General features: G+C 34.2%; 2 protein-coding genes and 1 long non-coding RNA gene across 3 annotated transcripts; all 3 read left to right on the forward strand.

The window, feature by feature from the left end:
* Positions 1-5064: 5064 nt before the first annotated feature.
* On the forward strand, positions 5065-28393 carry LOC133186468 (uncharacterized). The gene is made up of 8 exons (XM_061321709.1): positions 5065-5069; positions 5611-5668; positions 5884-5958; positions 6072-6179; positions 6720-6848; positions 9759-9819; positions 21998-22089; positions 28373-28393. The coding sequence occupies exons 1-8, from the start codon at positions 5065-5067 to the stop codon at positions 28391-28393; spliced, it is 549 nt and encodes a 182-aa protein (XP_061177693.1).
* LOC133187210 (uncharacterized) lies at positions 14695-15668 on the forward strand. Its single transcript, XR_009721145.1, has 3 exons — positions 14695-14742; positions 15088-15184; positions 15547-15668. It is a non-coding gene; the product is annotated as an uncharacterized LOC133187210 (long non-coding RNA).
* A 6918-nt stretch (positions 28394-35311) lies between the features above and the next one.
* LOC133186469 (uncharacterized) lies at positions 35312-37303 on the forward strand. Its single transcript, XM_061321710.1, has one exon. It carries the CDS (start codon positions 35312-35314, stop codon positions 37301-37303), a length of 1992 nt encoding a protein of 663 aa, XP_061177694.1.
* The last annotated feature ends 34786 nt before the right edge of the window (positions 37304-72089 follow it).

The following is a 72089-nucleotide window of genomic DNA, read 5'->3' on the forward strand; positions in this document are numbered from 1 at the left end:
AATATATAAATAAATATAAAATATAATTGGATTTTTTGAATAATGTACATGTAAAAATGAACTCGTCAATGCTCACCGCATGGTAGGGATGTCTCCTCTTTTGAATGCTGCAAAAATGCCTTGCAGCTCCTCAAAACAACATTCTGGTAATGTTGCCAGGAAGATTTGTTCCCGAAATGATCCTCCAAATGTCCCAGCCTGTTATCCAAACTGAAGATAGTTTTTGCTGATGATGTATCACCTTTAGGTTAGTACATTTTGATATTAAAAGATCTCGTACATCTTTTAAAATTTCTTAAACTATCAGTATGCAAGCTTTTTTGTAAAAGGTCGGAAAATGTACGACTTTGAAAGAAGCATTAGGTTAATTTCAAAAGAACTTGCCACAATTCACCTTTGGTGAATAGTATTTTTTAATTTTGTTTAAACAAATGATTAGACACAGTTTCAAGGGGAGATAATTATGAATTGATGAAAATTTAAGGTCATCTTTTAAAATAAGATTCTCTTACAGATAAACAGTACACCGGAAAAGCTAAGCATGTGAAAGTTTTATTAAAATTTAGATAGTACAGATTTTAGTTTGTTTAAATTGGGGAAGGGGGGGGGGGCACAATGGACAATCAAAGTTTTAGATACATGTAGGAAGATTTTTTTTTTAAATCTGAACAACAAAGCTGAGACTAGCATGCAGGAAGAATATCAAGTTTGTCTTTTATAGAGCAAAAAAGGTTCAGTTACACAAGCATTCTCATGGAAAGTAAAATCAGATTTGTTCAAATTTAGACCCATTGGACTAGGGTGAGGCCAAAGTTTTATATAGGAAAAATAACAACAACAAAAAAAAAATCTTTTCAAGAACAGCAAAGTCATAGGTAGTCATATTTCTAGGTAAGCATCCTCTTGTTATGAAGACTAAAGTTTGTTCAAATCATGAACCCTTCCCCTGTCTCTATAAAGAGGGAGGGGGTTATTTATTAAAAGTTTTCAATACTCAACTAATTTCTGCTTTCAGCAAATCAAAGTGCTTAGTTGAGTGATGTTGTTCATGGGTGGGTCTTGTACTGCCGAGAAAGCAAGGTTACTGTCTGTCTCACAACATTAGGCTAATTGTTAATTTGTATAAGTATCGCGTCAGAAAGCAAACTTGGAATGTTTATTACCAAACGCACGGAGCCACCACCAGGTTACAGAAGCTGTGTACGAGTCGTGCTGTCTGATAGTAAAGCCAACTAGATGAAAATGTTTTACAAACTACCGAAAAAGAAACTTTTTATGGAAGAAATCAATCAACAGAAAAAACAATGGCAACATATGGTTGTGTTTGGTTATGCACTTGTAACCTTACTTCAAAAAATAAACACTTTATTTTTCTTAGTTCTGATTATGGGGATGACATTGATCAAATTATTTTGAAATACAAAGAAATTACAGGAATTGTTAAGAATTATCCAAGCTCTAGAGTAGCTTTCTTAGAACCTCAGTATATTAAATTAAATAATGGAGTAAATCCAGAGGACACAAAGACCACAAACTCTTTTGAAATTGCCACTGATAAATATAGACAACAAATATGCATGTTATATAACAGTAACAAAATGAGAGAATTAAACAGTCAGGAGTATACTCCCCTTAGTTTCCTTCAGATTTGAGTGCCAGTGATAAATATCGGTGTGGCAAAAATAGAGAAAAAAATACTACAATTTTAAACCTGATTACAATGCTATTCATCCTGACACTCTTTAGCAAAATATTGGTTAATAAAAGAATCGAAAAGGAAAAACGAGACTGTTGGACATAAAATAAATGTAATAGAGTTATAGAACTGCCTTCCCATTTAATGAAAAATGCATCTAAATTTGCTTAAGACTTAGTAGATCATTAACCTGGAGCTGTGCCGGCGAAGAATTTATTCTTTGCTTCCGGGTCTGGTTTGAAGCCGGATTGGTTAATTTAATCAATATTTTATAATGTAAAGTCAAATAACATTATTGGATTGGACATCAGGCATTGGCTATATAATATTAAGTCCTCTCCAAGCCGGATGACTTCAATTTTTCAATCCTCAACTTCCCTTACTTATGTAGCAATATACCCTTATCACCTGCGTATGTTTTTTTTTCTTTAAGTTGATACGATACGCAAGAGCCTGCTCTTCGTATGAACAATTTATAAAACGAGGCAAGGTATTGACAAACAAGTTGATGAAACAAGGATATCAACAATCTCGTTTGCAGTCTTCATTTCGCAAGTTTAATAAATGGGCGATACAATGCCCTTCTCAGCAAACACAACCTATCATTATGTCACATGCTGACTGACGTTTTTATGCCCCTGGATCGAAAGATCCCGGGGTATATTGTTTTTGTCCTTTCTGTCTGTTTATCTGTTTGTCCGTTTGTCTGTCTGTCTGTTGTCAACTTTAACCTTGCCCATAACTTTTGATTGGTTGGAGCTATGACTTTCATATTTCACATGTGTATTCCTTGTGACAAGACCTTTCTTTGGGTACCATCATATTTGACCTTGACCTTGGAGTTTGACCCACTTTTGCAAAATTTTATGAGACTTTAACCTTGGCCATAACTTCTGAACAGTTGGTGCTTGGGGTTTCAAACTTCACATGTGTATTCCTTGTGACAAGGCCTTCCTTTGCATACCAACAACTTTGACCTTGACCTTGGACTTTGACCTACTTTTGAAAAACTTTAACCTTGGCCATAACTTTTGAACAGTTGGTGCTTAGGGTTTCAAACTTCACATGTGTATTCTTTGTGACAAGACCTTCCTCTGGATATCAACCACTTTGACCCTTTGACCTTGACCTAGGCGTTTGACTTACTTTTGAAAAACTTTAACCTTGGCCATAACTTTTGAATGATTGGAGCTAGGGCTTTCATACTTCACATATGTAATCCTTGTGACAAGACCTTCCTTTGAATACTAACCACTTTGATCTTTTGCCCTTGACCTAGGAGTTTGACCTACTTTTGAAAAACTTTAACCTTGGCCATAACTTTTGAATGGTTGATGCTAGGGCTTTCATACTTCACATATGTAATCCTTGTGACAAGACCTTCCTTTGGATACCAACCACTTTGACCTTGACGTAGGAGTTTGACTTACTTTTGAAAAACTTTAACCTTAGCCATAACTTTTGAATGGTGGGTGCCAGGGCTTTCATACTTCACATATGTAATCCTTGTGACAAGATCTTCCTTTGGATACCAACCACTTTGACCTTGACCTTGACGTTTGACTTTTATTTAAAAAACTTTAACCTTCGCCATAACTTTTGAACAGTTGTATCTAGGTCTTTCAAATTTCACAGGTGTATTCCTCGAGACAAGACCTTTCTTTGGGTATCAACATTTTTTTATCTTTTGGGCTGGATTTTGACTTGCATTTGAGGAACTTTAACCTTCGCCATAAGCTGCCATACGGGGGCATCAGTGTTTCACAAACACATCTTGTTCATACTAATTGTTAGGCTATAGGACCACCGCGAGGCATGTCCAGATGTCCGGTCAGTTTGGTATACTGTGGCGATCTGTTATTTAAATAAGCGACCGAATTAATTCTGTAGTAGATTAATCACTGCGAGATATTAAACCGTTCAACGCTGTATTCTCTTTCACATAGGATTATTACATACAGATAAAGATACTGAAATGAAACAAATAATAATGAAGGAAATTGAATAGCATTTTTATAAAAAGAAGAGTTAGAAAAAAAATATGAATTATTGGGTAGTAATGTTTATGTGGAGAGAAAAGTCTTGATTGTACATGAAATCCTACTCCCCTGGCTCTCTATGATCTCTTTGGTCACTTTGATTAAGTATTAAACACCTTTATGCACAATTATACACACTTGATCTATTGTCTCCATGACTTTATCTGACATAATCTTATCAACTGACAATCAGGACGCCACAGTAACACAATTGGCTATTTTCCTTCATAAATAATCTTTATGTCAATCTTTTATAAAGCTTTACAGACAAATATACGACTTTGAGCATGCTTTGCTCATTTAAACCAGATATCCCTTTTACTTTTGTTTCTATAGTTAACATTCTTTCTTGTATCCACATTCAATGAAATAACCTGTTAATTAAATTATATATATGAGTTTCTTGATTACTACATTACTTGATTAATACAGTTAAGTACAAAGGAAAAATGTCCACATGTGTTAAACATATGTTTGGTTTCACATGTGTTCAACATGTGTTTTATACATGTAATACATGTGTGTAAATATACACATGTAAAATATGTGTTTCATTTATATGTAAAACATATATAATATACATGTATAATACACCTGTGAGAAAATATATATGTTGAACACATGTTCTTCACCACATATGTATAACATATATTTTATATATGTTATACATGTGTGCAAAAATACAGATGAATTATACATGTTTGATTTATATGAAATATATGTGTATTCATGTACACATGTAATACACATGTTAAGTTATATCCATGTTTAATATATGTTGAATATCCCAGGTATATTAAGCAATTGATTTCTTTCTTTTTTTTTTTTTTTTTTTTTTTTTTTGGTTGTAATTTCTAAATAATTAAGATATTAATGCAAATTTCAAATGAACATATTCTAATGGAAAATAGAATACCAGCACTACTTTTTCTTTCTTTGAATGATTCTTCTTTTACATTATGAAAAGAAAATGAAAACACTTGTCAAAGTATATACACTTATATTTGACTTTCAATAATGTTATATATATGCTCCAGTGTTCATAAAGAATAAATTCAAAAAGTAATCAAGAACATAGCCTTTACAAATATGATTCACATATGTACTTTGAAACATCAAAACATTCAAATAAGAATAGGAAACATGATAGAAGCATGTCAAGACCCCAAAGGGAACAATCAGATCAAACACTCGGACTTAAATTTCTATTCACTCTTTTGATACAATCACTCCATATGAATAATTACCAGAATTCATATGGATTCTAATAATTCTGCTTTGTTATAAATATCAAAAGATAAGTTTCTCACAGAGATTCCAAAATATTATATGGAGTAATCACTATCCTTAAAAATACTATCGAGACTTTCAATTGTTGAAAATCAATAAACTTTCTTTAATGGTGGTAGACACATTGCATCACTCCAAGGGTGACATATTCCTAAGAGAATGGATTTTTTACACTTATATTTCACATCCAAAAATCCACTATTTCAAATATTAAGCTATATAAGTAAAAGACCAGGAAGAATATAAAACTTTCAAATAACGTTAAATAATATTTTGTAAAATAGATTTTTAAACATCTTGTAAAATCACAATTTGTGTTGTTTCAATGGACCTTTGAGTTTGATTACTGTTTGTTGCATTGATTTTACACAATATTGACAATCATTACAAAACTACAAAAACCATCTATTGTCTTATTTCCCCCAAAAAACTGAAAATATTGTAATTCCAACTTTGGGGTCACTTTAATACTTTACATGGAAAACCAAGCAAAGAGTTTCACAACCTGAATCTATTCAAAATGTAAAAGTTGAACTCTCTGTGTTTTACAAACATAGTGTTACTGATGTTGTCTTTTTTTTACAGGACACTGAACATCTTTGCAGTTGTGAAAAACCTCTTCCAACTGAATAATTTTACAGGGGTGCTTAAAAATATGTCCGTCCTTTAGCCGTAAAAGTGGACACCCTGTTTCTTCTGAACAGCCAACTTTCTCCAAAATCTGTATCTTAACAGCATATATTACTTCTGCACTTCTCTTCTTCACAACTAGTGCTTCTTTAAAAATTCCAACCATGGACTGTAAACATATTTACAAATTGTAATCAAGTTTTAATGTGCAAATGTTACATTTTATAGAAAGCATATTTCCAGTTCCTGAAAGGAAAATTTTGTGTTTGTCCTTGGTTGGATACACAGGAAGAGAATTTCAAGGTAAATGTAAATGATTTTTAAAAAACGATATTAAGCATAATTAATAGATAAGTTTATTATTATTATTATTGATCAGAATTGTACATCATAATCTGTATGATTTTTATGTGCAGATAGAAGTGAAGCAGTATATTTGTGACCAGAACGCACATAAATACAAAGTTATCTGTAGTTATGCATCACATAAATTCACGCAGCTTCGAAACCAGCTCAGAAAGATGGTATGTGAAATCTATGGTAGTGCATTTATTTGCCTGAATGTGTGTTTTTATATATAAAATAAAACACTCTCATAACAATTAAGTGAAAGTAATTAAGTATCAGGGACAGACAATAAATTCACAATATATTTTAAATCCACAGAGAATGATATTCACTTTGCTGTAACATCAACTCTTTTTATTGTGTTTAAATATGTGTGTTTTATTGTAAATAATACATGTATAATTGTGGTTGAAACATCAATAACTGTAACACGATTTATCGTAAATATTATGAAACAATTCCTCACCGTATCAATTTGCTTGATATTACAATTGGATTTTAAATAAATAAAAATCATATGGTGTAATTTTGTCAACTTTCAAGAAAAAAGACTTGCCTGCAGCAATGAGTTTTTATATTTTTTGACTGAGAAACTAAAAATTAATTTTCTGAGCCTTTTATATCTTTGATAAATTTGTACTTTTCATGTAGGTATAAAATATGCACTAAGGAATAATTTATTAACATAAAATGTTTTAAAATCATACTACTTGTAGGTGTTCCACTCCACAATGGACATTCGTGGACTATCCCTGGAAGGTCTGTGCAATTATTTGTACAGGCCTTTCACTCCACCTGGAGAAAGCCCAGTGGACCAGAAGAGGATGAGGTTGACTGTAGCAATTGTAAGTTTCAATAACAATAAAACTGATATTCTATGATAGAATTACCTATGTTTGCAGCATGGATGGGGTAATTGAAACAAGAGGCCCATGGGCCACATCGCTCACCTGAGCACATTGGCTGGGCAAAAGCACAAATCAGTTCAGTATTGAAAAGATTACCTGGGAGTCTGTGTGTGTGGGGGGGGGGGGGAGGGGGGCTTGAATTTTAAACTACCTGATGATGCTTCCCTGTCAATATAACAAATGGCTTTATTGTACTTGAGAAGATTTTTAAAAATTTTTCCCATATATTCCTTTGTAAAAATTTGATTCTCCATTGTGGCTCCTCCCTATCCCAGGGGTCATCATTTGAACTTGAATCTACACTACCTGAGGATGCTTCGATATCAATAAGACTAAACATAGCTTTCCTGTACTTGAGAAAAAAATATTTTTTCTATATGTTCTTATGTAAAACATTCGATCCCCCAATGGGCCCCATCCAACCCCTGGGGGTCATCATTTGAACAAAATTGAATCTACACTACCTGAGGATGCTTCCATATCAAAATGACTAATCATGGTTTGCAGTTCTTCAGAAGAAGATATTTCCCTATATATTTCTACTTAAGGCTTTGATCCTCCATTGTGGCCCCATCCTACCCACGGGGGTCATGATTTGAACAAAATAGAATCTACACTACCTGAGGATGCTTCCATATAAATATGATCAATCAGGGCTTTGCTGTTCCTGAGAAGAAGATTTTTAAAATTTTTCCTATACATTTCTATGTAAAACTTTGATCCTCCATTGTGGCCCCGCCCTACCCCCGGGGGTCATGATTTGAATAAATTTGAATCTACACTACCTGTGGATGTTTCCATATAAATATGAACAATCTGGGTTTTGCTGTTCCTGAGAAGATTTTTCCTATATATTTCTATGTACAACTTTGATAGTCCATTGCAGCCCTGCCCTACCCCCGGTGGTCATGATTTGAACAAACTTGAATCTACACTACCTGAGGACGCTTCCATATAAATATGACTCATCATGGCTTTGCTGTTCTTGAGAAGAAGATTTTTAAAGATTTTTCCTATATATTGTTTCTATATAAAACTTTGATCCTCCATTGTGGCCCCGCCCTACCCCCTGGGGTCATGATTTTAACAAACTTGAATCTACACTACCCGAAGATGCTTCCAAATAAATATTACTCATCATGACTTTGCTGTTCTTGAGAAGAAGATTTTTAAAGATTTTTCCTATATATTTCTATGTAAAACTTTAATCCTCCTTTGTGGCCCCGCCCTACCCCCGGGGGTTATGATTTGAACAAACTTGAATGTACACTACTTGAGGATGCTTCCACATGAGTTTCATCTTTCCTGGCCCTCTGGTTCTTGAGAAGATGATTTTTAAATGTTGCCATTATTTTTTCACTAATTCCTAATTATCTCCCCTTGAAAGAGGGTCTGGCCCTTCATTTGAACAAACTTGAATCCCCTTTTCCCAAGGATACTTTGTGGCAAGTTTGGTTGAAATTGGCCCAGTGGTTCTTGAGAAGAAGTTGAAAATGTGAAAAGTTTACAGACAGACAGACGGACGGACAGACGGACGCCGGACAAAATGTGATCAGAAAAGGTCACTTGAGCTTTCAGCTCAGGTGAGCTAAAAAGTAATTGTAATTGACTGTAATTAATTACATTTTTTGAAGGAATTGGAAGTAATTTGTAATTGAACATTTTTTCAATTACTTGTAATTTAATTAATTACACTGAAAAAATACCATGTAATTTCAATTACTTTTTCAATTACATTCAATTACTTTATTTGATACACATTTATGATATATTCATGATATATCATCACCACTACCTCCCCATTTTACTGGTTTATTTTGTTAAACATATCCTCTATGTTTATAAATATGAATTTTGAACCACCCTTCTTAGGTCTACTCAGCTATGAAACACACATTTATTATATTTCAATCTTTGTTGTTTGATCAATAATGAAGAAAAAGAAGGTGTGTGTCATTAATTAAGTTCTCTCTTGTTCGGAAGAGATAATTTCCCTCCAGATCACAGCTTTAAATTGCAATCAAAACAAATCAAACTCCTCTAAAGAGATATTCATACCATGATTTAGAAGACAAAGCCAATGGAGATAATTATTTCAATTTAAAATGCTCTGCTAGCTTTAGAAAAGAAAAACTTTTAATTTGATAATAATTTTAACATATAAACAGATTTTTATGAATGAATTTTCTATCTGTACAATTCTGATTTATGAAGTAAAATTGTTCAATGTAAATAGCAATTTAGGATGTTCAGGTTACCTTCAAAGGAAATATTCAATTTGAAGGGTTACAGTTGCGACTCATTTCACTCTATTAAAATTCTCATTTTTAATCAAATATCATAAGCCATGCAATTTGTGTACATGTAGGTTTTGTGTGGTGGAAACTGCATCAAACTGATCTTGGATAGTTCTTTAAAAGATTCTTTAATGTTTATAAATTAAACCACAATGATACACAATGCCTGTAGCATATTATTTCTTGTATTGTTTGTGCAGAGGCTGGGCTTATATACAATTAAATGATGTTCTGTATACTCATTGACAAGGATTATAAAAATTTTCAAAAAAATTAAAAAATGTAATTTGTAATTTAATTAATTACTTTTGCAAAGTAATTGTAATTTAATTAATTACATGTCTTAGAAAGCCTGTAATTTAATTGTGATTTAATTGAAGAAAAAGTCAAAGTAATTGTAATTTAATTAATTACTTTTTAAAGTAATTGAACCCATTCCTGGTTTGCAGGTATTGTCTTAGGTAGCACAATTTATATAATGTTGATCAATTTATAGTGAAGCCTGAATGTTAGGGGAAAATTACTTAAAAGTCATACTTTTACATTTCAGAGAGCATTTCTATTCAGTAAAAAATTGGAAGAATGCAGCAAGTTTTGGGTTGAATTTAAAGGTAAGGATGTATTAACTTTGAATAGTGATGGATATCACGTGACTAATGGCCAGTGTGGTCACGGTCTAATTTCGAGGAGGGTTTAAGTCAATTTGTGCTGGAAAGACAAATCTGTGATTCCCTTAACTTTGCAGAGGTGTTTATTTCTGCTTAAAGCACAGTTCTGTGGTAATTTTGAAGTTTTTGTGTGTGATTTGGGAGTTAAACATTTAAAGAAGTAATGCCATTTCAAAACAGAGAGGATGAGAACAGTTCACGCAGTAATCCTACCCTCTCGTCAGAAGTCAGTGGGGCGTCACTTTAGATGTCCGCTATCCACGATAGCCTTCGGACAATTACCGGTAAATTGGACAGTATAAACATTTTGCAACAATCTGTAAATAACATGAACAGAGATCTATGGGATGAAGATGGCCTAGACGATCGTATTAAATACATTGGCCAACAGCACGAGGATAATGTTGGAGAAATTGAAACTTTGAGATTGGAAAATAATTATTTGCGAAAAGAACTCGAGGTCTTAAAATCTATCGTAATCAATCTAGATAGAAGGGTCAGCCACCAGGAGAATGAAATAGTGGACCTTAGAGGTAGATCCATGAGGGACAATATCCTTGTGCATAATTTAGCTGAGGAAGAGCAGGAAGATCTAAGTACAAAAGTGAGTGAGCTGATCAAAGAGCATTTAAATTTGGATGTTAGCTTTATTAGGATTCACAGAAACGGTCAGAGATCAACGGGAAACTCAAGGCCTAGGTCAATTACGGGGAAATTATATAATTATAGTGACAAAGATCTTATTCTCCAAGCGATGCACCAAAAGAGGGAAGATGGCACCACTGACAACATGCCGTTTTATATCACACCGCAGACTCCTCTGCAAATTAATGAAAATAAAAAGAAACTGCAAGAGATGAATGCTAAGTATAGAGAGGAAAATGTGAAAACAAAGATTGTGGGGAACAAGCTCGTATTCCCGAATGGATCTGTGTATCGGGATAAGGTTCTACCACCAAGAGCCGAGGACCTCCTGATGCTCGACAGAGAAGAAATTGAGAAACTAGAAGAAGTTGAGGTTAATAAGAGTGATACGGTTACAGAGGATGGGAATGTCTTTACATCGTTGGTTGCAGAAATTCAAACCTATGCACAAGTTAGGAACTTGTACAAAAACGTCTTGCGCAATCCAGATTATGCTTGTGCTAATCATAAAATTTTAGTGTATAGGTTCAAAGATGCACAGGGGCGAGTTCACGATGGTTACTGTGACAACGGGGAGTATGGAGCCGGGCGTCGAATGCTGAAGGTACTTGTTAATGCGGAAGCATCAAATACGGCAATTATTATTTCGAGGAAAAATGGCAGGCATTTGGGACCCCGTCGCTTTGAAATTATGAGTGAACTTGTCAAAAAAGCGGTTAGACACACTTACTAAATATTTTACATTGAAAAAAAACAACAGTTAAATAGAAATCTTGTACAATATGTAAAAGTGAAATTTCTATTTTTCCATCCTTATCTCTTTTTTTTTTTCTTCTTTTAAGAATATTTTTTTTAGACTATTGCATTTATTAACTTTCCGGGAAAACATACGTTAACCATACATACTCATGTTTTACTCGGCAATATTCGTTTCCGATAGTAATTGTTTTGGGAATTACCATTGCTTTTTTGAGGTAAATACAGATTGACTTATTCCTTTTCTCCATTAGGAGATATGTTCAATCGGCTGGCGTTAGCTTTAGCCTTTTGTTTGTGTAAATATGCAACATTTTTTTTCTTTTTTGTATTCATCTCTTTCCTTCTCTTTCTTCACTACGGGCACTATTTTGATTCTTTGTTGATGTTCCTGTATGGATACGATTAAAGAAAACCATTTAAAAATACTCACAGTTAACTGCCAAGGTCTCGGAGATAAAAATGAAAGATTAGATGTTTTTAATACTCTAAGAAAAACACGGTGCCGGATAAATCTGCCACCTCCAAAGTGGCAAATTGGCACCCGCCAAACATTCAATTTTCGGCAAATTCAAAGATGTCATCCGATAGACCTTGATGTACAGACTTCATATCTACCTTTTGCAAGTGTGTATCTCACCTGTCAGGTGAGAGACTCACCTTTGAGTAAAAAAATCCCTTGGGAGAAAAAAATATCCTGTAGGAATAAAAAAAAAATCCTTAGGGATTTAGATGAAATCCTGCAGGATTCTGAAAAATCCTATTGGATTTTAGTCAAATCCTACAGGAATTAGTTTTCCCAGGGGAGATTTAACTTTCCTAAGGGAAATAATTTTCCCATGGGAACTAAAAATTTCCCTGCAGGAAAATAAAATCCTACAGGAGAAAATAATTTTCCTAAGGGATTTTATATTTCCCTTAGGAAATAAATATCCTATAGGAAAAATATTCCTATAGGAAATTTGAATTAAATCCTGTAGGATTTATCTTTAACTTATTATTACGTGATTTCAAGTAAATGCTTGGCCCTACTAGCTAAACAAAAAAAAGATGTGTTTGTGAAACACTGATGCACCCGTATTGCAGCTTATAGTGAGGGTTGAAGTTTCTCAAATGCAGGTCAAACTCCAAGGTCAAAATTGTTGGTATCCAACGGAAGATCTTCACACAAGGAATATATCTGTGAAATATGAAAGCCCTAGTACTAACTGTTCAAAAGTTATGACCAAGGTTCAAGTTTTTTTAAAAGTAGGTTGATCTCTAAGATCAAGGTCAAAAGGTCAAAATATTTATACCCTTTGAAGGGTCTTGCCACAAGGAATACTCGTATGAAAGCCCTAGCACCAACTATTCAAAAGTTATGAGCAATATTAAAATTCGAAAAATTTTGGTAAAAGTGGTTCAAACTCTAAGGTCAATGTCAGGAGGTCAAATATAATGGTACCCTAAGAAAAGTCTTGTCACAAGGAATACACCTGCAAAATATGAAAGCCATAGCCCCATCCACTCAAAATTTATGGGCAATGTAAAAGTTTTTTGGACATACACACAGACAGATGGATGGACAGGACAAAAAGTATATACATGTACCCCCAAATCTTCGATTATGGGGGCATAAAAAAGGGGATCATAGTTTGCCTAGTTAAAACTATGAAGTATTTATTTATGTTTAAGGGATATTTGAAAAAAAATCACAAGCAAAATTCATTTTTAGAGTTATCTATAGCAATATTCCTCCCTTGAATAGATATTTTTATATTAGTCTATGAGAATTAATTATGACAAGATATTCATGATAGCATGTTTCAATGCTTATTTTACGACTCTTAAAATAATAAAAATTATGTGCATAAGGAGGGGAAAAAGGAAGCTAACCATCCTACCTACTCCTGTTCACAATCATTGGATAGCGTTATTTTCGACATTAATTCATATTTAATCTTCTTTAATGCAAGTCAGGTAGTGCTGATCAATAGGAAATGATCTACTGACCAGTATCTGCAAAATGCGCTATGCCTTGTGGGGGATTCTAGTTAACTTTAATTCGTTCATGCATTTCTGTCCATATCCGTGCATGTTGCACGATACAATCTTTCATAGTTTATCCCCAACTGGCAAGGATCACTACCGTCTTTTACTTCTGGCCTTGTTGGTGTTGTTCTGTGACTGTGCTCATTCATCTTGTCTCATTCCGGATATACATAGGTAAAAGTCACATTAAAATAAGATTTTATCCGGAATAAATTCGCACTTTTTAAAAGAGTTGTGTCCCTTGGTCACAATCTTTGGATCAATGACAAGTTTCTTTTTGTTATTGTCGTTTGAACAAAAAAAATTTTTTTTTGTTAAAAATGCATCTTGTATATTTATAGACCAAGGAGAGGGCTAGTCATACATGGAAAAAAAAGAAAAAAAAAAAAAGACAGTAACCTTGCTTTCTTGGCAGTAAAAGGCCCACCCATGAACAACATCACTCAACTAAGCACTTTGACTTGCTGAAAGCAGAAATTAGTTGAGTATTGAAAACTTTTAATAAATAACCCCCTCCCCCTTTATAGAGACAGGGGAAGGGTTCATGATTTGAACAAACTTTAGTCTTCATAACAAGAGGATGCTTACCTAGAAATATGACTACCTATGACTTTGCTGTTCTTGAAAAGATTTTTTTTTGTTGTTGTAATTTTTCCTATTTAAAACTGTGGCCCCACCCTAGTCCTATGGGTCTAAATTTGAACAAATCTGATTTTACTTTCCATGAGAATGCTTGTATAACTGAACCTTTGTTGATCTAAAACAGACAAACTTGATATTCTTCCTGCATACCTGGGTCTCAGCTTTGTTGTTGAGATTTAAAAAAAAATCTTCCTATCTAAAACTTTGATTGCCCATTGTACCCCCCCCCCTTTCCCAATTTAAACAAACTAAAATCTGTACTATTTAAATTTTAATAAAACTTTCACATGCTTAGCTTTTCCGGTGTACTGTTTATCTGTAAGAGAATCTTATTTTAAAAGATGACCTTAAATTTTCATCAATTCATAATTATCTCCCCTTGAAACTGTGTCTGATCATTTGTTTAAACAAAATTAAAAAATACCATTCACCAAAGGTGCATTGTGGCAAGTTCTTTTGAAATTAACCCAATGCTTCTTTCAAAGTTGAAATTACGCAAGTTTACAAATGACAGGACCCTGACCCACTCCTGTAAGGAATGACACTTGAGCCTTCACCTCAGGTGAACTAAAAATCTTTTGACCCTTATATTTTACCAATCAAGAAAGTTTTGTATATAACTAGATAAGAACTGGTAACAGTATTTGATAATTTTTTATGGAAGTTTGAAGATCTTATATGCATTTTGTATAAGTTATGATCATCAAATTAATAATCCTTTATGTTTAGTTGCAGAATGCATGGGTTGTACTTGAAAGGATCCAAGAAGAATCCATTCAGACAGAATCTGTTGTAAGCATATATATATTTTTTAATTTAAGCTTTAACATATATTTTATCCTACTTGATGCTTAATGATTCAGGATAATTAGGATAGAAACATTTCAGACTGAATGTTGACAGAAACTTCAAAGGTTTTTATATATATTATATGGCATAAAATAGAAAACCTTGCAGATATTTGATCGAGTGAAATATGTAAGCGTATTAAAAACTCGCAAGGTCACTTTGTAATGAACTAATTATTAATGATAAGATAATAATGGTGATAATGATAATATTATAGATCACAATTAAATCAAGACAAAAAGGAAGACAATTTATAGAAGAAATTCCATTGTGTTTTCTATGTTTCAGGTCACATTTAGTAAAGGGGATGAAGTGGAGGCCTTCTACTCTCCTGAGAAAACATGGTACAGGGCAAAGGTTTTGGGGAAAAGGAAGAACCCAGAAGGTATCTTTTATTAATAATTTCTAAAAAAAAAAGAAAAAAAAAAAAGTATGTCATAACTACTTGGCAAACCCTTTTTCTATCTGTAGCTGACATAGTCTTAAACAAAATGCACTGACTTGTACTATCGGTTAAACATTTATACAGTTAAAGCATACAATACTAGATAAAGTTATTTAAAAACTCAACTTTCAACTTTCATTTGTTTGGTGGTTACTCATGCAATAATTTTTTTATTGAAATAAATTCTTCAATTTGTACAATATAGGTACTCTTCTATAAATCTCTGTAATTACTAGATATACCTCTCTTACTTGGACCAAGTCTAACCTTTCTAAATTATAAAATATTAATCTATTCCACAGGTTACAGAGTGAAGTATGTGTGTGATAGCTATGTGGAAGTTGTAAAGCCTGCACATGTTAGGAACCTCCCAGCTTGATTATGTGAAAAGGATAGATGCCAATGGACTTTTTTTTTTTTTAGAATGACATGAAAGTGAATCAATAAATATAGATAAAATCATACCATTTTCATCTTTCATTTCAGTTTCAGTTAAAAGGGATTCTTTATATATGTCTGCTTGTTGCCAAAATCATTGGTGATTTATTGGCGTATATTTAGGGAAATTTGAAAATATTGCACTTACGTGTCTAAAAAGTATTATGATCATTACAAGGTTACATCCATTTTGAAACACAGAAAGATCAGAAAGTATGAAGTTTAAATATTTTGGTCAGAAAGACCAGGAACTATAAAGATTGAATATTTCATTAATAAATGCATTTTGTAGAAAACAAAGCTATAAGAAGTGTGAACAGCATAATAGAAAATATGATGAAGTTGTCTACCCCCCCCCCCCCCTTTCCATTTTTGCTGGTAAAAAGAATACTATAGGAAAAATAGCTACTATATGCCTTTGCCCCCTCAAAGACCTTTTTCTTGTCAAGGAAATTTGAACTTTTGTGTCTCCCGTAGCTAATATCATGAACTGATTACAGTTTTAATCCGGAAAAAGCAAGGTTGCAGAATAATCATCATTTACCGACCGAAACTTATTTCCTGTTATTACACCGTCAGACAAGCAATCTGAATGTCATTCTGAATTCATGATGATTTTAGTTAAAAATTTGGATTAGTAAAACACTCCTGCAATGAGAAACAGGTTTGAGGATGACAGGATGACAGATACAAGTGTATAATTCTAGTAGTCTAACGGAAATCGTATTCATAAAGTACCACAAGGTCAATATTAAGAAGCCCAAAAGGACAGTATTCAAAGTACAGTATGTGGCCATAAGCGACTCACAATTGCATTTTAACTTTATATTTTATTGAAAATATAATTTTTATAAATCAGATAATAATGATAGCTCAATTTCTATTTTTTTTTCCACTTAATCATCCAAAATTGCTTTCTTTTGTCTTAAAATGAAACACAATGAATGATAATGATTTATGAAATCATCAAGGAAAAATTTTTTACCTCCTCAATTTACTATGACTTCTTAATAAATTAAAATTTTGATTTTGCATTTGATTGATGATATAACTGAAAATGCTAAAGATAAAATTATTTTGACGTATAAAACAACTGCAAAGAAATCTACACTTTCAGAGTATTTAGCAATTAAGACACAATTAACATTGCAATGTATATATATTTTTTAAATTGCATATTTCAATTAAACAGATAGTGGAAAAATAAAATTATGTCTCGATTATGGCCAGGCACTGTTATAAAAATGAAAAACTGCAACATTAACAAAATTTTGGGATTAAGTTGCCTTGGACATAGAAAAATACGCATAATTTTGAAAATATCCTTTAGGATTTTTATTTCCCACAGGAAATTATTTTCTATTTAAAAAATTCCTACAGGATTTTTTTCTCCCTTAGGAGTACCTAAAAATCAGTTAAGTTTGGGTCAATTCCTATAGGAAAAATGTGTAAAGAACTTAAATCCTATAGGATTATAAAACTTCCCAAGGGAATATTTATTCCTGTAGGATTTTTGAGAGCTCCTGTAGGATTACAATTTCCTACAGGAAAAGTATAATTCCCTTGGGAAAAATAAATCCTGTAGGATTTGACAAAATTCCAATAGGATTTTTCAGAATCCTGCAGGATTTCATGTAAATCCCTAGGGATTTTTTTATTCCTACAGGATATTTTTTTCTCCCAAGGGATTTTTTAAATCAAAGGTGAGTCTCTCACCTGACAGGTGAGATACACACTTGCAAAAGGTAGATATGAAGTCTGTACATCAAGGTCTATCAGATGACATCTTTGAATTTGCTGAAAATTGAATGTTTGGCGGGTGCCAATTTGCCACTTTGGAGGTGGCAGATTTATCCGGCACAGTGTTGAAAAAAGAATTGTAATGTTTATTTTCTACAAGATACTCATTTTATAAGTGATGATGAAAAAATTATTCAAGCACAGTGGGGCTGTCAGGCTTTTTTTAGTTCTTTTAAGTCAAATTCACGTGGAGTAGCAATACTGTTTAATAATAACTGTGAAATAGATATTCACAGACACTTAAATGATGAAAATGGTAATTATTTAGTTATAGACTGTGCTATTGAGGGTGTACAATTTATATTAGTTAATATCTATGGACCTAATTCAGATACACCAGTTTTCTATTCTAATCTGATGAATGAGATAGAAAATTTATATACAAATCAGGAAATTATCATGGCAGGGGACTTTAATTTAGTTCTAGATAAAGAAATAGATTCCATGAACTATAAAAATTTAAATAATCCCAAAGCAAGATTGGAAGTTATGAATTTAATGGAAAAGTTAAATTTAAAAGATGTGTTTCGTGAAAACTATACACAAGTTAGACGCTATTTTTGTAGGAGAAAGACGCCTTTAAAACAGGCTAGACTTGATTTTTTTCTTATCTCTGAATCATTGGTCCCTTCTGCTACTTGTATTCAATATGAAAATAGTTACAGATCAGACCATTCCCCAGTTGTAATGTCCATAAAGATAAATAACTTTGTAAAAGGCAAAGGTTTTTGGAAGTTTAACAATTCCCTTTTAACAGATAAGGATTATTTAAAACTGATAAAGGAAAAAATAAATGAAGTGAAAACTCAGTATGCTTGCCCAGTATACAACATGGTCAATCTTAGTAGTATCAATAATGAATTCTTATTTTTTACTGTCAATGACCAGTTATTTTTAGATATTTTACTTATGGAAATTAGAGGAAAGACTATTTCTTATTCAACATATAAGAAAAAAAAGATGATCGAAAGAGAATTAAATTTAGAAAAAGAGATTCTATATTTAGAACAAAATCTGACGGAAAATTTACTCGCAACCCTTACAAAGAAGCAATCAGAACTTGAAGGTATACATAAGACTAGATTGAAGGGACAGGTTATTCGATCTCGAATGAAATGGATTGATGAAGGAGAAAAACCAACCAAATATTTTAGTCAGTTGGAATCTAGAAACTATATAAGTAAACAGATACCAAGAATAGAAAAAGAAAATGGTACTATTGTTTCTGAACAGTATGACATTTTGAATGAAACTAAATTATTCTATGAAAATCTATATAAAAAAAAGAGATATTTTAGAGAATGAAAATTATAGTGAAAAACTAGCAGAATATAAGGATATCCCAAAGTTATCCTTAGAGGAATCTCAAAGTACAGAGGGCCCTGTAACAAAAAAGGAGGTACTTAATTGTCTTAAACAAATGAAGAATGATAAAAGCCCAGGTCCAGATGGATTTACTTGTGAATTCTTTAAATTTTTTTGGATAGATATTGGCACATTTGTGACGCGTGCAATAAATGACTCGTACGTAAAACAAAGTTTCTCTGAATCCAACAAACTAGGTGTAATAACTTGTATTCCAAAAACTGGAAAACCACGACAATTTTTAAAAAACTGGCGTCCTATAAGTCTCTTGAATGTTGTATACAAATTAGCATCTGGATGTATTGCTGAAAGAATAAAAATTTTCTTAGATAAGTTAATACATGGAGACCAAACTGGGTTTATCAAAGGCAGATTTATTGGAGAAAATATTAGATTAATATACGATATCATGCATCAAGCTGAATTAAGAAAAATACCTGGTCTTCTAATGTTTATTGACTTTGAAAAAGCATTTGATACAATTTCATGGAATTTTATACACCAAACATTATGTTTTTTTAATTTTGGTATATCAATTAGAAATTGGATAAAATCTTTCTATAGCAATATCAAATCATGTTTTATTCAAAATGGGATTGTGTCCAAATATTTCTGTCCTGGGAGAGGTTGTAGACAAGGGGATCCTATTTCCCCTTACTTGTTTTTACTCTGTGCAGAGATATTAGGTATTTTGATTAGAAAAAATAAAGACATAAAAGGTATAACCATTGATGGTGAAGAGTATAAGTTATCACAATATGCAGATGACACTTCTGTTATTTCTGATGGTTCTCCAAGCTCATTAGATGGAATTACAAGAGTATTAGATTATTTTGCTGCAATTTCAGGATTAAAGATAAATTTTACAAAAACAAAACTGATCTGGATTGGAAGCAAGAAATTTTCAAAAGAAGTGTTTCATCACTCCAGATGGAAGTTTGATCCAAATAATACAACCTTCGATTTATTAGGGGTTCAGTTTTCTATTAATCTGGATGGAATGGTAGAAATGAATTATAAATTAAAAATAGAAAAGATTAAGAAAGCCATGATACAATGGAAAGCTAGAAAGCTCACTCCTCTTGGAAGATTGACTGTAATAAAAACATTATTAATTCCTAAACTAAACCATCTAATCCTAACATTACCAAATCCCAGTGAAGAAGTAATAAGTGCTTTTGAAAAAGACTTGTATAATTTCCTTTGGAATAAGAAGAATCATAAAATTAAGAAAAATGTTATAATTCAAGACTACAGATATGGTGGTCTAAAGATGATAGATTATAAAGAATTTGTTACATCATTGAAGGCAAGTTGGATAAGACGGGTAATACATTCCTTTTGAATGTATTACCCGTCACCATTGTGTTCCTTCTGTGATACTGATATTGAAACTATTGATCATCTTTTCGTTGATTGCTTCTGTGTTAAAGAACTTTGGTTGGAAATTGAAGAATGGATTTTGAATAAACTAAACCGGTTAGTTTGTTTCGATAAGAAATCAATCTTGTTTGGTAAATTTACAAACAGAGAACAATACAAGTTTGAAAATCTCCTTATTATGACTATCAAACAGTATATTTTTTCGAGTAAGTTCAAAAATCCAATAAAATTAAGCATTGAGGAATTAAAACATGTAATTACTGACAGAATTAGAGTTGAAAAGTTTTTACTGTTAAAAAACTGTAAATTTGAGGAATTTACAAGACACTGGCAGGAAATTGTTGAAAAATTGTAAGGATTCAAAAATCAATTTTTATTAATTTTTTGAAGGTTCAGTGCCCCTCCTTTCTCATCCCTCTTTCCTCTCCATCTTCCCCCTTCTTCTTTTCTATCTTTTCTTAATCCTCCCAAAAATAAAATTCTTTCACACATTTTTTTTTCTTAATATAACTGTGACTGTTTGTATTTATAATTTGTGTGATTGAAGAATAAAAAAAAAAAAAAAAAAAAAAAAACTTTGAATAGTGAACATGGTGAACAAATGTTTTGCTGTAACAACTGTGAAAATTAATAGTTGAACTATGACATGACACTGCTAGAAATGATTAGCTGGCAGACCTAAGATGAAAACTCAAATGAGCTTTTCTGATCAAAATTTGTCATGATTTATGTTATGAACTTTTCACTTTTAAGATTTCTTTCATAAAACACGGGACAAATTTCAACCAAACTTTGGACAAAGCATCCTTGTTTCAAATTAATGGCCACACCCTCTTCCAAGGGGAGATAATCAACAACTAAAAAAAAGATTCTGGCATCTTTTAAAATTCTTCTTCTAGAGAACTGCTGGTCTAAAAAGGTGAAACATATTTTTAATCATAATTAGGAATACAAATATGGAAGCAAGTCAGCTCCAACATATCAAAGTTAAAGGCAAGATTAAAGTTTTTGCGGACAAACAGATTGACAGATGGACAGGGCAAAAACTATATACCCCTGAATCTTCAATTACAGGGCATATTTTTGAATATTATACTTTCATGTAAATTAGTTGAATCTGATTCGTCGAGAAACATTTGTTAAAAAACACTTTTACCCACTGAATAATAAAGCCAAGCCCTCCAGCGTAGCAACAGTCAACATTTCTTGACGACGGGTGATATTCCAAAAAATAGCGACTGCGCAGAATTTATGCGCGCAAGGTTCACTGTTATATGTATTGTATGAAACATTAAGTTTAATATAATAAATATTACATGTAGTTGAGTGTAACATTGAAAATTTTCACCCCAAGAAAACCATTTTTCTTGGGGTGAAAATTTTTCAATGTTACACTCAACTACGTGCAATATTTATATATGATGATCGAAGAACAGCAGGGCTATAGTAAATCAGATGATCATAATGTGGATTCTGAGCCTCTTGTTAAACACTCGAGATCACAAAATTTCACTAAATTTAGGGAATTCCTAAGTATTCCATTTTGTTACTTATTGTTACCGTTCATGGTGATTTAATAGTTGCAAACTGAGTTAACTGGCAACACACATTTTTTTACCTTTGCTGGTGAAACATTAGTGTTTGCAACTGGCAAATCATAATGAAAGTTCATATAATATTTAATTAAATTGATGATAACATGGATAAGGCCTGGAAAGGTTGAACACCTGATGCATCCTCATGAACATTTTCATTTCTTTTTTTCAGATTTCTATGATGCAATCGGAAGAGATGAAAGACCCAACATATGGGAACTCCTCCAAGAGAAGGAGGAGAGAAGAATTAGGCGATATCGAGAGGTAAGTCACCTTGATTAAGAACTTGATCCTGACATTTTAAATACAATAAGTTTAAACACAGTCTGATTAAAACCAGCCCCCCTTCTCCTTTCACTCGTCAGGGTCTGACAGGCATCGCAAGGAGGTCATCTTCACACGACCTTTACATCTGACCAATCGGAGGAGAGCTTTCTCTTTTTCGTAAAGTCTTTTGGAACTCTTCAATAGGAGATAAAATAGTTGATTCAGAATATGGCGACACCCATTGTCCGCTGGGTGACACCACAGAAAATATACTTCATTGACAATTTTTGTATTATTTGTTGGTTTCGTTTTGTACAAACTGTCAAAAACAGTGATGGAACTGAAAGATGTCTTAAGTTCTCTAACAAGAAGTTGAAGTTAACAGCAGATCGTATACGATTGGTCGAGACATGCATCGGGGAGCAAATTAAGAAGGATGCTCACGATCGAGGCATATGTATATCATGTTTCCGATCGGCCGAACGTATAGAAATATTAAAGAAAGATGTCGAGAGGTAGGTTATTCTTCAGTTATTCATGTGATTAAAGCGAAAACAGTTTATTGTCATAGTCATGAATACTATATTGATCTTACTGTATACAGGTCCAGTCCAAAGACTATTTCTACCTACGTAGCTATATTAACTACCTGGGTATTTAAACCTACTTCTACCTACTTTTATCTGTCTTTGAAAGTAAAATTAAATAATAGTTACAGCGCATCTTTAAAACAGGTTAAACTTATTGTTTATCATCTTGGGCACTTGCACAGAAAAATTCAACGTGTTTATTTAAAAAATTTCTTGAGGGTGGAGATTGGAGAGGAACTAAAAATCATCCAAAAAACATTTTTTGTTTAGGACTGCTTGAAGGTAAGCTGAAAAATTGATACAGGTTTGTAATTTTAGAATTAGTTTTGATCTTTTGCTGCCCTGAGTGAGAAAATGAAACTGGATGTTGTATTTCTGCAAAATTGATAAGTTAGAAAGTAATAATGTTTTCCCAATTCTTTTATTCTATTAATCATTATTGTCATCCTGTACAATATTGATTTCTTATATAATACTATACATTCCATTGTGCAGAAATCTTTCTTATGAAACAATTTATTACTTTATTTTAGTCTAATTGATCATAAAGGTTTAATTTACATACAGATTTATCATAATAGCACATTTTAACAGCAAAATAAAATTCTCAAAAATCAGCTCATATTGCTTTAAACAATAAACATTTCATACACATGATTCCTTCAAATCACATGCCCAAAAAAGCCATCCTCTTTAAGTTTTAGCTATTTTGGTCTTATACAAAAAAGTGATTTTTTTGGTATATTTATTCCTTTAGCCGTAAAGCAAAGATGGTTCAGAGCTACACAAATACAAGCAGTCATATTTCTCTATTGGTCCCATCTCCTAGCAGGATTTCAATGATTAAGAAGAGACTCATCAACAGTCCAATCAGTGTGAAACCTGTGAAAATGCAGTGTGCACGTGCACCACTTGGAACATTGCATGTGCATTCACCTGTGAAACTTAAGTCATTTGGAGAGGTCATAAATTTTGGAGGTAATCAAGCTGTAAATTAGATTGTTGACCAAAGATAAATGTCCTCAATTTCTATCTGTATTCACAGGGGAAGGTAACATTTGTTAAGCTGAGTAGGATGTTGGAACTTTTATTATACTTTGGGCTGAAAAATTAAATACTTTCTTTATATAGTAAATATGTATTACTTTTTGATCTAAACATACACTCACAAAATCAATTGTAGTCTACATACATGAATCCTAGTTACTATTTCCAAATATGTATTAAATAAATCAAATGATATGAAGAATGGAACTTACCGGTATCAGATTTAATGATAAGACTTCATACATACATAAGACTTCATTCACTACATACCTACTTTATACAGAAGAAGAATGAACAAAAACAAAAAGATATTGAACAAGTTTAAGTTTTAAAATACATTTATACTTGTATGTAGGATTACTATAGTATTACATGTATTAATACTTATAACAGGGTTCATATAATATTATTTTAGGTGATTAATTTTCATAATGTGTATATCCATAACACTTTGTGCAGAATATTCCACAAAACATTGCTCCAAAGCAGCAACCAACCAAAAGGACACTCTTTCCATCCAGTATTGAAAAAACAGGAAATATCCCGGTAAATGCCTTGTTTTATTTATTTGCCCATTTGGATTTATAATAAAAATGTTGTTGACTGAAGATCACAAGAACAATCATGATGGTGATTAAGACTTGTGTAAAATTTCCTCAGAATGAAAGTGATGAAAATGTTAAAGAACAAGAGCAGACCAAGAGAAATACTTTGGGAAAGGAAAACATGGAAGAATGCTATGAAAATAAAATTGAGGTATGTAAAGGCCTGAACGAATAAAGAGAAAAACAATGAAAAAATTAAAATAGATGTAAAGTACTGTTTCGGAATGGTGGCATGTAATATAACTACAAGGCGACACGTTTCCATTAACTCTGAGGTTTTAAACAGGATTTGTGTGTTATCATGGATATGTAAACTTTCAAATAATATTGGTCAAGTAAATTTTTTTAGGATAACCTTTGTAAAATATTTTCTTATTGTCTTCTTCCCAAAATCATTAACAATAATTTTTCTTACTCACAGATTTCAATATTTTACAAGAGTGGAAAAAAGTCGCGTTTTGTTGCTGATCCTAATCTCAAAACCATGTGCAAAGCTATTTTCACGGAAAAAGGTGCAACCAAAACCATACTAAATATTCTCAAGTTGACAAATCCTGATGAAATAATTGAAATAGCAGCCTCTTTAGTGGCAGATGAATGTAGAAAACTCTGCAAAAGGTTCTCGGGCAGCATTCTTCAAGACCGCAGCTTTGAAGGGATATTTCAGTTTTCTTGGGAGCAACTTGAAAATGAACTGCAACTAAGAGCTCCAAAACTACTTTATATTGTTTCACATGCTGTCACAGACAAGCCATCTACTCAAACATACAGAAGCCGTACTCAGATGCTATACACAATTGCAAGTGCATTGCATGCCCGGAATAGAGAAATGACGGTTCTTCAGTACTTGACAGGTTTCATTTTAATGAATGGGGGATGTACTCAAAGGGTAATTAATTTCTCTACAGTTTTGTTGTTGCATTCAATTTTCTGAAAGTTTTATTAAGGTATCTGATGACAGATTATCTACGTATTAAAATGAAATTGCCAATTCACCAATTACAGTAAGTTCAGTAGTTGAAACAAAGTTTGTCATAATAGCCATTCTCCAGCATTTGCTTGATTTTACTACTGTCTTCACTTCTTCATCCATATTTTGGTATTGATAAGAGTGATGAAGAATAACTGCAACAGTCTTTACCATCTCGTCCAACTCGACCACATTCTTGGAGCAAGTCCACCAGGGTTGGTGGGGGTCCATACGAAACAACACTATGACATTCCACAACATCCACACCCATTCCCGAGGCACTTGTCGCGACAACAACTCTCAACATGAAATCTTCTTTTTGAGTCAGTTGACGAATTACTCTTAGTTTTGTCTCGTTAGTTGTCTCTGAATGGAACATTTCTATGTGTCTTGACAGTTCTGGAACCTCAGAAATTATGTAATTGTAAATGAGAGAAACATCCTTTATGGAATTACAATACACAAGTGTCCTTGGAAATTTCTCTTTGTATTTCAAAAGTCCTTCAACCAGCCAAAACATTGATGACTCCACATTGTGTTCAATTTTTTTTTAAATATGTACTTAATATTTGCTTTATTTAGAGACACAGAAACAAAGTTAGGACATTCTGTCATGTTCAACACTTTCAAAATCTTCTTCAACATTTTTTGTGTACAAGTTGCACTTAATGCCAACATAGCTGCTGTCGGGAACAAGGATCTGAGTTCACCTATATGTCTGAACCACCTTCTAAAGGATTCCTCTTCTTTTTTGTCAACTGCACCCCTGATACATAAAATATGTAATATATATATATATATATATATATATATATATATATATATATATATATATATAAAGAAAAAGTCTGAGCCAAAACTCACTAGTAATACCCCCGCTGTAATGTGACTGAATAGTCACTAATAGTAAGTGAGAAAACTGAGACGAAAATTTATTATATGCATGGTACGGACAGTCATGCACAGATATTAAAAAAGGAAGTTGACATCTGATTCATGGAAAAATGTATCCCACCATATGGCATGCCTTTACAAAAAAAACTGTTCTGAAATTTCAAGCATCGATGAGTACTTGCTGAGAAAACTGTGATGAAAAACTTGTTACGGACAGACACACAAACAGACAGACACACAAGGTAAAACAGTATACCCCCTTCTCCTTCAGAGCATAGATATAATTATAGAGAATTAAAATGCTTAGTTTAAATTGGGCATGTGCCCCGGTGCATGGGCACTATTACTTTAATTTGTAATACCGGTATACTAGTATCGGTACTTGTATATAAATATTATCAGTAAGGGGCTTGTCACTTATTCATAGAAGGAGCAACATAAAATTAAATACTTATTCACCATTTACTTGTAATAAATATGGTTAACATTTCACTCAATCAGTATTTGTATAATTTCTTAATTAAGAACACTCTATTAAAAACTTTGTTTTTCTTTTATATCATATTACTTACCATGTAGCAATGGTGTGAAATTCATCTATGACTATGACTTTCACATTCAAAGATTGTATAGCCTCTCTGCATGTTTCGCTTCCGACTAAGAGTTCTGGGGATGCAAATACCACATCAATGTTGTGTGCTTTCAGATCAAAGTCAGCTTTGCTACCTGCAAAATTGAAAATTCAGCATTCTCATTTTCCAAATTCTGTTAGGCCAAAAAAAAAACAGTCTTGTTTCCTGCTACCTGACCGACCCTATTTTTTTTTGCACCCGACCCTAAAGTTTTTTTTCAGTGTAGGAAAAAAAAAATTGGGAATTTCATGTTCCAAAACTGAAAAAAAATATATACTCAAGTGGTATTTCATGAAATTGTATGTTTTAAATATGGACTTTCGTAAAATACCACTTGAGTTGTGCATCAAAAGACATGAAATTTAATTTTTAAAAATAATATTGACCTATGAGATATTTAATTTGGTTTTGTATTAATTCATATCCAAAAAATGCAGTTGGAAAATATATATATATATATATATATATATATATATATATATATATATATATATATATATATATATATATATATATAATTATCCTACCTACCTACCCTATTTTTTTTTCAGGCTGGTAGCAGGAAACAAGACTATTATTTATTTTTTTTTTTGGCTTTACTATATATATAAATAAATGTAGTGTACAAAACATGTTTGAACATAAATATTATATGTATATTTAACTCTGCAACATGGCAAGGTTTTACGCGTTTGGATTTCAATGTTATACAAAATACAGGCGTTTCCATGTGACGTGTCAAACAGTAATAGAAAAAACTACAGTGGCCGGGAAAGGTTATGTGTACGTTCTGTAAATGTATTTTTTAAAATTTACATCAATATCAGCATGTCATTGTTTTCGACAGTATCATGATGGGTAATATGACTTATTTTCAACTGTAAATAACAGCTGAATGTCGATGGACATGCTATGTTCTGTAGCAGGTCAATCTGGATCCCAAGCATAGATGTCGGGTGGTTTTAAATGACTCACCTATATATTCAGCGGATACAAACTGAGTCTTCTATATCCGCTGCACCTGATCCTCCATAAGAGCAATGAGGGGACAACACACCAAAACGACAGCTTTCTCGTCCCGTAATTGGTGATATATAGGTGCAAAGATTTGGTATGGTAGTGATTTTCCGTATCCAGTTGGCAAAACAGCCACGCAATCTTCGCCTCTAAGAAGATAATCTAATAACTGACGCTGTTCTTTTTTCAGTTCCTTAATATTAAACTTGGAGAGAACGCTTCCGATAATGTTTTCAATATCTCCGCACGTGGCCATGCTTGTGTTCTTGTTTACCTCCAATTTTTAAGAGCTATACCCGCTCGTAAAACAGATAAAAGCACTTTTATGATTGGTTGATATTTTTTGATCGCATGCAAATGTAGAGGTCGTGTGAAGATGACCTCCTTGCGATGCCTGTCAGACCCTGACGAGTGAAAGGAGAAGGGGGGCTGGTTTTAATCAGACTGGTTTAAACAAAGATTTAAAAAAGACTCAAAAGATCTATTTTTCTAAATTATTAAGTTATTCACTTTTTTAAATTGTAGGAGCAGGATAGAGAGAAATGAAATTATAATTTGGTACATGAAATAAAGAACTTGAAACCAATATATGTATTTTGTTATTGTAATATAATCCATTCAAGGAAAATAATTAAAGATGGACTGCATGAGCAGAGCTGACCCTGTAATACACTGATGTGTCATTGTATTCTGTTCAACAAGGAACCAACCAAGATGTAGACCTTCTAATTCAGCTAACAGTTACTGCAGACAAATTATTCAATCACCATGCATGATTAAATTAACTGTATTGAAAGACAAGAAAAAAGTAAAAATGATTATAAGGACAACAGTAATATTATACATGTGTAATTCACATATAAAGTAAAACGTGTATATTACACATGTTCAACACATGTTTTATATGTATAAATATACCATGTGTTTATTTTCACATATGTTATACATATGTTGAACATGTGTAAAAATAAACACCCTATACATGTGTGCTCTTTTTATGTGTTTTACATGTGTAAAAACATATGTTGAACACATGTTTAACATATGTTTAACACATGTTGACATTTTTCCTGTGTAAAGGGGAGTAAATCTCATTTGCTTCACATTACAATTTTGAACTCTATTTCCTACATGCCAAGGAGCAGAGGAAAGGCACATTTAAATTTATACATTTACATTCATATTATTGTATTTTGTTTGTTTGCTTAATACTCATGGACAGAGGTAAAGACCTTCCTAAGATTTTTATTATATTCATTAGAGCCCCGCCCTAACACCAGATCTAGAACCGCTGACCCAGGAGCCATGAAAATCGCTATTTAAGAAGAGGCACCCTTGGTCATAATAATTATGCATTAAGTTTGTTTTCTAAATACCCAGGAGCAGAGGAGATTTCTTAATAAATAATGCATTTTCAACAGAGCCCCGCCCTAGCACTTGAACCCCTGGTCATGACCTTGGGGCCATGAATTTCACTATTTTGGTAGATGACTCAATGTTTATTACAATCATGCCAATAGTTTGACTTCTTGATGTTTAGAGTTTTAAAGATTGCATTAATTTTGATGGATTGAGTCCCACCCCTCAGCCCCCGGGGTGGGGGTCAGAGGCCATTTCATAATTTTCATAATACCCCTTACCCATAGATGCTATATTCCAAAATTGGTTAAAATGGTTCAGCGTTTCCAAAGAAGAAGCTGAAAATATTCAAAAGTTTACAACCGACGAAAGATGACGGACAAAAACAAATAGGAATAGCAAATAGCAATAGGTCACCCGAATGTCTCAGGTGACCTAAAATGGATCTGTTGAGTTTACTTCTCATTGGTCATTTGAAAAGTATTTTGTATAAAAACATTGTACACAGAAGTACTCCGAAACTGATATTTTAAAGATGCTTGAGTTTCTGACTGACAATATCAACAAGTCAATCAACGTTTTTCATACAGATTGTTAGGCCATTGTTTTCACACTGAACTTTCTACGGATTTTTTTTGTTTGCCTTCCTTATCATACCACACGGCGGTTGTGACCGGTCGATAGAGGATGCTTACTCCTCCTTTGCACCTGATCCTACCTCTGATGTTTTTAGAGGTCCGTGTTTGCGCTGCTCCAAATTTGTATTGTTTCACTAGTCTTTTGAACTTGATTACCATTTATTATATTCTCCATATTTCATTCAGCACTGATGAAGGGATTGATGTCATCAACAAGGATAAAAACATGATTTTCTGCAATTTACCATCACCCGTCGTTTTGGAATCTGCATAATTTTTTACTAGTGTAAACGCTACACACCATGTTCATAAGTCTTGGACTGTGTAAGTAAATTTTTTTTGAGCAAAATCCGTCAGCAGGGGTTTTTCTTAATGACCCGACTCTATTTTTGTCTTTTCCTGATTATCTCCCCCTTGTAAGGAGCTTGGCCCTTCATATTTTAACAATTTTAATTCTCCTTCACCCAAGGATGCTTTGTACCAAGTTATGTTAAATTGGCCTAGTTGTTCTTGAGAAGAAGTTGAAAATGTGAAAAGTTTACAGACGGACTGACAAATTGTAATCGGAAAAGCTCACTTGAGCTTTCTGATCAGGTGAGCTAAAACTTTACCTCCAATACTTTTTGTAACTGTTAAAGCTGTATTTACGGAAAGCTTTGTAGGAACTGGAATTTTACAGTATCGAACGCCCAGGAAAACATGGAGGAAAATGCATTAACATCTTAACCGATTTTAATATACCTGGAAATTTTCTTTGTTTGTCTTACGTCCCTTCGAGAATTTTTCACTCATATTGAGACGCCACCACTTGCTGGTGGAGGACTGCAAATTTAGACCTGTTCTCGACACTTACGGCATTTGCGCAGTGATGGATCTTTTTCGTGCGTGCCAGTAACTACTGCTACTGGAAACCTAGGTTAAATCCATCTCATCCGAAAGACGGTCTCCACGTCCCGCAGTGGGATTCAACCCGCGACCCAAGTATCAACTTCTTACTCAGCGACTCTAAAGAAAAACGCCCCAACCACTGCGCCACGCGAGCGAATTCACCTGAAAAAGAAACTCTACTACTCTGTATATGAATGTTGCTGCCATTTACGCTAATAAGTGGTATGCTGGAAAAACTTCCAAAACTGATGAGACGGACAGTGAGGCGGAAGTTTCTTAAACAAAAGGCAAAAAAAAAACATTCCAGTGTTCAGATTCAAAGGATGTTATTTTGATCGCTCTAAAAACAGTTTATGTAAAATCAACATCCAGTGCCTTCCGGATAGTCTGCCACAATAATTAAAATTGTAGTTGAAATTGATATTTACACTGTTTGTTGACTGTACGTTATTTTTCTGAATTATGCATGTATAATAAAATATTTGCAATGTTGTACGTAGTGAGATGGTAATTATGAGGCTTTATTACCAAGCAATAGTCTCTTTTTATTTTGTTATAAAAATAAAATAATCTTACAATCGAAACATCGAAATTGGAATAGTACTAGTATTTTCTTTCTTTCTTTATTTCTTTATTACTGCAGATTGTTGTTTAGAAAAAAATGTGGGTAAAAAAAAATTATCTTGTTGTTTCAATAACCCGAAATAATATCGATGTTTATCAATTTTTTTTGTCAGCATATACATTTCATCATCAAGTCGAATGCTGACTGATGTTTTTCATACTAATTGTTAGGCCATTATTTAAACACTGAATTATCAACGGACTTTTCTGTCTGCCCGATCATGACAGTAGGGGAAAAACCAGGGTTCTGGACCAGTGTCCTCCCATAGAGTTACTATGGAGGATCCTCCTGGTATCCTCCCAGCGTGTGAGGATACCCATGACGTCATCTAATGAATTAAATTAACAAATTAATTATGAATTTAATTAAAAAATTAATTATGAATCATCAATTAAAAGTTAAACAAGTGTCAATTATTAGTAAATACATATATCCCCTCTTGACTGTGGACTACCCCCCCCCCCCCCCCGACTGTAGACTCCACCTTAGCTGTGAACTACCCCCTGACTGTAGACTCCACGTTGACTGTGAACTACCCCCTGACTGTAGACTCCACCTTGACTGTGAACTACCCCCTGACTGTAGACTCCACCTTGACTGTGACCTCTTATCACTTGGGTATTTGAGGTAAATTGAAATGTTTTAATTTATTTATCAAAATGTCGCTGTGTAATATGGATTTTACATAAAACTAAACAAAACATTAGAAAAGATCGATGCATTTATTTTATTGTTTTGATCAAGTTGCAGTCAAGCGAAACACAGGTGAACGCAATGTGTGTTGTATTGGTTAATAACGCCACTTCTATTTATAGAATACAGGTAAACATGTCACGACAAGCATTATGGACAAGATTAAACTGGTTTAAAATCAAAAATTAGACGCCATATTGGTTTTTTTAAACGTGCTTATTTTGACATTTTATTTGTAAAACTATCTAGCTGTTTGCATCAGTGTCAGAACTTGAACTTTATAATGATCAAGAATCCTCACAGCGGATCTTTAACCCTTAACAACATTTCAATCATTTTAAAACAGTGACAAATTGACAATAAATGAAAAGTAAAATGAAAAGTAAAATGAGCAATGTGTCAATAGTTTTCGACATACATTTCATAAGTTTGATATGGCATACCGGTCAAAAGATTAATCCAAATTAAAGTTACAAAGTTTTATTCATGATTGTCCTTAATATTCATAAAATGTGTGTCACACAAAAGAAACATACACGCTTATCCATGACCCCTGTATATAGCAACGTGAAGCAAGAGAATTCAAGCGAGACACCGGAAAAGCGTCTTCTCGCGGAAGCGGTCATTACCATCTAATGCATCAAATCAGTTTTGGGGTTAACATTTTTTTTAAATATCCAATCAAATTAAAGAATTTTCACAGTCAGTATAACGGGTATATAAAGACCGATGATAATCAAATTCATCACTTTGTGGTGGACCAGACGGTCAGGTAAGTCACTCTTTCTAAAGAATAATCTAAAATAAAAGTTAATCATATTTTAAGATTGATTTTTCTAAGTTGTGGTTATTAATGATAAACTTTTTAATTATACTGATATGTGTTTTTCTTTAGGTTGTGATTATCTCAGAAAAAAGTTTAATTAATTTTAATAACACTTTGAATCTATTAAATTGTTATTTATTTGACTTTTTTTTTTATTTGTAGAAACAGCTTTAAAGAGGGTTTACTGTATTCAACTGAAGAGGCATCGCTAATTAGTCTAAGTATTACAATAAAATATGAATACAAGCAATTTAGACATGATTAACAATATGAAATAAATTATGAATTCTGAGACATTGCTGCACATGAACAAGGTGTACCGATATAGGGCGATGTTACTAGCTCACAACGGACAGGAGAGCGTTAACGTAACATGTCCCCGTCATTATCGGGAAGACCTGTCCGACTCAAGTACATGTGAGCCTACTTCGGTGGGCGGAGCTCCGTCCCTGGTGACAGGGATGTTGATGGCCGTGCAATGGTCTTGAAACTGGTTTCTTAATCAGAGTTCAGTACTATATAAATAAAATTATATAAACATATATACATACATACATATATATATATATATATATATATATATATATATATATATATATATATATATATATATATACTAATGCAAAATTTTCTGTTAATTACTTGTTTATTTTAATTATTTTCAGATTAGCTGTCTACAATGAAGTCTGTCATATGTAATGTGTGTGGAGCATCATTTACACATTCATCAAATATGTATCGCCACTTAAGGTCAGCTCATAAAAGTTCTGGGCACAAATGCACTACCTGTGGCATGCAATTTAAAAGAAAAGATAACTTTCAACGCCACATGAGAATACAGCATCCAATGACACGTGTTCCAAATTCCGGTGCTGAGAATCAAAACATTCCAGTAGACGAGAACGACATTGAGATGTCAACAGAACCTCAAGAAAACAATCAAATTGGAGGAGGCCTTACAAGCAATGAAACCAATGATTGCATTACAGAAGAAAAATCAATAAATGGAAATCTCAAGGTTTACTATTTACCCGCTTTAAATAAGACGAAATTTGACCCCCTTCAATTCTTACATTCCAACTTTGACAAAATTAAGAAAATTCTGAGGGCTGCCTTGTTGAAAAGACAAAGTATCAAATGGTATTTAACAATGCAAGTCCGATTCAAAAAGGAAACGAAAGGTCAGACGGAAATGGTGGAGCCTCATTTTCATGGACGTTGTCATATTGCATTAAAAGTCGTTGATTTGGAACAAAGCCTACAAGATAGCATCAAAAAGATAATGACTTCATTTTTGGAGTATCAGAGACAGGGTAGCAATTGGACACTCGATAAAATTATAGGATTGACCTTAAATGTCGCTAAATACAAACCTTTACGAGGATCAAGTTTTATCCCACTGCCAATCAGACTGAGAGTCAAAAAAGCCATTGTGAATACAAAATACAGATCAGAAATGCTTCCAATGGGCTCTTATCTGCGCTACACCCAGCAGCACACCATGCCCAAAGGGTTTAAAATTACGTTCCATATGTTGATGAACTGGACTTTACTGGAATAGAATTTCCAATGCAGATGAAGGACATTATTAAGTTCGAAATCCAGAATGGCATATCTGTCAATGTTTTTGGTTATGAAAAAGGACATGTTTATCCCATTCATTTGACAAAGCAGCGTTTCGAGCGTCACGTAGATCTTTTAGTGACAACAAACGGACAACGATCACATTACTGCTGGATTAAAAACTTTAATCGACTTCTAGCAGATCAAAACAGCGATCGCAGCCAGTATTTCTACTGCTGCTATTGTTTACATGGCTTTACAAAAGCAAAACTGTTGGAAAAGCACAGACCTTATTGCAAAGTGCATGGAGCTCAAAGGATAGAAATGCCTTCAGAGGAAAATAAGTGTCTGAGCTATTCTGACGTTTCCAAGCAACGGAAAGTAAGTTTTGTCATATATGCAGATTTTGAGTGCATATCCTCCAAAATTTCAACATGCCAACCCAACTTGTCTAAGCCAAGTACAACTAAGCTAGCAAAACACACTCCTTCAGGGTTTACATATAAGATTGTTGGACCTGATGACAATCTTACGGAAGATCACGTGACATACCGAGGAGAGAATGTTGCCGAAACGTCTGTTGACCACACGGTGCAAGTGGAAGAAAGGTTGATGAAAATTCTCCGGAACCCTTTGCCTCTTGAGATGTCAACAAACGATGAAAACTTGTTTCAAACTGCTGAAAAATGCCATATATGTATGCAAGAATTGGGTGCAGATCGTGTTCGCGACCATTGCCACGTAACTGGGAAGTTCGAGGTGCTGCACATAATACATGCAACCTTAACCTGAAACAACGGGAACGCATACCTGTATTATTTCACAATTTAAGGGGATACGACTCCCACATAATCATGCAAGCAATTGGAAAAATGAAAAACAAAACACTGAGCTGCATTCCACAGAACCATGAAAAGTACATATCTTTTTCAATGGGAAAACTGGATTTCATTGATTCCTTTCAATTTCTGTCAACATCTCTAGAAAAACTTGTGAAAAACCTTTCAAAGGAAGGTGTAGAGAAGTTTAAGCACCTTCATCACTATATTGAAAAGCAGCATCCAGGTCAAATTAACGAAAAGATGAATTTACTCATGCGCAAAGGGGTTTATCCCTACGAGTACATGGATAGTATAGATAAATTTCGAGAAAAATGTCTTCCAGAGAGATCAGCTTTTCATAGTAGTATTGATGATCAGGATTTGTCAGAAGCTGATTTTTATCATGCACAGTCTGTTTGGAAAACATTTGAGATGTCCGACTTAGGAGACTATCACGATCTCTATATGGAAACTGACGTCATTCTTTTAGCCGATGTATTTGAAAACTTTAGAAATCTTTGTCTTCGTATTTATGGACTAGACCCAGCACATTTTTACACTGCCCCGGGACTGGCATGGCAAGCGGCTCTAAAAATGACAGACGTTCATTTAGAACTTTTTACAGACCCTGACATGCATCTATTCATTGAAAGGGGTCTGATGGGAGGCATTTCTATGATATCACAAAGATACGCCAAAGCTAACAATCCATATGTAGAAGATTACAATCATAGCCAACCAAACAATTACCTCATGTATCTAGATGCAAACAACTTATATGGATGGTCAATGAGTCAAGCTCTTCCAACACACGGATTCCGATGGCTTTCCAAGGAGGAAATAAATTCTTTTGATATTCAAAATATCAGTGAAGATTTTAAAGAAGGCTACATCTTATCAGTGGATCTTGATTATCCAGCAGAATTACATGACCTTCACAGTGATTATCCGTTAGCACCAGAACCATTTGAAGTGAAACCAAATATGCTATCATCCTACCAGAAAGAACTACTCAAAGAGCTGAATCTTCTTGAAACATCAACTCGAAAATTAGTTCCGAATCTCCACAACAAAACCGATTACATAATTCACTATAGGAATTTGCAGCTATACTTATCACTCGGTATGAAGGTCACTAAAGTTCATCAAGTGCTTGCGTTTCAACAGGAGCCATGGTTGAAAAAGTACATTGACTTTAATACAAACATGCGAAAAGCAGCTAAGAATGACTTTGAAAAAGACTTCTACAAATTAGTGAATAACAGTGTGTTTGGAAAGACAATGGAAAATCTCAGAAAACTAGTAGATATTCAGCTTATTCACCGGGAGCAAAGGCTTCTTAAGGTTACAGCAAAACCAGGGTTCAAATCATTTAAGATATTCAACAAAGATCTGGCATCGGTGGAACTTACAAAACAGAATCTTGTCTTGAATCGCCCTATATACGTTGGATTTTCCATATTAGAAATGTCAAAGGTACTGATGTACGATTTCCACTACAACCATGTCAAATACACATATGGAGGAAATGCAGAGTTACTGTTCACAGACACAGATTCCTTATGTTACAATATATTTACAGAAGACTTGTACAAGGATCTGGAGAAAGTAAAGCACCATTTTGATTTCAGCGATTACCCAAGTGATCATTTTCTATATGATGACACCAACAAAAAGGTCTTGGGTAAAATGAAAGATGAAACCATGTCAGAGCCTATGACAGAATTTGTAGGCTTGAGACCAAAAATGTATAGTCTTACCTATGGACCAAGTGAAAAACGCACAGCTAAAGGTGTCAGCAAATCGGTGATTAGATCGAAAATGCGCCATTCGTCGTACAAAGAATGTTTATCTCAAAGAGAATCTCACATGGAAACCATGATTACATTTAGATCAGAAAAACATCAGATACATACCATTGCCTTGAACAAAACATCTCTTTCCCCCTTTGATGACAAACGTTATATATTGAACGGTGGAATTCACACATTAGCTCTTGGACATTGGAGAATTTCCCATAATGCAATGGCTTTGAGTATTTAAGAAGTGACATGAGAGAGACTGGTCATTTGATGTTCTGTAGTCGAGGAGTCAGCGTCGATCATCATGAATCAATGTAAATTCTGCCCAAAAACTTACGTGTGGCCTCATGATTTACAGCGTCACTTGAAACTGAAACACCCGAGGAAAGATAAAGGATATACCGTAAGTTTCAACCAACAGCAGGAATATACAATGTTAACCCAGCAGCAGCAGCAAGAGTTATACAGCACTTTAAACAATCAACTGCAAGAAGAAACCTTTTTAACGCAACAAAAGATAAATGACGCTTCAAAGAAACAATACCAGGAAACACATCTTAAGCAGCAGCAGCAGCAGATTTTTCAATTCAAGCATCCATTTACTGCAAACGTATCGGGACCAACCTCATGCGGAAAAACATACTTTGTCAAATTACTATTACAAAACTGTCTAACCAAAATTGCTCCCCCGCCAGAACGGATAATTTGGCTTTATAAACGGTGGCAACCTTTGTATGACGTCATAAAGGACACGGTTTTCCCCAGCGTGGAATTCATTCGAGGAATACCAATGGATTTGGAAGAGGATTCTTTTTTAAATCCTCAAACAAGAAATGTGTTGATTTTAGATGATATGATGTCAAGCACCTCCAAGGATTCCCGGATCAATGAATTGTTTACTGAAGGAAGCCATCATAGAAACCTTTCAGTCATCGCTATTAACCAAAACTTGTTCTTCAACAAAGATCCAACCCAAAGACGAAACTGTCATTATCTCGTTCTGTTTAAAAATCCAATAGACAAACAACAAGTGATGACATTGGCTCGACAGATGTATCCTGGAAATACCCAACAATTGATGAGGCATTTCAAAGAAGCAACAGAAAAACCCTTTGGATATCTTTTAATAGATTTAAAACCGACAACGCCTGAATCAATGCGCATGCGCACTGAAATTTTCACAGACATGCCTATAAAACAACACAAACCAGAAACAACAAGTCATACCTTTCAGTCATCGCTATTAACCAAAACTTGTTCTACAACAAAGATCCAACCCAAAGACGAAACTGTCATTATCTCGTTCTGTTTAAAAATCCAATAGACAAACAACAAGTGATGACATTGGCTCGACAGATGTATCCTGGAAATACCCAACAATTGATGAGGCATTTCAAAGAAGCAACAGAAAAACCCTTTGGATATCTTTTAATAGATTTAAAACCGACAACGCCTGAATCAATGCGCATGCGCACTGAAATTTTCACAGACATGCCTATAAAAGAACACAAACCAGAAACAACAAGTCATTTGCAAAGATTTTCCGAAGAAGAAAGGACGCATCTAAATAGCTCTGGTGAAGTAAAGAGTCAAACTTTTGAATTCACTGATACATCTTTGCGTTCTATGATTGTGGACTCGTATTTGATAGTACGCATGACCTCCAACGACATGTCAAGAGATTGTGCCCGGAAAATGATAATCGTAAACGACAACTCCCTCTGGATGATTATGAGGAACCACTTAAAAAGAAGCAGCATATCTTTCAGTCAGATGAATACGCAATGGACTATGACGATGATTCTCCTAATGCATCAACAGAAGAAGACTACTTCAAAAGAATGAAAAAAAGATCAAAGGTTAAAAATGAGGATACGTGGTCTGAAAAGTTCAAAAAATATCGAAAAGAGGGATTGTCTAAAATGGAAGCAGAAAATAAAGCAAATAACAAAATGCAGGAAACCAATTTTATTGCATTTTTAGACCTATTTGGAAGAACTGTTCTGGACATTTTAGACTTGAAAGGTGGACAGATCCACGGAAAAATAATGAATAGTATTGAAAAGTTCCTTAAAAAGGGATATGAAAACTTACCGGCTGTTCGTATGGCTCTCAGGAAGTACAAACATCTCCTTGAGGAGATGATGTATTTAACAGACGATGAACAAACAGATGATGAAGATGATGACACAGATTCTGAAGATGAAACCGAGGATGAAAATGGTGAATAAATTGTCCTCCATAAATTTATGTAATATAGAACTTTTATTTCATTTTACCGCTGGAGATTGACGAGGAAACATGTCTTGGGAGAACTATTTACGTGATTACATTTATTACAATCCAAATAATGCTGGTAGTTTTCTGGGACCAGACAAATTATTCCGGTATGTGAGAAAAGACGGTAAATATGTAATTAGCAAATACAAAATTAGGAAATGGTTGCAAAAACAAGAAGCTTACAGCTTACAAAGACCACTACGGAGACGTTTTCAACGAAACAAAATAATGGTGACGGGTATTGATGACCAGTGGTCTACAGATCTCATGGATATGGCCAAGTTTGCCAAGTACAACGAAGGATTCATGTATGTACTGGTCGTGATCGATGTTCTATCAAAGTACCTGTGGATGCGTCCTTTGGAAAACAAAAAGGGGGTTACAGTAACCATTGCTTTAGAGGACATTTTCAAGGAGGGTAGAGTACCTAAAAGAATACGAACAGATAAAGGACAGGAATTTCGAGCGAAGGAAGTTCAGAGACTCTTCAAAGATCATGATGTTCAACATCTTTATGCTCAGAATGAAACCAAAGCAGCAATTGCCGAGCGGGTCATCAAAACTATGAAGACGAGGATATATCGTTTTATGACTTACCAAAAGTCGTATGCATATATTGAAAAACTTCAAACTTTTGTCAAAAGCTACAATAGCACATATCACCGAACTATCGGTATGACTCCTAAAATTGTCAACAGTGGAAATGAAACAGCTGTGTGGTGGAAAATGTATTGGCCAAAGGATCACACAGTTATTAAAAAGACGAAGACTGTAAGAAAACCTTTTAGATTTAAAATCGGTGACCACGTTCGACTTACCCATCTCAGGAATCCATTTTCTCGCGAATATGACGAAATCTCAGAGGATTTTACGTGGTGGTTTACCTGTCTACAGAGTAGAGGATTTTGACGGAGATGAAATCAAAGGATCTTTTTATCAATCAGAACTTCAAAGAGTGGATGTGAAAGACAATGATCTATGGAAAGTTGAAAAAATATTAAAGACTAGAGGAAAGGGAAATAACAAACAATATTTCGTCAAATGGTTTTATTATCCAAAGAAATTTAATTCTTGGATCAATGCGTCTGATGTTTCAAATCTATGATATAGGAGAGTGCACTACCCTGGACAGGTCAATCATCAGATTCCATCTTTTCAGAAAGAGCGTACATAAACACAGATCGCTTAAGTATGATATGATGGATGGTAGACGACTCTCATAGTGTAAATAAATGTATTGTACATTATAGACTAGGCTGTAGGTCATTGTAAAATGGACATGGGATGGCTCTCCAACCCATGCTTCATAATTGTAACGGGGAAAATAAAAATCTAATTAAAAAATAAATGTTTTCTCTTGTCACTGATTCAAATTTTGTTAGTGCAACTCCTGATTGAGTTTGAATCAATTATTGTTGTAAGCGAGGACTATCTATAACACCTTTGTTGGCGAGGACTATCTATAACACCTTTGTTGGCGAGGACTATCTATAACACCTTTGTTGGCTACTCTGTGATATAGGGAGACTAATTCAAATGATTCTTTTTGGAAAAATAATATCATTAATGAAAATGGTTACATAATGTCATAAAAGCCTTAACTCTTTAAAAGTTACTCTTAAGTTAGTTGAATCTGTGTTAGAATCGAATGCGTTTGAAACATTTTGAGATTACTAGTGTGTATAATTATATAATTAATTTAATTGACACTCCGACTACACATGACAGAATCATATCGTTTCAAAAATTATGTAATTAATAATCAAAATATAATTAATTTCAATTAATATTTCATAATTCATTTGTTAATTAAATGCATTAGATGACGTCATGGGTATCCTCACACGCTGGGAGGATACCAGGAGGATCCTCCATAGTAACTCTATGGGAGGACACTGGTCCAGAACCCTGGTTTTTCCCCTACTCATGACAAGGAGCACACAGCGGGTGTGACCGGTCGACAGGGGATGCTTACTCCTTCGTGGCACCTGATCCTACCTCTAATGTCACTTGAATCACTAAGGTGACCTATTGCTGTTTTTGTTCGTCGCCATGCGTTAACATTTGAACATTTTCAGCTTCTTCTTTGGAACTGCTGAATCAATTTTTACCATTTTTGAGTGAAGGAAAATTATTGAAATCTTTAAAAACCTTCTTTACTCCTGGACATCAAGCAGTTTAAAACTTGGCATGATTGAAAATAACATTAAGCCCTAGCTCTACCAAAATTGTGAAATTCATGGCCCCAGGGTCAGGGGTTCTAGAGTTAGTATGCTCAAATTATCATGTAGTGAAAATGCATTAATTTTTCAAAAATCTTTTTCACTCCCTGTGTATATATACACATTGTAAAGCAGATAACCTACCGGTATCTGCATGAATACGATGGTCAAGGGTGCCTCTTCTAAAATTGTGGAATATATGGTCTCAGGGTCAGGGGTACTGCGTTCTGCGGGAGGGACTCTATTGATTGTATATTGAAAGTGCATTATTTCTTTGAAAATCTTTTCTTCTTCTGTCTATTTAACAAACCAACTACATGTACATAGTTATGATGAGGAAAGCTTTCAAAATTGTCCAATTCATGGCCGTCAGGGGTTCTGATGTTTGGGCAGAACTCTATTGATATGTAGTAAAAATGCAATAATTGATTGAAAATATCAGCTCCTGGGTATTTAGCAGACATAGAAAGTGTATGGTTATGATGATCAAGAGTGCCTCTTCCAAAATTGTAAAATTTGTGGCCCCAAGGGATTCGTGTGGTAGGGTGGAGCAATATAGATCATACAATTAAAGTACTTTCTTTGAAAAGCTTCTTCTCAGGTCATGGATATTTAATAAATTAAATGCAAAGTTATGATGAGGAAGGGTGCCTCTTCCAAAATTTTGAATTTCATGGTCCATTGATCAGGGATTCTGGTGTTAGTACGGGCTCTATTGCTCCTTGACAAAATAAGTACATGGTAATGATAAGCAAGTATGCCTCTTCAAAACTGAGAAAATCATTGCCCCAGGGTCGGGATTTCTAGTGAAAGGAGGGAGTTGGTCTATGATTATATAGTGAAAATGCATAATTTCTATGAAATTATTCTTTTCTGTTATAAAGCAAAGAAGCTACGAATGGTGTTTCTTCCATTTTCATGACTCCTGGATGTTCTGGTGTAAGGGTGGGGCTCTATTGTTAATTTAGTAAAAATGCATTAATTTTATTAAATACTCTTGTCTGCTCCTGGGTATTTAGCAGAGAAACAAAGGGCATAGTTATGATGGGCAAGGGTGCTTCTTCCATATTTCTTAAACTGGTGGTCCCACTGTCAGGGGTTATGGTGTTTATGGAAGGTTGATTGTATATTGTTTTACGTCCATTTCGAGAACTTTTCACTTGTATAGAGACGTCACCATATACCGGTGAAGGGCTTCGAATTTTGACCTTTACTCGCAGTGGGGGATCTTTATCGTGCAAACGCCTGTCGTGTCATTGGACATCGGTTTTTAAAGTCTCATCCGAAGGACCCACAACTTTCACTTCAAAGTGCCGAGAGCATGGCGAAGGAACAGTTACTATCCCTTTTTTTTTATCGACTTAGGTCAGACGCGGCCGAGATTTGAATTCACGACCTCCTGATCACGGAGCGAGAGCTATACCGACTGCAAATGTGTTAATTCTTTAATCTTTTGATTGATTGTTTATTGTTTAACGCCAAGTCGGCAACCTTTCATTCCCTAATTTTAGACATATTCTATAACCAACTTGTATATTCTATCCACCTCCTCACTGTTTATAGTCGTCTCTACAGACCAATAAACTCGTCATGCCATCCGACAACAAATTAACAACAAGCGAGTTGATTGGTCTATAGAGAAGACTAACAGTTCAGAGGTGGATAAAATATAAAAACTTGTTATAGAATATGTCTAGAATTAGGGGATGAAAGGTCGTTGATTGACCAGTGCTGGAAAGTGGCGAAATACATCCCCACAGTGCGCAGAATATCTTGCGCCGTAAATTTCCCTTTATTTACATTACGGGATCTATAGCGTTATGGTCAAAGACTAAAATATAAAACCCAGAACGCTACAGTTCTACAGCCACCACCGAACATGTATCTCTGCTGGTGGACAGTCTGTTCCTACATTATGTAAGATACTTGTCATTCGGTACTTATTCATTAGATTGTTGTTTAACGTCCCTCTCGAGAATTTTTTACTCATATGAAAACGCCACCACTTGCCGATGGAAGGCTAAAGATTTTGACCTATACACGGCACTCAAGGCCTTTGAGCAGTGAGGGATTTTTTTTCGTGCCAGCACCTACTGCGACACGGGACCCCGGTTTCTACGCTCTCATCCGAAGGACCGGTCTGCACGTCCCACAGTGGGATTCGAACCCCTTGCAATTGTGAACTCCTATGTATGGTACAGGTTTCAGTATCTTTATTCTTAAATTCGGTAGAATGTTGACAGATAGACGGTTTTATTTTTCTGTTATCAAACTACAATTGGCTTTCCAATAGTTCCAGGTTCTGCTATTTTTTAATAATAGCAATCAAAATGTTGGGCTTTTTTTCAATCCCACAAACACAATCTATTATTTTTCCTTCCCTTTGTAAACTTAATACACTCTTAATCTATATTCAAGTTATTCCTTGGTCCAACTCTCTAAATGTTTAATTTAAAATGAAAAAAACTAATCTCTCTTGCAAAGTTCTTCTATTCTATAATAGTGTGTTAACTTCCAGTTCTCAGGCTAGTTCTTTTGATATCTCCAGGCAGCTCACACACTAAGTAGTAAGCATGTTTTTCTGCCCGTATATTCCTTTAAACCAGGACTCAGGACGTTTACGATTGCTACACCTCAAACAACACCGTCCTTATCTTAAGATCCGTCCTCAGCAAATTTAAAAAATGCAAACGTCACAATTGAAAACCATTAACCATTTTATTTCAATAAATTTGTTTGAAAACATGGAACACAGAGGTCAGTTACACAGTTCTACAATGTCGATGTCATAAGTCTCGTATCAAAGAATCTATTATTTAGTTAACAATTCCAGTTACCATTATTCCAGTCCTTTTCTTATTGTCCCATCTTACGGATGTATTTGTTACATCAAAGTATAAAATACTTAGTTGCAATCATTCTCTATCCAGAGTTGTCTTCCGCTACTCTCCCAATACCTCTATCAATGCTCCATGTACAAGATTTTTGTACCTGTTTTAAACGGTGAAAATTTGAAATTGAAAAAGTAATTATTTATTGTAATTATCTATTAAAATGGTAATTTATCTCTTATTTCAAATCTATCATCCCTGAAAACGATTTATTTCTAACGTTTTTGGAAACTATTTTGTGGAGTAAAAATTAAAAACTTAATTAAAAAAAACCCTTTTAAGGGATAATAGATTTAAGGAATAATTATAGATTTAATAAAATAAATCCAAAAAATCAACAACACCAAAAAAAAAAAATCAATAATTTCAGATGTGAAATATAATTAATCTCGATTATTAAAACAACTTTTTATCATTTTTCAAATTTTTCAAGGATCTTGCTTGTATAACAAGCGTTTAGAGGTGTATGTGGGAGCGTAGCGGGAACGACAACTCTGGATAGAGAATAAGTAGCAATATTGCTTAGGTTGACTTTTATAAGTCCCGTCATCAAATATTTAATCGAACTTTATTCTCTGAAGCTTAAGAGAGCTGTACACTAACTTAATGTTAAAAAATGATTAATCAAAATACTTTTTTTAAATTTCAAATAATTTAATTATACTGCATGATTAATGGAATGATACTAAGAATTATTTCCTTGGTTCGTTTAGTCACTTGGTGGCAGAAGTTTCGTACTGAATTTTTAAATGCGAAACTTAGACATTCTGTTAGTAGCCTAGGAAATTTGAGTGGACGGCAATAGGGTTTAGAAGTTTTTATCTCAGAGGGAAGGTGAATATGCCAAGATCAGTTGGTGAATTTTTATCAGGACATACATTGATCTACAGAATGCTGATTGTTTTATACCCTTAGCTTCGAACTGGGATTGGCTGTATGGGTGTAGAGGAGGCCCAAATCTTGGAAAAACAAGCCAAAATTTGAGGAGATCCCAAGTGTGTTTTCAATACAGGTGCAAGTATTACATGCTATATGTTGCCATAATTTTTTAGCTCTGGCTACATGAAGTGCAACTAATTAGCCCCCAAGAAACTGTTCCCATGCATTTGTTTTTATCAATTTACCTCATGTATATACCTATCACCACAGCAAATGTTTGGCATTAAAAAACTGATCCCTGCCACCTCCATTTCCCTAATGACTGTATAGGATGTGTATGTAACAAACACTATGCTCCGGTGGTAGTTTTAAAACCACAAGGGTGGACCAACCCAACAAAAGTTCTTGACGAGCAAAAAATAAAGGGAGGGGGTGGTAAAACTTTTTTAATTTTAAATGAGGGATCTGGGGTTGCATAATCGTAATTTGCAACATTATTGAGGGAGCACGACTGTTCATGTATGTTTGCCTTTTATCAATAGTATCAAGTATTAATTTAAAAAAAAAACCTATGTTTCTACTGGTTTTTCGTCTGCCTTCTCTAATGAAGTTATAAAGTGTCGCTACAGTAAGTATGAAAAACATCAGTCAGCATTTGACTTGATGAAAGATTGAATTTGATAACAAGGTCATTGTATCAACCTTAGAACTTACGAAATGATGACTTTTAACTTCTTTTGTTTCAACTAGTTTACCAGTAGCTTGCCTCGTTTAAAAAAATGTTCGTATGTAGAGCATGCTCTTGCGTATTGAATCAACTGAGAGACATACACCCCATTTCCAGTCTGATTTCAATATAACTTGGCAATTAATTCTTCCTGAATGTAAATAAGAATTAGCCCAGCTGATGCATTAGAAACAAAAACATGTAAGAGAGGCTTGGGTGAAATGAATCCATGGTTTTATTTAGTTGAACACACATGTAGATTATGAAACATTACATAATAATGTGTGTAGGCAAATTGAAAAATGAGGAATAAAACCATGCTCCAAAAACTAACTAACAAGCTAACTAAATCTAAACTAAAAATTCAACTAAGCATATAATATTGGTGGGAGGAGGGCAGGCGGGACAAAAGTACAAAAAGGCCTTGCTCTTGCAAAAAAAAATTTCAAAATTGACAAGTGCATTGTTTTCCTCAACTGATATACCGGGTACTACAAATAGAAGACTTGTGATTGGTCAGAATAAAGTGGGGGACCATCGGAAGTCCTTGTAATTAACCGCAGCCTAATTATCATACGAAAGTATCAGTACCCTAGATAGGTGCATACATCTGGGTATTGTCAACAGTGCCAATGAACCATGGATTCATTTCACCCAAGCCTCTCTTACATGTTTTTATTTCTAATGCATCAGCTGGGCTTATTCTTATTTACATACAGGAAGAATTAATTTGTATATTGAATATTGTTGAATTATTTATTAATTACTCCTGTTGACACCTGTCACATCTGTGCTTTCACACCCTGCTGGGTAAGACTCAGACCTGCAGTGCAGTTCTTTGTTTTTACTGGCGAAACATTACATATAATTTGTGTAGGCAAATTGAAAAATGAGAAATAAATCCATGCTCCAAACACCCTATAACTTGGCACACAAGTAGACTACACTTAAATTCTGTGTATCCGTTTTTGATTTCGATGAAAGGTATTGCATTGTTTACTAAAATAGAAATTTCTTTCAAATCTTTCAAAACGATACTCTTTCTACAGTTTTGGTCCGATTTTAGTATAAATTGGCTTCACTCAGCTCATGGTCGTAGGAACTGGGGGGGGGGGGGCACCCACCCCCAATAATTTTGCCGATATATAGAATACAATGGAAAACATAGCTATTAAATGCTTGTACCCCCTCAATCATAACGTCTGATTACTTTTTTTTTCGCTTTGTCAAGAAATTTTGGTACTTGATAGTGTATGGTTATGCCCCCCTCATAGTGAAATTCCTTCCAATAGGACTGCAGCTATTTATCGGTTTTTGAGTTCGATGAATGTATTGCCATGTTACTAAATATAGAATTTTCTGTGAAATAATTTTAAAATGCTTCCCTTACAGTTTTTGTTTGATTTCAAGAAATAAATTGCACTAAGCTACATAATCATATTTATCTGTTTGTGATTTCGATGAACGATATTGCCATGGTTACTAAAATAGAATTTTCTATAAAATATTTTAAAATTTTACTCCTCCTACAGTTTTTGTCGATTCCAATATACAATGTAACTTTGCACATAAGTGGGTTTCACTCAGATACATAATTGTTTACATCAGTTTTCAATTTCAATGAGGGGTGTTGCCATGGTTAATTGCTGAAAAAGGAGCTTCTGTGAAATATTTTCAAAGATCTAGAGTTACTATTCCTACGGGTTTATAGTCTGATTTCAATGTATAGTCTGTCCCACGGTACCAAGGACCTCACTTTTCGCCACATATCTCAAAATGTATAAATACCTTGGCCTTCAAACTAGGTTCGATCGATAGATCATTTTTTCCCCAAACTTCCTGCATTTATCCGAACCCTCGAGTTCAACCGGTGTATTGACACGGCGGCAAATTCAAAGTCTACGGGGATTTAACATTGCCAAAATGGCCGCCACTTCGGAAGGGGATCCATCATTATTCGTGATTTTCCGTACGTCGCCTTCAGTGACATAATGACGTAACACACGTTCGGGAATGCTCTATGCTTACCGATGTACGGAATAGAATACAGCCCGAAACTTTCCAAGTACCCAATAAACACAGATTTTTCAGCGAAAAAAATTATTGCAAAACAGCGTCTTCGACGTGCTTACCACTACTTATAAAAGAGGTAAGATTCAACTCATATCTTCTTCAGAAGTCATAACTAAAGTAATCTGTAATCGAAAGAACGATCAAGGCCACAGCAAAATTCAAACAAGTGACATCTTTGCTTCACCAACACAGCATGATAGATCTATCTGTAAGCGAGTATTACAGTATGTTCTAATAATTTAGATCTGCAATTACATGTAATTACTTTACCTTTGCCTCGCAAATAAATCCAACACACTAGACAGTATACTATAGTTTGTTGTAAACACGGTTAAACAGTTTGCTAGAATTCGCAATGCTTCCTGGCTTTGTTACACTGTACATCTATAACTATTAAGCACATACAAATCCACGTTTGTACATTTTGAATCGCTGTGCAAAACAAGATCTACATGTTGTCTGCATCAAACTATCAATGGATTTTGACCTTGTCCTTGGAAAACTTCCTGTATCGACACTGGGTAAATGCAGGCCCTGGGATTTCAAACAATTATGTATTTTTAATAGTTTTTTTTTCTTATATAGGTATATGTAGCAGTTCTACTGCCAAAAATAAAATACAAAGATAATTATCACACAAACCCCAGAACATGAATAAAATACATTATATTTTTTTATTTATTATGTTTATTTGTATACTTTATTTTTTTAATATGAAAACTTTGTGGCAGAAATTTCAGTGATTTTACAAATTAATAAAACTTTTGAGACGAGGAGTTTGCATTTTAAATTTCAAATGTGAAAAAATTCTACATTTGCAAGAAACATGGGAAATATTAGTCAAAGCCCACTCATAATTTTTGTTTTTATAATAACAATGAAAAGTAAAATAAAAACAATAGATAAAACTAAATAAAGCATTTTTATTTTGAAACAAGAATTTTATTATTAGGAAAGAGAACATGAAGACATATTAGACAAGAGCATGCAAACATGTACATTAAATTAATTCAACCTTAGGTAGATGCAGAAATTTGTATGGAGCTTTCATTTATTTATTTTTTTTTGAATTTGTCTACAGTCATTTGGGAAATCATTTATAATTTATGGGGTCAGGCCCATGGGAAGCAATTTAAGTGTGTGTTCGTGTGTGTGTGTGTGGGGGGGGGGGGGGGGGGGGGTAGGCAACCAAACCTTTTCATTGAAGTTTGATAAGCCAAAACAAAGGTCATCATACGTGTTTATATTCATCATATTAATTAGTCAAACTTTGTTGTCAAACCTCGTTATTCTACGATGGGACTGATAAAAACTTCCGAGATATCCGAGTATTCAAGATATCAAGAGTAAAATACTTCGATGAATATTAAAGTAGTTGGGACTTCCAAATCATGGATATTTGAAATATATCAGTGTTAAAGACACCAAGTATCATAATTTACAACTTCTGCTTTGCAAATTAAATTCATACTGTGAAAATTGTTATAAAACTTGAATAACAAGTTGTAGAAATATTAAACCTCAAATTACTTAAATCTTAAATTAGTGAAATTACAGAGTAAAACCACTCAACATACTATGTTGTTTGTAACTTGTTTTAACTGATTTCAGCATTTTAAGTAAATTTGAAAAATATTCCAAGAGGTAAATGAATTGTCTATCCTATATTTATTAAGATTATCTTATAGATATTCAGACTGAAGAAGAAATGAAAATAAAATGCTCAGTGCTGCAGGTGTCCATGGTTTGAATGTCAACTGGTACAAAAGAAGTCATGATTCATATTGGACATAATACACATGAAGCCGAGGAGAGAAACAACATCTATGAATGGATTAGAAAGTGAGTTTTTTTCTCTCCATTATATCACTAACACTTCAATTTGTGTCTGGCTCATCAAGTGATCACCACTGGGCAAACGACCTGGTAATCTTTGGTTTAGACTATTCTTTGGGCCTGAAAAAGATGACAATAATACACATATTAACATATTAACTGTCATGAAGATTCTGGTGCATGAAATTTTTTTTAAATCTCTGTAAAGTAAAATTAAGGAATAATGAAAATTCAGATGATTTCATTTGTACATGTATCATGAATTCTTTCTGTACATATGAAAAATACATGATGATTTTTTAATTTCAGATATGAGGGCCAAGTATATACACTTCACATAGTAAAAAGAAATTTTCTTTTATATTCATATATATACATACTTACTGCCCAGACCATCCAGAAGAATGTCCTGAAACTTGTTCATGTATGTTTCATCTAGATGAACTTCAAACACTTTATTCTAAAAATTTGAGTGGATTTTCCTTTACAAGCATTGTGCGCCTTCTCCTCTTGATGTCTGCTCATTATAACAATGTATTCCAATTAATTAATACCTTCAAAATATATTTTTATACTTAATAAAGACATAACTAGGTAAATGTTGCTTCTTTATTACAATTCTTTAATCAATAATTAGTCCTTCAAATGGTGTTGAATAACATGAATAAACTGAAAAAGGGACACAAACCAGATCAGTGATGTGCCCATTTACAATTTAAATGATCTCTGCTTTTTGACCTTTATTATGTTAGTGTTTTTAACTTGACCTTTTATTTATTGTGCTAGAATACTGTTCATACTTATAATTACATGATGTATTAATTTTGCATATGTATGAATTTTTTGCTTTATTTTCTTTTTGCGGTGTTTGAACAAAATGGGTCTACTATGAGGGATGTAAATAATAAAACTAACAACTTTTAAGAAAAATCTACATGTAAAAGAAATTATGAAAGATGATTTTTTTTTTTTTTTTAACAATACTTAGTGTTTAAGTAAATAGAAGTTTCAAGGGTTGTATGTCGGGTCAAGGCCGTAACTAGGCTCAAATTTTTAGTGAGGCAAGGGATCGGGGGCCACCCAAGTTTCAAGTGGGTCCAGTGTCCTGGAAGGGGTTCTCAGGGGCAGGGGATCCTGAAACTTGGGTTTTAGTTAAAGACAATCTTTGAAAGTTTCACATTTTGAATTATTTTTACATGCGTTCTAAACGACAATGAAACGCCTGGTGAGATGATCGATTTACAGAAATTGAAACAAAAGTTGAACAGTTTTTGTAAGCATTAATTTAGTACATGTACAAAGACACACATAAGTACAATGTAATTAAAGTTCAAAGTAAACTTTTTTTTCACTTTTCAGAAAACTCTAAAATTTTAGTGAGACATTTGCCTCACTTGCCTCAATGGTAGTTACGGTCTTGCGGGTAAACTTGCAGCATCTTTCGACAATAAAAAATGTCTTGAAAAAAAGTTATTTTTTAAAAAGAATGATTATATTACAGTAAATTGAACATAATCACAGAATTGAAAGTGAATTATATATGAAATTGTAAACACTGAGAGACCAAAAAAAATTACAAATGAGGGAATTTGTATAATGTGATACATGAATTGTGTTAAAGATTCATTCACTGACTGATTGTCTTTATTTAGAAGTTACAAAATATTTTGAGAATATTAGACATTAATAATAATAACAAAGTTTATCAAATAGTGGAAAAAATTCTATGGATTATGTCAAATAAAGATAAATAAATGCAATGTTTATTTAGCTGAGAAATTTTTTACTCGACATTTTTAAAATGAGGAATACTGCATTCAGCGCATTTAATGTGTAACATCAAGCACCCCCCCCCCCCAAAATATTAAAAAATGTGGAACAGTAGCTGTAAATCAGATAATGTGAATCTCATATATATATATATATATATATATATATATATATATATATATATATATATATATATATATTAGGGATGTCAACGAGTACCCGGTTAACCGGGTACTCGATCGAACGTCCGAGTATCGAATACTAAAAATGGTACTCGGTTACTCGGATGTGTATTTTTTCTTATTTCAAAGTACTCATTTTTATCAAAAACTTTTCAAAAACTAATTTAAATACATGTATGCAAACGGTAATTATAGCGTGTAGTCATCTACACCTCTAAAACACCAATTATCGCCTGTGGCTGTGTATATACAGTAATTAGTGACCCAGCTGTTCTCACCTATTGTGGTCCTTAATTTTTGGATGATTTAGTGATTGTTTTCAGTGAATATCGATGGTCTATTATCTTCAAATCATTTTTAAATTATTTAGTTAATATATACGGCAGCGAAATCGGACATGCATAGAAATGCCGCTACTCACTTCAAAAGTGAAGAAATACTTAGAAATAACTAAATATATTTTTTAAAAAATGTTGAAAGTCAGCGTAGTAAGTTTAGTCAGTGTATACGGGGGAAGCAATCAACATATAAAATTGTTTCCCCTTATACACTAAACTTACTATAATATTAGACTAAACTTACTATAATATTAGACTAGCGATCCCAACAACGTCCGTTGCTTCTCTTTCGCTAGTCTAATCATTACAAACCTGCGTAACAGAATGTCCTCCTTTTGATGAAATATAGATTCTAAACAAGAACTGTAAACCATTTGTAATTTTTGATCTAATAATTATGTCTTTTGTGTTTATTTGATAAATAAATTTAGTGCCAAAAATCATTTACGTTGGAATCGGTGTTTATATAGCACATTTATACACGTGATAAAAACAGTCTTGGGTTTTAACGGGGTTCAAGAAAATTAACACACTTGTATTTAAACTTTTACCGAGTACCCGGGTACTAGATCGGAAAAACGTCCGAGTAACCGATTAACAAAAATTGACCGATTTGACATCCCTAATGGTAGAGGGCTCAATGCTTATTACAATCATGCCAACAGTTTGACTGCTTGATGTCCAGGAGTAAAGAAGAAGATTTTTAAAGATTGCATTATTTTTGGTGGTTTTAGCCCCACCCCTCAGGCCCCAGGGGGGCAGGGACCATATAATTCACAGTTTCCCTTCACCCATAGATGCTGTATACCAAATTTGGTTGAAATTGGTTGAGCGGTTCTAGAGAAGAAGTTAAATATGTTCAAAAGTTAACGCACGACGGACGACGCTCGACGACGGACGAAAACAGATAGCAATAGGTCACCTGAGTGACTCAGGTGACCTAAAAACTGTATAGTGATTCGTGAAGGTGCTGACACTTCACATAGATGTAAAATTTTGCTTTTTATGGATCATGTAGGTAGTGACTGCCAAATGCATGAAGTGTTCAAAGTGAAAGTAGATCGACCTACATGATCATGCATTTAATTGAATAAATAAAAATCTACCAGCTTCTAATTTAAAAACAAGTCATTGTCATTATAATTAAAAGGTGTACTTGTACGCTTTCTTTTTTTTCTAATAGTTTTATGATTTGAAATAAGTTGATAAAAATATCAGTTTTCCTTTTTTTTTCTTTGATATGTAACATGTTATGGGCACTAATGCGAACATTTTGGCTTATTCTTAGCATTTAAAACAGTTCTTTCTTGGGTGTATGTATGGTATAAAATAAAGAAAAGGACAGCGACTTACCATCTTGCTACATTTTCAACAAAGGAAGCTGTAAATAACACAGTCTTGCATCAGACCATGTCAACATGAACATCCGTTTCTAGAGGAAATGCGTGACCTCAACATCCACAACTTGTACTGCATTGAATTCGGATTATTTTCTCTCATTTAATGAGAAAACTCGTCAAAATATATTTGAATACAAAATCATACTTATATTATATACCAATTCACACTGAATTACTTTTGTTGAATATTTAAGATTTTTTGTAATTTTAATTGGAAAGAACGACTACCCACCCGATAAACTGATTTCCTGCCCCGTGATTTTGACGCTAATGGACGAGTTTGCCATGTTAAATCCCCGTAGACTTTGAATTTGCCACCGTGTCAATACACCGGTTGAACTCGAGGGTTCGGATAAATGCAGGAAGTTTGGGGGGGGGGGGAATGATCTATCGATCGAACCTAGTTTGAAGGCAAAGGTATTTATACATTTTGAGATATAAGGCGAAAAGTGAGGTCCTTGATACCGTGGGACAGACTATAACATGGAACAATTTTAAATTTGAAGCCCTTCATCGGCATCCGGTGACGTCTCTATGTGGCAGAGTGGGTTTGATAAGAAATGAATAATTAATAAAGAATATTTATTTATCATATCAAATGTTTTTCATAGTTATCATTTATCATTATCATCATTGTATGAGTGAAAAATTATCGAATGGGACGTTAAAACATCATACAATCAACCAATCAATCTCTGATACAAAATACTACGTATACATATCTGGGTTTTTTTTTTTATTTCGGTGAAGTGTTGTCATTGTTACTTGAAATAGACATTCCTGTAGTGTAAAATATAAGCAAAACGCAACTTCTCCTTCAGTTTTGGTCTTATTTTAGTATAGTTTGGAACACAAGTATACTACAATGAGATGCATAGTTCTCTTTATCGGTTTCTATGAATAGTGTTGCCATGGTTACTAAAGATAGAAATTTCTGCATAATTCTTTCAAAAGGCTTCACCTCCCACAGTTTTTGTCCGAGTGCAATAAATCTTGCCACAAACTGATACTAGACCAAAAATCATTATTCTATTTATTGCTGTTGCAAAGTTTCATTTACAAAAGCTACTTTTTCTCTTCTTGTGTTACAAGTACAAACCAGAAATATGCTCACGTGCAGTACAATTAGTCAGATTTCAAACCTATGGCCAGGGTATAAAACCTTATCAAATACACAGTTCCACAGCCGCCCACCACAATTACATCATAGCAACGAAACAGACTCGGACAAAAAGTAAACCAGAAGTCTCTGATGAGACTGTAGCTCTACTGGTCTGTACGTATAACAAAGGAATAATTTTTTTTTTTTGTTTGTATATTGTTTAACGTCCCTCTCGAGAATTTTTCACTCATATGGAGACGCCACCACTTGCCGGTGGAGAGCTGCAAATTTTGTCCTATACTCGGCACTTACGCCCATTGAGCAGTGAGTGATCTTTTTTGCCAGCACCTACTGCGACACGGGACCTAGGTTTATACGGTTTCATCCGAAGGACCGGTCTTCAAGTCCCACAGTGGGATTCGAACCCGCGACGTAAGGATCAAACGGGATGTAACGACGACATATTAAAAATAATCTAACGATATACTCGGCAGAATTTTCTCTAGATCGTTTGTATCAGCCGCCATTTTTAGCTCTACCGGTCAGAGACCAGAAGAGCTTATGCGATAGTAAGGTGTCCGTCGTCTGTCTAGCTGTCCGTCTGTCTGTAAACAATTTGTCAAAATGCTACTCCTTCTGTTTTGGTCTGATTTCAATATGGTGGGACTTCATTTGTCAAACCGGCGTACGCCGAATGCGCCGCTTGACCTTTGATAACCCGGCTTGTTACTTCATTTGACCGGGGAAGGTGCGCCGGCGTATGCCGATCTCGCCGGTTTGAAATGACCGGCGGAAAGATAAAACAACTGTTAAAATGCAGATACTTTTTACCAACTCGGCATGTTCTTTAATTGTTTGCATTTCTTGAACAAATCTCCATTCATATATTTAAAATCTGTTATTTTCGAAATAAAAATTTTTCACGAGGTCCATGATTTTTTTTTACATTGAGTTTTGAATAATTCAAACTTTTTTTTCGCTAAGACATAATGTAAAAAGTGATAGATCATAATTAATTGATTATTATTTAGTATAATTATGTTTTGTTTTCGCCGGTTTACTTCATTTGCCACTTAGCCGTTTTACGCCGGTCATATGACGGCGCAATTCGGCGTACGCCGATCTGTAACAAATGAAGTCGGTCTTATAACTTGGCACAAAAGTAGACTACACTAAGATACATAATTTGGTGCATCGCTTTTTGATTTTGATGTTACTAAAAATTACTAAAAAAAGAAATTTCTGTGAAATTCCTCTAAAACGCTACTCCTCTTACAGTTTTGATCTGATTTCAATATAACTTGGCACACAAATAGACTACACTTAGATACATAATTTTGTGTATCAGTTTTTGATTTCGATGAATGGTGTTGCCGTGGTTACTATAAATAGAATTTTTTTTGTAAAATTCCTTTAAAACGCTAGTCTTCCTACGGATTTGGTCTGATTTCAGTATAACTTGGCATACAAGTAGACTACACTAAGATACATACATGTAGTTAAGTGCATCAGTATTTGATTTCTATGAACAGTGTTACAATGGTTACTAAAAATAGAAATTTCTGTAAAATTCGGATCGTTGAAAAAGCTACTCATGCTACAGTTTTGGTCCGATTTTAATATATTTTGGCATACAAGAAGACTACAACAAGATGCATAATTTACTGCATCAGGATTTGATTTCGATGAAAATTGTTGCCATGGTTACTAAAAATAGAAATATCTGTGAAATTCCTTGAAAACGCAATTCCTCCTATAGTTCTACTCTGATTTTAATATAACTTAGCACACAAGTAGACTACACTAAGATACATAATTTGATGAATTGGTTTTTGATATTTGATGAATGTTTTTGCCGTGGTTACAAAAAATAGAAATTCTGAAAAATTCCTTTAAAACATTACTCCTGATACAGTTTTTGTCAGATTTCAACCTAATTTGGCACACAATAAGACTACACCACGTTACATAATAGTGTTTATCGGATTTTGGTTTCAGTGGATGGTGTTGCCATGGTTACTTAAAATAGAAATTTCTTTGAAATGCTTTCAAAATGCTACTCCTCCTACAGTTTTTGTTTGATTTCAATATAACTTGGCACACAAGTAGACTACATTAAGATACATAATTCTATTTATTGCTGCATGTTGCAAAGTTTCAAATCCAAGTGCTACTTTTCCTTTGGTCGCCCGCGTGGCGCAGTGGTTAGAGCGTCTGCTCTAGAGTCGCGAAGTAAGGAGTTGATCCTTACGTCGCGGGTTCGAATCCCACTGGGGGACGTGGAGACCGGTCCTTCGGATGAGACCGTATAAACCAAGGTCACTTGTTGCAGTAGGTGCTGGCACGAAAAAGATCCCTCACTACTCAATGGCCGTAAGTGCCGAGTATAGGGCAAAATTTGCAGCTCTCCACCGGCAAGTGGTGGCGTCTCCATATGAGTGAAAAATTCTCCAGAGGGACGTTAAACAACATACAAACAAACTATAGACTCTCCGGAACATGTGCTCACAAAACGGCATTGATATACACCATTCAGCATTATAAACGTCTTGGACTGAATCAGGTTCCTGCAGAGCTACCCTGTACAAGTTTGCCTCAACAATGACACACATGGCCGTTGGAACCGGGGGGGGGGGCACGAGGGGGCGTGCCCCCCCCCCCCAATAATTTTGCCGATATATAGATTACTATAGTAAACATAAATACTATATGCTTGTGCCCCCTCAATAAAAACGTCTGATGACCTTTTTTTTTATTGCTTGTCAAGGAATTTTTGGTAGTTGATTACTTTTTTTTTTTTGCTTGTCAGGAAATTTTTGGGAGTGCCCCCTCAACTGTCAACTGAAAAATGTATGGCTGTGCCCCCCCCCCCAAACTGAAATTGCTTCCTACGGGCCTGACACAAGCCTAGGGGGACTAAAACACACGAATAAGCCCAATGGAACCAAGTGCAAGGAGGCTTCTCGAGACAGGAGCTTCATTTTGTGATTTCATTGCATACATTTATGCCGTATAGTTTACTTAAAACATTTGAACTACAGTGAAATTTGTTTAATCCGGATGTTGTGTATTCTAAAATCTTGTCAAATACCATTTAAACTTGAAGTCCCTTTCCGTAAATTTTATTGTTTAAATATTGTCTAATCCTGAATGTTGTCTAATCTGGCCAATTTCTCTGGAACCAATCGTGTCCGGATTAGACAAGTTTTACTTTATTTATAGATGTTTAAGTGTTTACTAAAAACATTTACTAAACATGTGAACTAGAGATTTTTTAGTTCAGACTGAGTTATGTCCAACATTTTAAGCCAATAAAAAACGTAATGTACGCATGTAATACATGTAGAAAAAATTCAAGCCAAGAAATGTAAACAGTATACATGTACATCATGTACAGCATGTTATTGTATTTTTATAATGTCACTACAATTCAGTGAAACAGAGAGATCTGTCATCAACTTATCTTTGTTACATTTTTATACGTAAGTTATACATGACATGTATTCAGGTTTATCTTGCCTTGAACTTAAACACCTACTTTTATTAGTACACTCTACCTTTCAACTCAATAAATTTGATTTCAGTAGGCCTATAGTGAGGTTTTCTTTACAACATCAATTTTCAGGAACATTATGAACTGCATTTGATAGTGATGCTCATATAAACATATGACAATTACCAGAATAGGTGGGTCATTGTTTCCCATAATTGTTTTTTGTGGTGCTTAAAACTTCATCTGTAGCTGAAACATGAAGATCTCATAGATGAATGTGATTTGCTGATCACCTGCACATATCACCTTCCAGCAACTACGACAAAAGCTAGACGTGTCAAAACGAAAAAACACATGAACAAAAAAAATCTGCGTCGACGCTCACCAACACTCTGCAACATCACATCTTTATCTTGTTCTTTCTCTGTTATGAAAATATTGCCTCGAAGACCTTTTGTCATGGGCGTAATCATAATCACGCTCCTTATTCCGGAAATGGTTACCGTAAATCTTCTTTTTTTAAATATCACATGAGTCGATCACGTGACGGCTTGCAATCGCATCCTTAAGTCTCTTGTTTAAGATATATAGTAAGTGCAAAAAAAAATCAGGATCTTACATGCATATTCATTTAAATATAGAATTTTCAAACATTATTTTCATATCTAAAAATAAAAGGGCTACTTTTAGAGTTATCCCCCTTGTTTCTTTGCGATGTCACGTGATGTTGCATATCTTCGGATTAAAGCGATGTCAGAAATTGACAACAGAAAACGTCTCCTAAATCTATATGAAAGCGGAATCACTTCTGCGCAAAAATGTGTGAAAAAACAAACATAATTAGGTCTACTGTACATGATAATTTGAAAAGATTTCGTGAAGGGAAGTCCAAGATCCGGTGTCAAGGATCTGGTCGAAAGAAAATTTTTGGCGTGAATGACAGCAGACGGGCTGCACAACTTGCTGCTTCTCATCCGCAATGGTCAGTACAGCAAATTGCCAATGAATCTGCAAGAAGAGGATCAGTTTTAGTTTCAAAATGGACTGTGGGTCGGACTTGGCTCGCAGTAATTATTTTAAATCGGTGCCTCAAAAGGTGCCATTAATGACCGCAGAACATAAGCGTAAAAGAGAGGCATGGTGCATCGTTCATCAGAATGATAATTTTGACATTGTAATTTTTACGGACTAAAGTCGATTTCAGAGATGTACCCGAAAAAGGTGGGCAAAATTTGAACATTGTCAAAAAATGGTGCTAAAGTTCTCACCAGCTGTTACGGTATGGGGTGGAATAAGCAAGTTAGGTTTAACTCCGCTTGTTTCTGTGAGTGGAAATATTTCCGCAGTGAAGTACGGTGAAATTTTGGAGGAGGGGTTGTTGTCGTCCAATATTGTGACAAACGATCTACCTTTTGTTTTACAACAGGACAACGCTAGACCGCACACCACAAGCTATATCCGTGACTGGTTTACACAGAATCACGTGACCGTCATATACTGTCGCTTCACCGGATTTAAATCCGATAGAAAATGTTCGGCAGATAATGAAAGATCGTGTGGTAAAAATTCAGCCAGATAATATCGCAGACTGGAAAGTTACAATCATGGAAACATGGATGGGTTTGGATCAGAAGTATATAGACAGTATGGTAGAGAGTATGCAACGGCGCATCGCTCAGTGTATAGTGAGACACGGAGGTCTGACTGACTATTAACTTCATGCATGTTCTATATTCATTAATTTGCTTCCATTTGAAAATATTGTTGCAAAAATTAAAAAAAAATACTTTAGTTGAAATCCGGATGTTTTTGCACTATACTAAAGTTGGAAAAAATGTTAGATAGAATTTATGACCTTTAACTTTTGACTTCAAATTCAAAAGGGCTTTCTGTAGGACAAAGGGAATTGTTATATTAAATTTTATTAAAGAGAGCTCGAAGAAAACCTACGTTATCATCTGGAAAATGTTATTTGTAATGTATGAATTTATGACTTCGACCTCAAAACAAATAAACCGGACACGGTGGCCTAATGGTAGGGCGCTTGCTTCGTGAATGGGAGGCCCGGGTTCGATTCTCGTCGCACCTCGTCAAAACCTAAGAGGTAAACATAAGTAGTGACTGTTCCTTCGCCAAGCGCCCGGTACTAGAAGTAAAAGTCACGGGTCTTTTGGATGAGACCTTAAAACCGAGGTCCAATGTCACAGTAAGCGTTGAAACGATAAAGTCCCCTCACTGCTCAATAGCCCTAAGTGCCGTGTATAAATCTAAATTTGAAGCTCACAGGCATACGGTGACCTCTATATATCAGTAAAAATATTTCGAATGGGAGTTGAACAACACACAATAATTTTCAAAGAATTAATGCATTTTCACTATATATTCAGTAGAGCCCTCCCTAACACCAGAACCCCTGATTCTTGTTCCATGAAATTCGCAATATCTGAAGCAACTACGCTCATCATAACTATGCACTAAGTTTGTTTAATGCCCATGTAGGAGCAGAGAAGATTTTCAAAGAATTAATGCATTTTCACTATATAATCAGTAGAGCCCCGTCCTAACACCAGAACCCCTGACCCAGGGGCCATGAAGCAAAGAAGTACTTAACGAGTTACTTCAACGGCAGTGAAATTATGTCGGGGATATCAGTTAACAAAGGGAGAGAGTGCAGAATTCGAATCTTTCGACAATGAAAAACTTGACGAACTTTTATCCAAATTTTACCTGCAGATGCGCAACTGATCTAGAGATAGCGAGATGTATGAAAAAAATCAACAACAACAACAACACTTATGTCTTATGGACAGGGCATACAAAGACATTGAGAGACAAGAACTAATATGAAGTGATTTTAAAAAGTTGTCAAAGGCTTTCAAATGGATGACTACTGAGCTCAAAAGGCAGGGTCGCGCGTCAATAGATCACAATCCATCCATCTCAGACGAACATTTGAAAGTTATATACGCACACTTAACCAAAAAGTTGGATAATGTCAAAATGTTGCAGGACAAGGTAGGTTACTCTAATTTTATTAATCCTGTATCATGTAAAAAATACCACTGAATGATGGATAAGAAATTGTTGTAAATATCGAATTTTTTTCGGAGTGATATACATGTATTTTGTCTTGTTTGTTTAAGGTCTTTATGGACATTATGTTACATTTTGCTCGGCGAGGCAGAGAAAACCTTTCCTCTCTGACACCACAAGACATTGTAGTAATGCAAGGCGATGGAAATCTGATGTTTGTTTGCAAAACAAAAGACGAGAAGACAAAGAATCGTCAAGATGATTATAATATTTTCTGATGGAAGGATGTATGAGATTAAAGGTAAGTCTTTGAAATGTAAAAGAAAGGATATATAATTTTATTTTAAGGTCAAGATCTAGTAAATGAAAGGTGCCTACAGGTTTCTGAAATTTGAGAAATGAATTCCTTTAATGATGCTTTATAACTTTAGCTTGGTCAAATAAGGTGTTTCGGGGCATAATTTGTAGGTAAGCAAGAAGAAAAATAATATTTTAGGCTGTAATTTTCAATGAAAAACTAAGAAAACCAGTCATGAATGCAAGAGTTTTTTCCATATCAGACAAAAGAAATGTATCCAGATTGCCTACAGTCCCTCAGAAAATGGTAATTTGTATGTTCTTGGCCTCTTCTTTAAAATGATATTAAATTTAATATAGGTATCGGGATTACTTTTCACATGATTTCAAATTGAATTCCGGGAAAAAGAAAATTGAAATTGATTATGACGTCATAATGGATCTATAGCACCAAATAGTAGTCTAAAGCATTTACTAGATCTTGACCTTAACTATAATCATGATAATCACCTTAGGTTTAATCAGAAGTTCAGTTACACAGCAGGTTTTAGAATTTATGTTGTAGAATTTATGTTGTGTAAATTCAGATAGTGTCCGATGTCCAGTACGAAGTTTTGTGAAATATCTTCGACGACTCGATTCTAATTGCCCAAGATTGTTCCATCAGCCTCGGAGTGTTCCTAAAGACATCATTTACTACAGTAACATCCTTGTGAGTAATAATGAACTGGGTCAGTATATAAAGATTGATTGATTGGTTGAATGTTGTTTAATGTCCCATTCGAGAATTTTTCACTCATATAGAGACGTCACCAAATACCGTTGAAGGGCTTGAAATTTAGAACTTTACTCGACACTCAGGGCCATTGAGCAGTGGGGGTTCTTGAACGTGCCAACGCCTGCCGTGACACGGGGCCTCGATTTTCAAGGTCTCATCTGAAAGACCCGCAACTTTTACTTCAAAGTGTCGAGCGCTTGGCGAAGGAACAGTTGCTACCTATTTTTTTATCGACTTAGGTCAGTCGCGGCCGAGATTTAAACTCACGACCTTCCGATCACGCAGTATATGAAGAGAATTCATGTAAGTGCTGGGATAAATGTACTCTTACACTATTCATTCATGTCGTGCCAAAACAGTAGGTGTGTTAGATTCGGCACAAGTTCCAAGTCGACACAAAGCTGATTCTCCTAACACTTATTCAGGAAGACCGATAAGAACACTAAGAAGGATATGTCCCAGAAAATCTCTGAGAAATTTTAATTGGAAGAAAGATATTAGAAACAGTCCCTACTTTGAGCCCATTGCAGGATTACAATGTATTACCCCTCTCAAATTCACAGGAAGAAGTTCATATTGAAGATTTATTCGATGCATCGGATGAAATTGATGATATCTATCGAATTGGAACAGTATACCCATATCCAGAAATCACAAATTAACACCACCAGGGTACAGCCAGCTACCGTACAGTCAGCTAACATGCAATACCACGCCTGTGATTTAACAACTGCACAAGTGTTGCTATAAACTATAGCATTATGCAAAGGCGCTGCCACAGAGTTGTAATTTTTGTGTTGAAAATTTATGCCAGATATTAAAAAGCTGCAAATATACTTCATATATTTATGCCAAAGAAAATAATAAAGAAATAATGACCACGCACTTCGTGCTCGGTCGATATGCTTTTCTGTTAAGTCGATATATTTATGAATCGACCTTATTAAAGGGATATGTTTATATAGTATACATTTAAGATAGATAGATAGGTAAATACATGTAGATAGAGGACAACCTACGTACTGTCACAGGATTATGACTTCCTTAACGTGGCTCAAACACTTCCATGAAATATGGAAATAACGAACAGTATTCAAACTCAAAGTCCATTTAGACAATACAAGTCGGAAGCAGAGCAAACACGGGCCTCCAAAAACATCAGAGGTGGGATCATGTGCCATGGAGGAGTGAGCACTTTTACAACGCGAAATGTTATAACAATGCAAATGTAATAAACCGGGATTATTCCATTTTGCGTTATTACAGTTTGCGTTGAGATCAATGCATAATGTAATAAGCAAAACGTAATAATACGGTTTTTGGATTATTACATGTACATTTTGCGTTGTTACATTTTGGGTCGAGATTAAGTAAAATGCAACAAAGCAAAATATTGTAATACACTTTTTGGTCAGTCAGGTTGAGAAGAATTTTCAATTGAGTAGTGGATGAAGAAAATCAACGAAAAGTAAATAAGACAAAAGGAAAAATAAATATATGCGAATTCTTACGTCTTAGATCTGATTTCATCATATATTGATTTCATTAGCCATATAACATCAGTTGATATTCAAATCATAGGTGTTGCAAATTAGTGTGCACGTGTGTGTGGGTGGGGTGGAGTTAATTTTGTTGACTCAGTGTATCGGTTTGCTTTTGCTTTGTGGTACACACATGCATGAAATTTAGAAAGGACAAAAAAGAAATCTATTTATTCTTATTGGCAGGTGTAAATATAGCGGGGAAGGGGTTTCTTGATAATTAAGATTTCATACTGTTTTACAAATCACGTGCATTGCAAACCAGCAAAAATAAATTCTCTCTCCCCAATAATATAACTGATAGTTTCTGCATGCACATAAAAATACAATGATCGTCATACGAAGTAACCCCCCCCCCCCCCCCCCCACGCTTCTCCTCGTCAGACACACACAAATACGTACATTTCTAATTTGCTAATCATGTACACATACACGACGTACATGCATTTCAAGACCTTTTAATGGACCCATTTTCAGTCTTTGGTAATTAAGAATGTCAGTGATGGATATATAACACCGACTGATTTATAAATAGACATGGCAATCAATATTAATTTAATGTTTTATAAGTATTCAATAAAATTGTTAGAAAGAGAGTAAGAAAAAAAAATATACAATTAAATTTAGTAATGACCGTAAAAGCCGTAACGTTTGCCTCAGAGTCATAGGTCTGTCTATTTGTAAAGCAAGTTTCCCCATTGTTATATGAAATACAAAAAATAATTATATTTGAAATATTACATTTTGTTTTATTACATTTTGCATTGTCCTCAACGTAAAAATTAAGTAATGCAAAATGTAACAACCAAAAAGTGCATTATTACATTTTGCAATAATGCCAACGCAAAATGTAATAATCCAAAAATCACGTTATTACATTTTGCGTTTTTACATTCTGCGTTGATCTCGACGCAAAATGTAATAATACATAATGTATTAATCCCAGTTTATTACATTTTGCGTTGTTATTACCTTTCGCGTTGAAACAGCATCCCCTGTCGACTAGTCACACCCACCGTGTGTTCCTTGTCATGATCGGGAAAAACGGAAAAAAATCTGTAGACAATTTAGTGTGTTTGTATAATGTTTAACGACCCTCTCGAGAATTTTTCACTCATATGGAGACGCTACAACTTACCGGTGGAGGGCTGCAAATTTATACCTATGCTCGGCAGTCGGGGCGTTAAGCAGTGAGGGATCTTTTTCGTGCCAACACTTGGTGCGACACGGGACCTCGGTTTATACAGTCTCATCCGAAGGACCGGTCTGCATGTCCTGCACTGGATTCGAACCCGCGACGAAAGGATCAGGTCCTTACTCCGCAACTCTAGAGCAGACGCTCTCAGACGGCTTAACGATTAGTATGAAAAACGTCAGTCAGCATTCGACTTAATGATAGGTTGTATTTGCTGACAATTTGTATTTGTATCGACCATAAAACTTGCGAAATAATGACTTCGAACGACTGTTTATATCCTTGTTTCATTAACTTGTTTGTCAATAGCTTGCCTCGATTTAGAAATTGTTCGTACGTAGAAGATGCTCTTGCATATCGAATCACAGGGAGACAAAAAAAAAAAAAAAAACATCTGCAGGTGATAAGGATATATTGCTACATAAGTAAGGGAAGCTGACGATTGAAAAATTGAAGTCATCACTTTTATCATTAAGCTTTGTTGTAAGGTTACCATTAGAGTCTTTTTCTAGTAAAATATCCAAATATGAAAAGGTGTGACAGACTCTGTGATTTATTTTATTTCAAGCTCACTGGGATATATGAATGGAAGTTACTATTGTTAATTGATAAAAGGTCATTCGATATATCTAAAAGTCGAAGTAAAGGCTAAAGCAAGTGTTTTCTTCTTCTCATGTACAAGTTTTTGAATACATTCTGCTTCATACGAATACAAAATCGGTCTGATAACAATTGGTACTCACGGGAATTCCAACAGATTGTTGAAAGAAACTACATAGATATTGTGAAACAGAAACTCAAGCATCTTTTTAATATCAATTTCAGAGTACTTGTGTGTACAATCAGAATGTTTTTTAACAAAACAATTTTGCAAATTGTCGCATTTTCGAAGACAGAAGGATAGATGGTTTCCGTCTTGCCCCTCGGTCGCTTAATGCGCGATTTCAACATAATTACATTGCAATTCCTTCCAAACATTTTTTGTTGACAATCAGACGTGTTTGTAAAGGTATCCTCCTTCTTACACCGATAGAGAGTTTTAAAAACAATAGCAACAAACAATTTATAGCTCTAAAATTTGACAAAAGTATAGATAGAACTTTTATTCTATGACTTGCCACTGTGAATTCCTTTTTGAGAATTTTCACAGGTCAGCAATGGTTAAGTGCAGGAATAAGTGGCATATAAACTACTTAAACTTGCGTTTAATTTCAATTTTCTACTCGGCTTCAATGTGAATTAGAAGGTGGAAATCAGTACGAGTTACTGAACTTTGCGCATGTCATGATTTTTTTCCTTCAATGACTGTATTAAATTTACAAATGATAGTTTTTTATCATGAGTAGTTCAACTTATTTATTTTTGAAAATAGAATTAAATCAAGTTTTTTGGACTTGATAGTATGTATATTTTAACTTGTTCGTCTATATATTTTTGCGCAGTATATGTGACACGTGAATGTTTGTTGGTTTTTTTTTCTTCAGCTAAAATATATTCTTGGCAAAAATTGAGGCTTCAGTTCACGGAATATTGCAAGAAAATGTGCACATTTTTTAAAGATTCTAGCTGAATGTCAATTTACATTGGATAGATGCTATGCTGAAAGTTATATAATATACCTAGATAAATGTCTTGCCAATTGTATATAAAGTATCAGATTTCTTTCAGCTGAAAAAACGCACATCGTGTAAGTTGTGTCTACAGTAAAAATGTTTTCAGTATGCAAATCTAATCAAAATGTGATTTCTGGCAATAATAAAATTTTCATAATTAAAACGAGCACATACATATATACGATCATTGCTCACGTAATTGAGTCATTCCTTGAATGTTATTGGAGTTTAATTAACATCAAACGCGCTAAAAGGGTTCTACACCTTATGAGTGTCAAGTCCTTTATCGTTGTTGTCTAGATGTTGCATTAACACGCCAGGAGTCCGCCTCCTTAATAGTCTGTCCGATCTTCTGACATCAAGATGGACGAATGTCAATAGAATTGATATTTATTTTTCTTTATTTTTATCTTTATTTCAGTTGAAGAAAAAAAATGCATGGGAATAGGAATAATGACTCGAAAACATTTTGCAAAGGTCTACATAAATGTATTCGTTCCTTTTCAGCTTGAATCACTCAGATATATCTCCTAAATAAGTCGCTTACGGATTGCATGCAAATTTTAATAAATTGAACGATTTAAATTTTATCTTCAAGGTAAAAATAATAAGATATTTGACCACAAATAATAGCAAAAACGTGTTGAAGTTTTGAGTAGCATGCACATATTCAATTCTTTGAATTTAATTCCGATGAGTAAATTCTTTCCATCCAAGCTGGGTAATTATGTTACTGACGTGCGCTTAGGTTTATGAACAAGAGGGTAAGATGTTATTCTTGATGTACAGAAGTTGAAAGAGTCTAGAGTTCCAGCGCGTTTACATTTCCTTATGATCAAGATGTTTCCATTTATTCAGACTTGTGCTCTGCATATTGTTTTGTTTAGTTAGATTTACACAGGTGTGTCAGAGCTATATCATGCTCAGAAGAAAAAGATGGGTATTACGCAAACTATATTTACTGATTTTTATCTTCCAATCGTAAAGAATAATTCGGTGACATATTTCAAGTTTTTGCAGAAAGACGCCCATATATTTTGCTCGGAAATCTATTTTTTATCTTAATGTGAGTTATCTGGGCGGTCTATGGGCACGGGAACTTTGATGTTTTATTTATGAGAAAGTTTTGTTCATTTTCATAAAAACTAAGAAATTACCGACACCCCGCAAGATGGGGTCTCCCAGCAAATGCAGTATTTGTGTGGGATCCTGTTTTTGCACTCAGTCACTTTCAAATCCAGAGAGGTCAATTGCTTATTTACAGGTGTAAATAGTTTTATTAAATTCAAGCATAACAAGTAAATGAAAGGAAAGATAAATTATCTACACGCGGTTATTTACAATGCTTTTAAATATATGTGTTCGGCAAATTTTTAAATGAACATCCATTAAGGCAGTGTGCACTGAAGAAAATCTGTTACATAATTGTTTAAATATTTAGCACTGTTAAACAGTCGAAGATCGAGGATTTCGTGGACATAAATTTTTGTCCTTTGTCCTTCTTTCTGTCTCCCAAAACAAGAATATTAGGCACTTTTGAACCGTTGAAGGTATACTTTTTAATTTTGCACGCATTTTAAGATGCCAATTCAAATAGACCCTTTGTTAATTTGCTGTCTTTTATATATATTTATACTTATAAATACATTTTGCAAATAAACTCCAAAACGGATGCACCAGAGTTCTTATTTACTCCTCTAAGAATACACTAGATACAATATGATGTCCGTAAACTGTATTTAAATTTTACTCGCATAGTAAGTATCGTATATTAAGTTAAAAGTCTTCTTTCATTTTCTATAAACAGCCATGAAATAGCAAAGACGTGAGTACGGTTGCGTTTCCGGTTGGCGGATCTAAGTTACTGGCAATTTTTAATAAAAATTGACAATAAAATTCAATTAAAGCAGCATCTCTCTGTTTTATTAAAATATCGTATAAAAACAGATTAAAAGTATGTCAGGAAATTATTGTTAATATCATAACTTGGCCGCGTTCTGGGACATTGTGTTTTTAACAAACAACAGAGAAGTTCATTTGACACTGACGGGGGGGGGGGGGGGGGCTAAATAATATATCCTTCGAGGACTGAAATGAAATGAAAATAACTTACCTATCCTTGTCTGGCGCTACCCCCAACCCCCCACGAAATTGATTTTGAGTTTTCTTTTCTTTTTTTTTTTTTATAATTATTTTTTTTTCAGTGACGAAGAAATAAATAATCTGCGTCTGATTATCTTGAAAATAAATAATATATATGTCTATTACTGTCTTGAAAATATTAAATGATCTGACTCAAAATATTTGCCAGGCCTCTCCCTGACAGTCAAATGTTCCTCCCCTTATAAAACTGGGAACATTTGCAATTATTATATACTGTATATCCTCTCAGATAGTGAAACGGTGTTTTCTAATAGATTGATTTGTTTTATCAAATATATATTATAAACACTCGGTTTCTTAACCAACTTCAAAGATATTAAGGACTAATGTCCCTCTGATAAACTTCCCAACATGGATTTTCATCAATAGCTATAGCATTAAATTCAAATGAAAAATAGTATGAGGTATTAAGATCTGCATATTTTTTCAGAAATGTTCTTTATGTCAGATCATGATATGAAGAATTTTTTTTAACACAGAGAATAGGAATAATATTAATTTTTCATCACAACATAAAATTAAAAACATGAGGAGTTTGTGGAAATAATATTTAGTGTCATCCTTATTAACTTCATATTAGAAAACATAACAAAAGTGCTGCTTCCTAAATTAGAATATCACAATACTATATGTGTTTGTAAGAAAAGATTACGTCCATTAGGAAGAGTTATCTTTCTTAAAAATATTTTTTCAATGGCAAAAATGTAATACTACAATAAATAAAAATTCTACATATGGTACTTGATATATTAAAGTATTTTAAAAATGGACCATTAAAGGCAGAACTTAATCAATTCGTAAGTGTTTGAAAACTGGACTGAAAGGTTTTTTGTCAAATGAATTAAAACAATTTGAAAAGTATAGACAAAAGGAAATAAAAGTACATGTTTCCATCATAGGTCAGGTATGATCAAAATTATTAAACTCTGGTGAAGTAAACTATGAGTAATATTAATATTTTTTGATTGGAGAGTTATCTCCCTTATCAGAGGGTCGGTCCCCCTTAATAAACTTTGTGCTTCAGAAAAGTACTAACGAGTGCATTAGGATGTAATGAAAGAACTGTAATCCTAACGTCAATATTTTTGGGTGAGAAACATGATAGTATTGTCAACACGTATACATATTATATGACCCTTATGGAGTTCAGAAATGGAAGTCATGCTCGCGTTACAAGTGTATCGGTCACGGAATTCGTATTCATTATTGAAGCCTTTACTTATCGAGATCTTCAGTCTCCAGCTGGTTAAACAGAGATATTTGATTTTTAAAAGGAGAAAATTAAAAAGCTTAATGTATTAATTTTATGTATGTACAGTATCGCTATATGACGATGGGGGAATTAGTAGCCGGGATGACTTCGATCAATTTTCTGAGTAGACCTCGACAAAGTATTGAGGGTTTAACACATAATCTTTGAATTATATACTTTGAAGTGGTAAAAGCAAATTTCAAAAACCACAAACATCAATTTCAAATAATTTATATGTTTATGTTCTTGTAACGTAGTATACCAAAACCACCACGTAAACTGACTGTAGATCCTGATATATCCGTCAAATTTCAAACCAATGAAAAGCTTTCTATCTTTTAGAATCGTAGTAGATTATTAATGAACATTTTTAAACGAGTTGGTTTTTAAAAAAAAAAAAAAGCAATTTAGCGACATCCGTTAAAATAACGAGAAGACACTTTGAATAATGCTATATAACTAAAAAAAAAAAGAAAAGAACAACGAATTGTACCTGGTCCTTGCAATTGAACGTCACCTTTTTCAGATTTTACATAACCGTGAACATAGATATATTCCAAATGATATACACTCTACCCCGAAATCCATTTTTTTCCATTCTGATAAATTCTGGTTGGCAGCAGGGTGGAAGAGAAATGTGCTAAAGCTACTATTGCCCCAAGCGTTTCCATACTTTACTCGATTCCTTTCAGTAAAAAAACGAATCATTTTCTTCGTTTTAAAATAATTAAAACATAAAAATTATGTCATATTTTTTCGTTCTAATTTGTACAAATACATACAAATACTGGTGAAAGCATAATCAATTTAATATCAAAACAAAAATATTTTTTAGATTGTGGTTCCTGTTTTCGATTTCACTCCGTTGAGCTTTTTGTCCTTGTACTAGAAGCATTACTGTCGATTCTTGTTCAGCTCTACGTTTATAGAGCGCAGTTGTTGGAAATGTATCCTGTTTTACCTTGCAATCACCATCTTCGCTAGCCAAGGGTTTCTGATACGCTACTCTCCTCATAAGTGTATGAGGAGAGTAGCGTATCAGAAACCCTTGGCTAGCGAAGATGTGCAATCACAAAAGAGTAAAGGATATTACTGCAAATCTTGTACAGCATTGTGCAGTCAACATGAGCGTTATGTATTGAATCCCTCTCTTTGTGTCCTTATAACTAGGTGTAGATAATTTAGACTTGGTTTCGATTAATACCATCTATGATTTCACCAGTTTTCACATTATATTCTTGTAATGGATAGCTCCATATGCTTTTCTGAGAAGACTAGAACTTTATAATTCTTTTGTACACAATCGTAAGACACGTGGCTTTGGCTTTATATAGGTCAGAGGGGGTTAAAAGTGCTCCATCAATTTTTGTTATTTATTCATATGGACTTGTATCAACTTTGAATACTAAGAAACTTGTCGATTACTATGTTTCTTTATTAATAACGAAAGTTTCAACAGAATCACTGTGAAAGCGATATATGTGTCTAGACATCTGCCACCGTATCTTTTTGTTTGTTTGTTTGTGTGTGTGTGTGTTTTTTGTTTTTGTTTTGATAATAGTTCCTGATAATTAATATTTTACATGTAGATACTTGTATGTTTTAAATATTGAAATTGCATTTGCTTCGAAGCAACCTTTCTATTAATTAATTCAATGTGATTTTTTTATCTACTACAATACATTTCAGATTTCACGAATGATTGCATAGCTTTGTGCAGATGGTGTTACTAAAAATTTTCGAACCTTTACATGAAGGAAGTCGTTCTTATTTCATTAGTATCGAGATTATCTTGAAAATCAGGGGCGCTTACTCCTCCTCGTATATCTGTCAAGTGGCCGTCACCCACGACGGAGTTATGGTAATAAGGCTGACCTCTGGGAAACGCCATGTTTCTCTTAATGACGGCAAGATGCTTATCACAACGAACGATGGAAAACGTTGCAGTCTTGGTCACAGATG

The sequence above is a fragment of the Saccostrea echinata genome, unplaced genomic scaffold (assembly GCF_033153115.1).
Source record: "Saccostrea echinata isolate AGI-Se365-2 ecotype Australia unplaced genomic scaffold, CSIRO_AGI_Sech_v1 ptg000014l, whole genome shotgun sequence".
NCBI lineage: Eukaryota > Metazoa > Mollusca > Bivalvia > Ostreida > Ostreidae > Saccostrea > Saccostrea echinata.

Bases quoted from the DNA above. Each gene is read 5' to 3' on its own strand.
- LOC133186469 (XM_061321710.1), top strand. From the start codon at position 35,312: ATGAAAAACAAAACACTGAGCTGCATTCCACAGAACCATGAAAAGTAC.
- LOC133186468 (XM_061321709.1), top strand. The intron at 5,669-5,883 runs GTGCTTAAAAAT...TACATTTTATAG, and splicing joins AACTGAATAATTTTACAGGG to AAAGCATATTTCCAGTTCCT. The intron at 6,180-6,719 runs GTATGTGAAATC...TACTACTTGTAG, and splicing joins GAAACCAGCTCAGAAAGATG to GTGTTCCACTCCACAATGGA.